The sequence below is a fragment of the Sceloporus undulatus genome, chromosome 3, assembly GCF_019175285.1.
Source record: "Sceloporus undulatus isolate JIND9_A2432 ecotype Alabama chromosome 3, SceUnd_v1.1, whole genome shotgun sequence".
In the NCBI taxonomy this organism is placed as follows: Eukaryota; Metazoa; Chordata; class Lepidosauria; order Squamata; family Phrynosomatidae; genus Sceloporus; species Sceloporus undulatus.
This window is the reverse complement of record NC_056524.1, coordinates 89,730,720-89,802,808: the sequence shown is the minus strand read 5'-3', so window position 1 is coordinate 89,802,808 and position 72,089 is coordinate 89,730,720. Positions and strand designations below refer to the sequence as shown.

General features: G+C 39.7%; 2 protein-coding genes and 1 long non-coding RNA gene across 6 annotated transcripts; all 3 read left to right on the top strand.

The window, feature by feature from the left end:
- The first annotated feature begins 14,018 nt into the window (after positions 1–14,018).
- On the top strand, positions 14,019–52,298 carry PRPS2 (phosphoribosyl pyrophosphate synthetase 2). Of its 3 annotated transcripts, none has more exons than XM_042458595.1 (8): positions 14,019–14,341; positions 32,090–32,273; positions 34,998–35,012; positions 40,281–40,379; positions 42,589–42,713; positions 45,537–45,710; positions 47,077–47,236; positions 49,978–52,298. In XM_042458595.1, the coding sequence occupies exons 1-8, from the start codon at positions 14,220–14,222 to the stop codon at positions 50,068–50,070; spliced, it is 972 nt and encodes a 323-aa protein (XP_042314529.1). In that variant the 5' UTR covers positions 14,019–14,219; the 3' UTR covers positions 50,071–52,298. The 3 variants fall into 3 exon arrangements, with proteins under 3 accessions (XP_042314529.1, XP_042314530.1, XP_042314531.1); XM_042458597.1 differs by lacking the exon at positions 14,019–14,341 and adding an exon at positions 26,404–26,480; XM_042458596.1 differs by lacking the exon at positions 34,998–35,012 and having other exon boundaries at positions 14,020–14,341.
- Positions 22,991–26,269, top strand: LOC121926028. The gene is made up of 2 exons (XR_006102967.1): positions 22,991–23,746; positions 24,389–26,269. It is a non-coding gene; the product is annotated as an uncharacterized LOC121926028 (long non-coding RNA).
- Positions 52,299–54,702: 2,404 nt separating the features above from the next.
- On the top strand, positions 54,703–68,710 carry TLR7 (toll like receptor 7). Of its 2 annotated transcripts, XM_042460958.1 has the most exons (3): positions 54,703–55,274; positions 59,403–59,517; positions 63,329–68,710. In XM_042460958.1, exon 3 carries the CDS (start codon positions 63,371–63,373, stop codon positions 66,494–66,496), a length of 3,126 nt encoding a protein of 1,041 aa, XP_042316892.1. In that variant the 5' UTR covers positions 54,703–55,274; positions 59,403–59,517; positions 63,329–63,370; the 3' UTR covers positions 66,497–68,710. The 2 variants fall into 2 exon arrangements, with proteins under 2 accessions (XP_042316892.1, XP_042316891.1); XM_042460957.1 differs by lacking the exon at positions 59,403–59,517.
- Positions 68,711–72,089: the final 3,379 nt, after the last annotated feature.

Below are 72,089 nucleotides of genomic sequence, written 5' to 3'. Positions count from 1 at the left end.
ATCAATACTTCCTCTATTGCAAATATTTCAGAAAGACAACAGGAGGACCCAAAAGTGAATGAAAAATTCAGCAGTTTTATTTAAAAGACCATTTTTGTCTTCCTCGCCTCAGTTCTCTTGAGAGTAAACAAAAAAGACTCTTTGTTACTGTATGGTTGCTAAGAAATTTGGATATTGCCTGACATTTTCCTTGTTGTTTTACTATTATTTCAAAACAGGAGGAGAATTTAATGTGCTTACAGCAAAGTGTTTGAAAGTAATAGCATGTAGCACAAAGCATGAAATGAAAAACATAAGAATTCAATTACCTGGAGGCTTGCGTTGACTGATCATGCTGAAATCTTCAGGATAGTGCATAGCCATTTTGTGAATGTATTTATATATAGAAAGGTATGTGTGTGTTAATGAAATGCAAGAGTGCCTAGGCTGTGGATTTTTTCACCATGGATTATACACAGTTCTGTATATTAAACATCATTGCATTCATTTTAAAAAGCTGAGGCTCATATATGATTGAACATTTTACATTTTGGAGTAGAGGTTACCGTATTTCATATAAAAAAGGAATGCTGTGATTACTCACTGGTGACGGAAAAGCATAGACAGTAAAGAATTCATTACTGCAATGCTCTTGTTTGGTTATGGTTTGGTTATGATGGGCCTACTTGTTGAAAACGTATTGTGGAGCTGACAAAAAATGCAGAAAAGCACAACAAAAACGATTAGGACTTTTCAGGTGCTTTTGGTGGGAGGTGATATGATCAGGGAGGACAAGATAAAATGAAATGAGGGTATGGACAAAGTTGTTCTCACAGTATTACAGTTTGTTGTCTTCCTTTGTAGAAACTGATCAGCATCAATTTCAGAACAGAATTTCTGCACAAACACAAAACATCGTTTATGAAATTCCACAAGATGGTGGCAATCATGGACATCAACAGATGGTTTTTAAAGGAGAATTAAGCACACTTAATCATAAGGCCGTCAACAACTATTAGCAACAATGTTAGTTAAAAACGGACAATCATGATTCTAGGGTCAATGTATCTTCTTGTTGGAGAATGACAGTAAAATGCTTCTTTGAAGTCCAGAGGCACCAGATTGGCCTTTGTGAGAAGTAGGATGATCAAACTAGAAGGACTTTTGGTGTGACCTTAGGTGAGGTGAATATCACTCATAAGACTCATATTTTTGAGTGTGCAAGATGAACAGAGCTTATAACATTATATTTAAAACCAAATACATTAGCATAACTTTATGCATAACACATTACTTAACATGCTACTTTTTCATTAGTTTTTCTTTACAAAATATTAACCACTATAATGTATATAAATGCCTGGAAATGAACCAACTAAATTTTGTAAGAAATAAATGGACATTAATTGTATAGAATCCTACTGGTAACATATACACATGTGTGTCTCTTTTCTTTGTTTTGGGCAAGGAGGCAATGGCAACTTCCTTGTGCAGTGTCCAAACAGTTCTTGTCAAGCCTGGGATCACTACTACGGCTATTTCCTGGTGAGGAAAGGAAACTGATAATGCAGCACCCACCCCAGCTGCACTTTTGCAGCAAAGGGAAGAAAAGTAGGCCACTCTTCCAGATCAGCAATAATGCTGAGATCTGGTGAAGCAACCTTATTTCTCTTCTCCTGGCTTAAGAAATGCAGCAGGGCTGTCTATTTGCCTTCCTCCCTCTCTATCAAGCTAGTAAATGCCCATGGCTGTGCCCCTGGATAACATTACTTGCAATGTGTTAGTTGAGAGAGCAGCTGAAACACAGCCCAAGGCTCAAATAAATAGTGCAGTGCTTTATGTGGAAACAAGAGTCCTAAGAACGGGAAGAGGTGATTTGCTTCTCCTTTCCCTCTCCCCCTCCCTCGTCATGTCAAAGAATCATAGAATCATAGAATAATAGAGTTGGAAAAGACTGCAAGGACCATCCAGTCCAACCCCCTGCTATGCAGGAAATCCAAATCAAAGCATCCCCAACAGATGGCCTTTGTTTGAAGACCTCCAAGGAGGGAGACTCCACTACACTCCGAGGGAGTATGTTCCACTGTCAAACAGCCCTTACTGTCAGGAAGTTCCTCCTAATGTTGAGGTGGAATCTCTTTTCCTGGAGCTTGCATCCATTGCTCCACGTTCTAGTCTCTTGAGCAGCAGAAAACAAGCTTGCTCCCTCCTCAGTATGACATCCCTTCAAATATTTAAACAGGGCTATCATTTCACCTCTTAACCTTCTCTTCTCCTGGCTAAACATCCCCAGCTCCCTAAGTCGTTCCTCATAGGACATGGTTTCCAGACCTCCCATGTATTTGGGAGGCATTTTTTAAAAATGTGTCCCGCATTACAGAGAGAGCCCCAACCTAGAACCACAGAGTTTCAGAGCAACAGATGCAGCATCTAAGGGATTATGATTCCAGAAAACCAAAGTAAGGCTTTAAAACAATGAGCTGAGTTATTGTTAGAAAAGAAGTAACTTTCAAAGTCAGAATTGCTTTTCTATTGATCAGAGTACCTTTAGTAAAATATGGCTTATAATTAGCAGGTGTATCAGTCAGGTGCATTTATCAGTCAGAGAGCCAGTGTGGTGTAATGGTTTGAGCATGATAGGTTCACCATAATAACCCCATGACAGGTTCACCATAAATTAGAAACAACTTGAAGGCATACAACAAAAACAAAATCTATCATTCCCTTGTGCCCCACATTCTTCTTCCCCTCTGTCATAGGATGCATTTACACTGCAGAGTTAATGCAGTTTGAGACTACTTTAACTGCCATGGCTCAATGCTATGGAATTCTGGGATTTGCAGTTTTGCAAAGTCTTTAGCCTTCTCTGTCAGAGAGTTTTGTTACCACAAGAAACTACAAATCTCAGGATTCTCTGTAAGATGGAGCTGTGACAATTAAAGTGGTATCAAACTGCATGATTTCTACAGTGTAGACACACCCCTAGAAGCATTCTACAGGAAATATATTTTAGTGCTAGACTGTCTGCCTTTCTAATGTCTGTGCCTGAACAAAGCTTTGGCTAGATCCAGGCTCTGTTCTATCAGGTTCAGGAGAAAACTAACCACCTCAGGAGAAGTCCAAAACAATTCATGTCTGATCCACGACCTTAAAATATCCATTAGAATTGAAAACCCAGAGCAGCAGGAGCCATTATGGGGAAGTATCCACGTGCATCAATTATCCCATTAGGAGATCTAAGGCCAAAATGTTGAAACAATATCATTTTCTAGCTGGCCAGTGTGTGAGGAATGAAGTTTGATGTCATGTTTGCTCAGCTGTACATTTCACTGGATTTAGTGAGACAGACTTTTTTAAAGAGGAATTTGCCCAAAATAACTAATCCTAAGCATGCTTGGCATGATGTATGGCAATTTGTTATACTCAGAATTCAGTGAAACTTTTATGTCAGTGTTGAAGTACTCATTAAATGAATGGGTTATGCTGTGGAAACAGCTAATATAAATAGATCCATCTGGATGCATACAATGCATCACTAACACCATCATGCCATCCCTCTGTGCCACTATTTTCCCTGTGCAGTTTATAAGACCAGCTCCAGATCTGAATTATTTGTGCATGGCCATGTGCGGTCCGCCCGAGAGAACCTGACAAGAGAGAACACTGGCATGTGACTGTTCTTTACCCTTGATAAAAGCTCTCCTTTCAAACCCTGCTTCATGATAGTTGGTATGTTATCTGCTCCTATGGAGCAATTTCAACCTGGTGACTCCGAGGGAGGGATGGGAAAGAGCTGATACTACTTTGTCATATGCTGTTGCAAAGCAGGCTCACCTGATTCCCAATGGACACAGCGGGAAGAATTAGGAGAAATTGAGATATTTGGGAACTTTTCGGGGTGAAAGTTGCACAACCCAAAATTTCACAAGAGACTCTAGAACTCTTTTCATCCAATATTGGGACAAAATGGCTTTCAGTAAGTCTTTAACCAGCACTAGTTTCCAAACCAGTTCTTGCAGGAACATTTTTTTAAATAAACAAAAGCTTAAGACATGTAGAAGATGGCAGCAGCATGATGAAGAGATAACTGAAGAACACTGACGTTTTTATCTTTTAATAAAATCTGGTGGTGGGGGGGGCATTACTCAAAGGTTTGCTTCTTATTAAATTCACCGATTCTAAATCTGTTAGAATACAGATAGACCCAAACCCGGTTACTGAAATCTTAAGTGAATTAGTTTATAAGCACGAGGTTCTCTTTTACAATGTACATTTTGAAACTGTAGAACTAAATTCACATGAGAAGCATAAGACTCCACGCTGACATTGAACAAGTAGTAAGAAAGATAAGTCAAGTACATATAGGGCATCAGATTCCTGACATGCATGAATCTAATTGTCCATTTTGTTCCCTTTTATATGAGGCACTAAGCATCAAAGTGCATCTAGTCGCTTGTTCTGCAAAATTGCAGCAAGACAAGCAGTGATACTTCATTAATGAGGGTAACAACCTTTTTCAGAGCACTAAGAATGAGAGAGATGAGAGCCAGCATGGTGGGTTTGAGTGTTGGACTATAACTCTGGAGACAAGGATTCGAATTCCAGCTCAGCCATAGAAAACCACTGGATGACCTTGAGTAAGTCACATTCTCTCAGTCTCAGAACATGGCAAAGGCAAAAACCCTTCTGGAGAAACTTGCCAAGGAAACTCCATGACAGAGTGGCCTTAAAGCCACCAAAAGTCAGAAATTACTTCAAATCACACAACAGCTACGAGAATCAATCGTGGTTTGAGACAGAACAAAAAATGGAGCTTGAAATTAATGTTGTATTCATTAAAGGTTTCAGGATTATGTAAAATATAGAGGAACACATGTCCATGATTTGCATGAAAAAAGATTCAGTCCCCAACACTTTCAATTAAAAAAGATCAATAGCAGGTGATAGTAAAAAAAAAAAAAAAAAAAAAAGCAGCATGCTGTAGTGGTCTGAGTGTTAGACTAGGACCCTGTCTCTGGGAGACAAGGGTTCAAATCCCAACTTGGCCATGGAAATTTACAGGGTGACCTTGGGATATTTCCAGTAATAGGTTCACCTTACGGTAACCATGAATCAGAAATGACTTGAAGACACACAACAGCAAAGTAAAAACCTCTGTTTGAAAATATGAAGACTTCTGCTAGTCAGAGTAGAAAGCTTGAGTCTGTGGACAAATAGTTGATCTGGAACTCTGTGTGTTGCCTAACAATATTGAGCAGTTCCACACTTGTACTGCAAATAACTTGTTTAAAGCTTTCCACGTAAAAGCCAATTCCTGCTTGGTTATGCATTGTTTGGATACAATGGAAGTGGAATGAATAAACAAAATTAACTCTGACCTATCAAACTCAGAGGTATTTTTTTCAACACTGCACTCATTCTCCCTTGTTCATAAAGAATAAAATATTGCATTGAAATGTGACTAAGAAATGAACTTATGTGATGATCAAAATCCATCTGAGAAAATAGTATCCAAGCATACTCAATTTTCAAAAAGTCCTTGAAGTCTCTGTGATGTGTTTCACAAGGCTTTTGGAAATGAATTTGAGCAAATCCTAATGAATCAGTAAACAAACAACAGGAACATTCATAAAGGAGAAGAAATGCTGGACGACTGAGGTCACAAAACCAAAATGAATATACGTATGCAACTGATAAAAGCATTCAATACAAAGAACCCATAGTGATGTCAAGTATAAAGCTACAACTCTAGATGGTCGTAGAAGACTGTACTCTTAAAACGGTCAGACTTATTTCTGCTAGATTCAAGGCCAGGCATAACAGCTGAGAAGTACTGGCTGCTGACATGTTCTATATTATAAATGAACAACATATGGGCATCTTGTGGCCTGCTAGATGTTGAAATGTAACTCCCAATAGCCCAATGACAGAGGATTATGGAATACAGTCCAGTAACATCTGACAAGATACTGGGAGCTGTAGTTAAAATACAAGCCATTCAACCATCCTCAGCTTGAAAATATTTATATATAAACTCCAAAAATCAAATCTTCATTTTGCCATTTTATATAAGGGACATTGTTTTACTATCCCATTGTATTTAATGGGATTTGAGAATCCATGGGCTTTGGTATTCATAGGAGGTCCTGGAACAAAACCCTACCAGGACCCACTGTTGATAGCCTTACGATTCTTACATTTGCTCAATTCCCTTTAAAATTAATTGCTCATGTCCATGATTGCCTCATCAAATCTGGGGTGCCACACATATAATACTGATACCTCCCCAAAAATGGGCTACTACCATTTTCACCAAGAACAACTCAGCCAATCACTTAAAACTACTGCAATCCTGTTTAGACTCCAGTCAAGGGTTTCACTTCTCCCTGGTACCATAGATTAGTTTTGTAAGACTTCACTAGGGCTTCAGTGAAAGATTGTGAAGTCTCCAGTTTCTCTTCCATTTTTGCAACTGCACTTTATCAGTTTTTCAATTGTACACTCTAGGTTAACTCAAACAAAAAACAAAACCCTGACAGTTGCCACAACCAGGTTCTTAAGGAGAGTCTGAAAATGCATTGATTTGTTCCAACAAACTGGCTCTGGCAATTTTCCTCTCTCCCAGAAGTGAATTCATTGAGGATTGATCCACACTCAGGGTGACCATGCATCCTCCTTTTCCAGAACATGTCCTACATCTGAACCTTATGTGCAGGAGGAATTCAAAAATGTACTCTCATTTTGAACACGGCTAAGCAGCACAATACAAATGTTGAAAGTTTTTTCCCCTTCATTTCAGCACCCTGGCCAAAGGGTTGTTGCTTATAAAGAACTATGTTCTAAGATAAGTTTATCAGGAAAAATATGGTTGAGTACATAATAAAATACACTACAGTATATGGAATAGCTGCAAATAAACCATATGAGATGCATTTATATTTTCATTAGTGTTTTTAGCTTTTCTTTTGTAATGTCCCACATTTTTCTTGCATGTCCTATATTTTGAAGTGCCTTGTCCTCTTTTGCAGTTATGATATTTGGTCATGTTACGCACACTCCTTCCCAGGGCCGCTACTAGTCCAATCTGGGCATTCAAGAACTGGTTAAGCTAAATGGCTAAGGAGAGGAGTGCTGTAGCTGTGCTTGCTTCTCCTCCCCTTGTTTCCTCCATGGAGGATTACACACTCTTTAGAGAAGAGTTTTCTGTAGATAAAGCTCCTCCAATCCATTAAAACATGGGAAAAGGCAAAGATAGGATTTGTACCACACCTGCTATGCCACTTGTGCCTGCTGGGTTCTGCCAGCCACTTCTGCCCAGCTAGGACCAGAAAGTGGTCTCACCAGTTGGTATCAGCTGTGTTGAGTTTGTGTTCATTGCCTCCAAAAGTTGCAAACTCTAAGGTGAAATTGGTACAGAGGGCTAATTGTGGCCATGGGGCACTGAAGTGCTGCCAACCACAGATCCTATTCCATCAATTTGAAAGTTTGCCACTGCAAGCCATATTAGCCCTTATGAAAGATTTTCTACTACAGTTGGCCCATGTCTCCTCAGATTCTTTTCCATGGATTCTCTGTGGTTTGAAAATATTTTTAAAAGATATAAATTCCAAAAACCAAATCTTGATTTTGCGATTTTATATAATGTACATCATTTTATTATGCCATTGTATATAATGGGATTTGAGCATTCATAGATTTTGGTATCCATGGAGGTTCCTGGAAGCAAATCCCAGTGGATACCAAGAGCCCATTGTATATATACTTAGCACAATCTTTCAGGAGTTTATCAGACAAGGGAAATTGGAAGTATAATCCAATGGCAATCTGAACGCAATCATGGATGGGGTTTAACGTTATTGCGTGATAGACTGCCACACGCAAATCCAGGCAATGGCATGCTATTTTTGGGCAATGGGAAGCCAGTTCGAATGCAATTCACATTCACATAAATTCGCTGAACTAGCGAATTCACGTGAATGCGTTCTGGCCCCACTTTCTTTTCATTCGAAATTAAGATAAATTTCTCCCGTGTGATAAATTCCTCAGACAGGGATTGGAAAAGCCACTTTTTTTAAAGACTGCATCTCTCAGAATCCCCAATTGGACATGCTTCTCAGCCTTTGGTCCTTCCAGATGTTTTGGACTTCAGCTCCCAGAAGCTCTAAGTGGTGAAACTGGAGCTGAATGCCACTTGGGAGACCAAAAGCTATCATGAGTTGAGAGAAATTTCAAAGAAGCAGCAGGGTTAAAGGTGCTGCTACCTTCCTCCCCCTCACTTTCCCTCCCTTCCTCCTTTTTATGACCCATGAGTGGCAGCTCTAAACAATACCCAGAAAAGCAAAACCTCTGAAATTTGGTGATGTGTATTATTTCTGAGCATATCTAGGACCGGATTGTCTCGCTCTCACTAAGGCTGCATCTGCACTGCAGAATTAACGCAGGTTGACACCACTTTAACTGTCCTGCTCCATTCTATGGAATTCTGGGATGTGTAGCTTGTTGTGGCACTAGAGCTCTCTGACAGAGAAGGCTAAATGTCTCACAAAACTACAAGTCCCAGAATTCCATAGCACTGAGCCATGGCACAAAACAAGGATACTGTACCTTTGTTCGACCAAACAAAATACACAAAATACATGATGCAAGCTTTCAAAATTCAACTGAAAGGTTGCATGATGTATTTTGTGCATTTTGGTTGTCTGAATAAAGGTATCACTGTTTTGTGGATTTTGGATATTATTCAAGGTGACCAGACGTCCTTTTTTACCAGGACAGGTCCTACATTTCAACCTTTTGTCCAAAATGTCCTCCATTTTGAGCATGAAGAAGCCCATTGAGTTGAGTAGCACCATGTTTTCTGTTCCCCTTCTACTGGGCAGCCTGTCCTCACTGCAAAGAGGAAGGCAGGATGGATCCTTCCAAAGTTATTTTTTCCTAGGGGACACAGAAGCAGACAAGACTTGCCCCTAGAGTTCAGTGTGTGTTTGTTTCTATGGATATTACTGCATGAGTGTGCTTTTGCATTGCATTTGCGTGATCACAATGTCAGGGATTCATGTTTAGGTATGTTTGGCTGACACAATTATCATTTGTAACTTACCCTTTAAGGTTGTGCCTGGAGGACCAGTCGTCCTCCGTGTCTTTAATGTTCTTTACTTCATAATAAACCTTTTTCTTCAGTACTCTGCCTCTTTCTTCATTCATTCATTTTTGTGCTCAGCTAATGTTTGTTCTTATTGCCGGTTACCAGTAGAAGGCCCCAGCAATGTCCAAATGCATTGCTGGGGTGTGACAAGTTAAATCATTGGATGTTGGCAGCGAGTTGTTTTTGGGATTAAGGTAGTTTTAAGGGGTCCCATACATCTCAGCGGAGTAGAGTGGGGCCATAGAGAAGCTTCACATTCATGCACTAATGTCCTCTGAGGTGAAAAGGACAGCAAACAGTGGGGTTCCTGAGGCCACAATGCAGACTGTGAAAGCCCCCCCCCCTAAATTCAGCACAACAGTCAAAAGAAAGGGATAATTTACCGTATATACTTGTGTACAAGTCGACCTCATGTATAAGTTGAGGAAAGGTTTCAGGGTCAAAATCCTGGGGTTTGATATGAACTGTGGTCAAGTCGAGGGTAAAACTTAGGAGGCTATAAGGAAGGATGGAAAGGGGAAAATACCATTTCTGTCCCTCCTTTTTCTTTGGACCTCTCCCAACCAATTCCCAGGTGCTGGAGGATAGGCTTTAACATCGGATTGAGAAAGGAAGCAAGTGGATTGAAATGGAGAATTGTTTCCATAGGAAGCAAGGTCTTGCAAAATTAGGGATGCCATATCCCGGTGGCCGCCGGGAAAATCCTGCTTTTGGGGCCCCCTCCCGGTCACGGCCCGGTTTGGCCCCCACCCATGTATTTGTCCCGGTCCCTGGCCTGCTCCTGTGGCCATTGCCGCTGCTGCTAATGCGGCTGGCCACGGCGCCAACCCACCTCCTCCTTCCCTTCCTGGAGTGATGGGCAGCACCAACCCACCTCCTCCTTCGGCTCCGCCTTCCTCCTCCTACTCGGCGGCAGCAGCGCCGCCGCCACCGCCGCCGCGCCTCCTGCACGAAGGCTTTCCCACCCGCGCACACGGGGGGCTCTAAAGCAGGAGCTCGTCTCCTGCTTTGGCCAGCCGGCCATTGGCCAGCCGGCCAAAGGGGACGGGCTCCTCAGCGTGCGCTTCCCTGCGTGCGCTTCCCTGCCCCGCTTCCCTGCGCACATGTGCCTGCCCTGCTTCCCTGTGTGCACGGGGGGGCCGTGAGCCTAAAGAGGAGGAGGAGGGGGGAGCAGAAGGAGGAAAGATGAGTCAGTGACCATTAGGTCTGCCTTGGGTTTTTTGGTTTTTTAAATTAATTTTTAAAAATATAAAATACTTATTTATTTTATTAATTTTATTATTGCTTGTTTTATATTTTATTTCATTAATTTTAATTATTTCTTGTTTTTATTTTATTAATTTTTGTTATTGCTTTTTTCCATTATTTTTATTATTAAATATATACACCCCTGTCTTGTTTTTATTTATTTTTTCATTATTTTTATTATTAAATATATAAATATGGCCAGAAAGGGAAGTCCATTTCTGCCATCTGTCTAGGAATAATGCCAAAATGTCCTCCATTTTGATCATGCCTTAGAAACATGCATTTAGATTAACATTTTTTAAAAATCATCAAATGTTTTCGCATGTCCTTCATTTTTAGAAAAACGTGTCCTACATTTGAAAATGTTGTCCTACATTTGTCCTACATTTGTCCCGGTTTGGAGGTCCTGGCTTAGGGCAACCCTATGCAAAATGGACTGGAGAGATGATTTTAAGTGGAGAGTTTTTTGATAGGAACAAGGTTTTGCAAAAGGGACCAGAGAGAGAAGCAAGTCAATTTAAATGGCGAGGTTTTCCCATGGGAATCCAGGTCTTGCAAAATGGATCAGAGAAAGAAGCAAGTGGATTTAAATGGGGAGGTTTTTCCATGGAAATTCAGGTCTTGCAAAATAGAACAAGAGAGAAGCAAGTGGATTTAAATGGGGATGTTTTTCCATAGGATGCCTGGGCTTGCAAAACAGACCAGAAAACGAAACAAGTGGATTTAAATAGGGAGGTTTTCCCATAGGAATCCAAGGCCCGTTACAGACAGGCACCCTAGGACGGACTCAGTCCGTGCTAGGGTTAGAAAGGGGCGTCTCTTCCAGACGCCCCTAACCCTAGCACGGACTGAGTCCATACAAAATGGTGGCAGCCGTTCCACACAGCCGCCGCCATTACGACATCACGACCATGCCGCCTCCAAACAAGGCGGCGTGGACATGACGTCTTTGTGCCACACGAGGGCGCCTAGAGCGTCCTTTCCGCAGCGTAAGAAGGAGCTCCGAAACGGAGCTCCTTCTGGGGTTTGCGTCACTCAGCACAGCCTTTACATGGCTGCGCCCAGCAACACAGAGGGGAAAGGGGCCAAGCGGCCCCTTTCTCCTCTTCCCTGCCGTCGCCGGGTGTCCTTGGGGCTTGAAGCCCCAAGGACACCCCTTTCCAGGCCGCGGGGAAGTGGCCTTATGCCGCTTCTCCGCAGCCTACAAAGTGATGGATCGGGGCCTTGGAGGCTGCCGGTCTGGCAGCTGAGGCCCCGATACAGTGGGGAAACGGGTGAGTGCAGGCTGCCCCAAACGGGCGGTCTGTAACCTGGCCAAGTCTTGCAAAATGGAGCAAGAGAGAAGCAAGTGGACTTAAATGGAGAGGTTCCATGGGATGCCAGGGTTTGCAAAACGGAGCAAGAGAGAAGTAAGTGGATTTAAATGGGGAGTTTTTCTGATAGGAAGCAAAGGCTTTCAAAATGGAGCTGGGAAAGAAGCAAGTGTTTCTAAATGGCGAGGTTTTCCGCTAGAAAGCAAAGGCTTGCAAAACGGACTGGATGGGGAAGGAATTGGTGTTCAATGGAGATTGGGGCATCAGGTTTGCTTCCTTTAGGACCCTTCTAAGTACTACTGATGTATTGACCCTTATATAAGTCTACCCGAGACTTTAGGGGCAATTTTGGGGCATAAATTTCTCGACTTATAGTTGAATATATACGGTAAATGTAGATTCAGCCAATTGTTTGTTGCTAGTAAAGAACAATTTTATGCATTTGTCTTGCTCAGAGTTCTTTGTAAATACTGTACTAGAAACAGCAACTGAATTAAAAACAATTCTGTTCAGGGGAGTGTTCGCAGACATTACTTGATTGTTATTTGATGTTTATTTTAATCTGTTGTTTGTATATTTTTGTTGAATGATATTGTGTATCATTTTTGTATTATATTCCATTTATCTAGAATGCACACCACTGGCAGATGCACTTTATTTTATTTTATTCTATTTTATGTACAGTGCTGTGTAAACTTACGGTGCTTTTAAATAAAGTTTGGTAATAATACTAAATAATAATACTTAAATAAAGTTTGATAATAGGCTTACAATCTATATGCCAATTGCCACTTACAAGCTGGGTGCTCATTTTGGCAACCTACAAAAGGATGGAGGGCTGAGTAGACCCTGGAGCCCTGCCTAGGATCAAACTCACAACCTTATTTTTTTTAATCCTAAAGGCTATGAGAGTGGGTTACAATTATTATTATTTTTAATTAGATAGTTCCCTGCCCTCAGGCTTACAATCTAAAAACAAAACAAAACAAAAAACCTTGTGGCTGCAGTAATGGCATTTAACCACTATGCCACCAGGGCTCCTTATATTGCAAGCCAACAAGCATTTTGACGAAGGTAATATGATTGACTCCATAATAAAATACAGCATAGGTAATACGTAAATGAACCCAATGAATTTATATCCATAAATCATGTTTTTAGCCTTTATTTGGTGAAATTTAGTGTGTAGCGGTTTGAACCTTGGACTAGGACTCTGGAGATCAGGTTTCGAATCCCTGATTGACCATGGAAACCCATTGGGTGACTTTGGGCAAATCACACACTCTCAGCCTCAGAGGGTGGCAATGGCAAACCCCCTCTGAACGAATTTTGCTGCGAAAACCCTGTCATAGGTTCACCTTAGGGTTGCCATAAGAAAAAGATTTGAAGGCACACAACAACAAACAAAATATGGCCAGTGGGGCTCCCACAGAATACAGTTTCACAGATTGATTAGACTCCCTTCCACAAAAGAAAGCGACCACACTATTATGAGGCAGCCATGGTTTATACAATCATTTGCGGATTTGACTTTTGTGGATTTGATTATTCAAGGATTTTATGCTCTCTCTGGGAATATCTAGGTCCTCCAGCGCAACTCTATGGTCAACTTTTAACCAAAAGTCACACTGAAGGACATGGGTCCCAAACGCACTGTAGAAATAATCCAGTTTTAGACCGCTTTAGCTGCCCTGGCTGAATGCTAGGGAATTCTGGGAACTGTAGTTTTGTGAGACATTTAGCCTTCTCTGTCAAAGAGAGAGCTCTAGTGTCAGAACAAACTACAATTCCCAGGATTTCCTAGCACTGAGTCAGGGCAGTTAAAGTGATCTCAGACTGGATTATTTCCGCAGTGTGTTTGGGATCCTAGAAAAGATTCCTAGGGGAGAACCCTCCATTTGACATTTGTAGCTCCTCCAGTGCAATTCTATGGTCAATGTCTGTAAGATGTTGCCCATAGAGTTGCATTGGAGGACCTAGAAATTCCTAGGGAGGTATTCTCTCAGGTAAAAAACGTGATTATGTTATTTGCGTGTTTTTTCCCCATTCAAGGGGGTCCTGTGCCCCTAACCATAGCAAATATGGAATGTAGTTGTTTTAACTCTTCCTTTGAAAAGGTTTTACAAATGGAAACTCGGGTTGTGTGTCACTCTTCTCTTTTTTTTATGTCTCTAACTCTATGGGTTTTCAACGGCCGCCCCAGCCCCTCCCTCCCTCCTTGGTGTCGTGGCAACGGAGCCCCTCCCTCCCTCTCCTTCCCGCCCTCCGTGACGTCATCACGGCCGTCCCTAAGAAGACGGAGGAAGACGTCCCGCTTTAGGGCGCGCTCAGACGAAGGGGAAAGGGAAAGGGGCGTGGCCGAACCAAAAGTGGGCGGGGCTCGGTCTACATGATCTGCCTGCTGTGTGCGCGCGTTCTCTCGCGCTCCGGCTGTGTTTCTGTCTGCCGTCTGCCTGCTGGGCGCGCTTCCTCTGTCTCTCTTTCTCTGTGGCTGGACTCTGTCTTGAGAGAGCCTCCCTCCCTCCCTGCTCGCCATGCCCAACATCGTCCTCTTCAGCGGCAGCTCCCACCAGGATCTCTCGCAGCGCGTGGCTGACCGGCTCGGGCTGGACCTGGGCAAAGTGGTCACCAAGAAGTTCAGCAACCAGGAGACCAGGTCAGACCCATTGCAGCAGGGAGTGCAGCTACTACTACTACTACAAAGGATGCGTCCACACTGGAGGGATAGCCCGGTTTGGCACCGCTTTAACTTCTTGTCTGGCTCTTTGCTATGGAATTCTGGGAGTTGGAGTTCGTTGTGGGCCCAGAGCGGAGCAGAGCTCCAACTCCCAGAATTCCATAGCAAAGAGCCACAGAAAGAGTTAAAGCGGTGCAAAACCGGGTTATCCCTCCAGTGTGGATGCTATAGGCCCCCCTGGCTCCTGTGAAACCCTGGGATTTGTAGTTCCACGTGGGTTTTGGTCTCCTCTGCCCAGGTAGGGCTGTGTGCCTCACAAAACTACCAATCCCACCACTTTGTGCTCCTTCCTATAGAATCCTGGGATTTGTAGTGTCACAAGCCCAAGAAGGCAGGTGCCCTATGAAACTACCAATCCCAGGATTCTGTAGGATGGAGCTTTGGCCGTTAAAGTAGGCATCAAAGGGCATTATTTCTACATTTCTTGGGCCAGGTTGACTAAGGTTTGAATCTACACTGCAGAAATATTGCAGTTTGATACAGCTTTTAACTGCCAGGGCTCCACACTATGTGATCCTGGGATTTGTAGTTTGTTGTGACACCAGAGGTCTCTGACAGAGAAGGCTAAGTGTCTCATAAGACTACAAATCCCAGGATTCCATAGCCTGAAGCCCTGGAACGTCAAGTGGTGTCAAACTGCATGATTTGTAGAGTGTGGATGCACCCAGAGGCAGCTACGTACTACAGGCTGAGTCTCCCCGACAGGTGCCTTAACCGCAAAGGAGGACAAGGCATTGCAAAATATAGGACATTCGAGAAAAATGTAGAACTTGCAACGTAACAACTGGAAACAGCCATATCAATATAAATTCCTGCTCAAAATGGAGGACATTTTGGGATTCTTCCTGGAAAGAAGGTTGAAATGGAGGATCTGTCCTGGAAAAGGAGAACATCTCATCACCTAGGTCTCCCTTATCCTGAAATGCTCCAAAATCGTCCTCATGGATGGACGCTTGCTTTCGGATGTATACACAAACTTGGTTTCAAGCACAAAGTTACCTAAAACAGTATTGTGTAGAAACATTACCTTCAGGCTATGTGGATATATGCATAAATGAATTCTGAGTTTAGACTTGGGCCCCATCTCCAAAATCCCAAACCCTTCTGGTCCCAAACCTTTTCAATCTGGGAGACTCTACCTGTATTTGGTTGTGCAAAGGACCCTCTCCATTTGTGTGAAAAGGGAGTGTGTGGCTGCTTGTTCCCTGTTTGTTTGTGTGACAAGAGTCTGCAGTGAGATCTTCCAAGCTTGTGTGACAGGGTGACAAAGAGTAACTTACCCATTTTAAGGGAATCTTGCCCAATTAGAGCACTCTTACAGTGGCACAGAAAACATACCCAGGGGTAGCCATATTGGACATGTAGCAAAGTACAACAACTTCCAAAATACACAAAACAGGGATGCCTTTATTGGCCAGCACAAAATACAGGTTGCATGCTTTTAAAGCTCCACTGGCTTACTCATCAGGCAAAGATGTTATCAATCGTACAGAAGGGGGGAAATGTGACAGTCCTGTATGATTTGTAACACTTTTGCATTGGAAGCTTGAACGCTTTCAACCTGTATTTTGTGAATTTCGGTTCCCTGATCCAAAAGGGATCATGAAATCCACTGTGTTTTGTGGATTTTGGATGTTATTATACTTTACAGTAGTACAGGCAACTTTTATAAACCTGCCCAAGAAATAATACTTTATTTGGATTTTCCCTTACTGCCACCTATGAACCCATTATTCTATCCTTTGCTGGATCTTCAGTCTGAAGATAGGTCTGCACCTGAGTGGAGTGGGAACCTAGGTTTCCCATGAATTGTAGACGCAACACTCAATTGTGACCAATCCCATTTCCTGAAAAGGACTCTCTTTGTGTATATATAAGAGATACAGCCACCTCTCATTTCTGCATCTACAGATTCAATCATCCAGGGCTTGAAAATATTAAATAGTTATAATGGTTTTGCTATTTGTTGTCTGTTGCTGTGTGTCTTCAAATTGTTCCCAGCTTATGGCAACAATTAGGTGAACCTGTCATGGGGTTTTCTTGGCAAGATTTTTTCAGAGAAGGTTTGCCATTGCCTTCCCCTGAGGCTGAGAGAGTGTGACTTGCCCAAGGTCTCCCAGTGGGTTTCATGTCCGAGCTGGGAATCAACCCCTGGTCTCCAGAGTCGCAGTCAAACCACTATGCCATGCTGGGACACTATTTTATCACTCGGTTGAATATAATGGGATTCGAGCATCCATGGATTTTGGTCTCTGTGGAGGGTCCTGGAACCAAGCTCCCGTGGATACCAAGGGTTTGGCTCCCAGTTTTCTATTAAGTCTATGCATAAACTATTTTGCACATTTGCACATCTATAAACATACTTCGTCAATTAGTCCCAAATTGCTACACTAATGGTGGAGGCCTTTACTTCAGAATGAGTAGAGTCTTCAAGATTATCCTTAAATATCATTCTGTGTTAACAAATTTTGAGTGACTGCCATGGTTCCACAGGAGAGTACTGACAATCACGAGTCTGATACTGAGTTCCACTGGGGGGGCAACCTATATTGGAAGGGACTAGTTATGGCTTCCCTGAAGCAGCCTATGAGCAGAGTCTGTTCTACTTCAGAGTAGGATTATGTCCTCCTTTTCCAGGACATGTACTCCATTTCAGCCTTCTGCCCAGGAAGAATTCCAAAATATCCTCCATTTTGAGCATGCCCAGGATGCTAGAATTTACATTTATATTAGTGTTTTTAGCATTTATTTTGGAGTGTCCTCCATTTTTCTTGAATACCCTACCTTTTGCAGAGCCTTGCCCTCCTCTGTGGTTATGACATCTGGTCACCCTGAATAGGACAGTGGTCCTCAAATGTGGAGTGGATGTGAGAGTTGCTCATGGCGGGGTGCCAGAAGTGAAAGCCCTTGTCCCCCCTCCCCCAGACTTTTTATGTGTAAAATTTACACATGTGTTGAGTTATGCTTTGCACCTTGGGTCTCCTGACAATTTCTCCAAATGTCAGATTCCTGACTGTATCATTTGTGATAGGCCAGCATGACATAGTGGTTTAATGGTTGGATGATAACTCTGGACATTAGGGTTCAGTTTCCCTGCTTGGCCACGAAACCCATTGGGTGAACTTGGCCAAGTCACATTCTCTCAGCCTGAATAAATCTTGCCAAGAAAACCCCATGATAGGGTTTTAGGGTTGCCAGAAAAAACTTGAAGGCACACAACAACCATACCTCTATGTTTATTCCTGATGGTCTTTCACAGTGGAGCATCCATGTGTTTTTGCCCACAAAGCTCTTCAGCAATAAATTATTTCATTTTTCCTTATTTAGTACCTTCAGAAAATGTAATGCTTCTATCAAATAGATCTACTGTTTCATGTGTGACTTACATGTAATTTTTGTCAAGATGGGTGGGTGGCATCTCCTTCCACCTGACAGGCTGCATTAGCATGGTTTGACTTACCTGAATTGATGCAGAATAGCATTATGGACAACAGGATAAGAAAAAGAATGGGACATTACATTTGACTTGAAGTGTCTTCACAGTCTGATGTTTCTAAAGAACTCTCCACTCTGTCACTGAATCTGCACTGCAGAGTTAACACAGTTTTACACCACTTTAAGTGTCATGGCTCAATGCAATGGGATTCTGGGGTATGTAATTTTGTCAGATATTTAGCCTTCTCTGTCAGAGAGTTCTGGTACCACAACAAACTACAAATCCCAGGGTTCCACTGGATGGAGCCATGACAATAAAAGCGGTGTCAAACTGCATTAACTCTGTTGTGTGGCTGCCGCTTGTGAGGGATTATGGAAGCTGCAGTCCAAGACAATTGGAATGGAAAACCTTCTTCACATCAGAGTCAATTATTTAATGAGGCTTAATATGGGGTTTAATATTAATCTAAGGGAGTACTTCCCCATGTGGTAGGGGTGCAACACCCATTGTCCCTCACTTGATTATTCTGGCTAGGATTGATAGGAGTTGCATTCAGTAATGTCTGTGGACCCAAAGTTGTCCACCTATGCATTAAAACACATGTATTCTCATTCCAAGGTGAGATCCAGCATGATGTGGTTTGTGCGTTGGACTATGGCTCCGGAAACTAAGGTTCAATTCCTAGCTCAGCCACGAAACCCATTGGATGACCTTGATCAAGTCACATGCTCTCAGCCTCGGGGGAAGGCAATGGCAAACCTCCTCTGAACAAATCTTGTCAAGAAAACCCCATGATACTTTGGAGTCACCATAAGTCAGAAACAACTTGAAGGGACACAATAAGAATAACAACAATTCTCACTCACAGAGTTATAAATAGGAGTGAGTGCATGGCTAGAAATCAGTGAAATCAGCGGAGGAGGTGTAGACATAGGTACAGGGCCTGCCAAGATCTTACTTGATTTCTAAGGATGAGAGGACAAATGGTTAATGTACAGGAAAATGAACTAAAATAGTTCTGAATTCGCTGTACAGTATTTATAACTTATATGTAGGAGACGCTTGCATTCCTGAATTTAAGCGTACTTGTGTAGAAGCAAGGCCTGTTGATTTCAAGTACTGTATATGTGCTTAGCATTTCAGCTGTCCTAAAGTGATTTGGAGGGCAAACGGCACTATTATTTCTATCTGCCTCTTTTAATTTTCCAGCATGTGACCTACCCTGGGGCTTAGAACATGCGCTGTGTGCAGACTAATCGCCTCGGCTTCACATGTATAATCAAAAGAAGCTTATTGCTTATGTTTCCTGAATCATGAAAATCACCAGTGAAAGTGACTCCAATTGGTATTGATAGTGGCTGTAAAAACCAACCCAGAACAGGATAATACAGAGTTGCAATAATTGGACTAAAACATACTTTAATGGATTGGTTTTTTTAAATTTAATTTAAATTTGTCAGGATGGTTTCTCTGTCCCCATTAAGTTCTGCTCATTCAACTAACTATGCCTTGCTGTCAAAGCTCAGCTCTGTTTGTCACTGACAGGTTTTTCTTCTCTTTTTCTTTTTTCTGATTGTCTGTATAACAGAAGTATTCACTGTACCTCATTTAAATCAAGTTTATGGGCTGGTTATGGCACATGCCTTGCAAATGAATAGGTGCTAATGCACTTGGTTGGTTAACCTTGATCAGCTAAAGCAGCATTGTTTTTGAATGGGCTAATTCCAAAGTTATGGGAGCAAGCATTAGGTCACAGGAATTTTCCTTCCATCTGCATCTCTCCACTTGCAAATCTTTTGTGATGAGTTCACCAGCCTCAGGGTTTTGGGGAAAACAGTTTAAAAAACCAAAAAGAAAAACCCATTTTTTTGTTTGTTTCACCAGTTTTTTTCCATTAATGTGTAGGATTACACCAATATAGGACCAAACCTGACAATTAAGTAGTAAAGTGCAAATCAGATATTATGGTCACTAGCTTCAATAATAATTGTTCCCTTAAAACTGCTCTTTTAGAGCAGGTTGTTTTGATTGAACTTTTGCTAGGGCCAAAACATGCTGCAGAAATAGTCCAATTTGAGACTGCTTTAACTGCAGTGGTTCAGTGCTAGGGAATTCTGGGAACTGTAGTTTATTGTGGCACAAGAACTCTCTTACAGAGAAAGCTAAATGTCTCACAGTTCCCAGGATTCCCTAGCATTGAGGCAGGGCAGTTAGAGCCGGCTCAAACTGGATAATTTCTGCAGTGTGCTTTGTCCTTTAGGTGAAGGATTAGTTTCTGAATGGCATTTCTTACCCTATAAAATAAAGGGATTACAAAGTAACAACTATCACTGCCTGTAAACTGTTAAAATTAAAATGTTTAAATTTAGACAGTCTTTGTTGGTCCAGTGTGAGGGTTAGAAAATAGTAATAATGGACAGACTATCTATCTATCTATCTATCTATCTATCTATCTATCTATCTATCTATCATCTATCTATCTATCTATCTATCTGAATAATTAGTTTAAAAAACCAGAAGTGGGTTTTTTAAAGTCATTTGGTTTAAACTAAGATTTAAACCATGGTTTAAACCAACCTAGTTTAAACCAGCCAACCCTGCCTTGCTGTATGGAACATACCTGGGAGGGGACTACAAGACTATTCGTTTTGCCAGAAGAGTACTTTAGAGTCAGTCTATGATCTCTGGTCTCTTTTTCCTGCAATCCCCTTTTCCATCTCTGCTTGCCATTCTTAGTTCTTCTCTGTCACCAAAACCTTTTAGCACATTCCAAATGACTAAAATATTTCCATCTCAATGAGAAATATGTGCCTTGAGGAGTCGCTTTAGTCTGAGTCCATACCAGCATTTTATAATTCTTGGTTCATTTTATATGAAATCCTTCATTGTCTTTCTTGTGTTTGTTGTGGATCCATATTGTATATGCTGTTTTAGCACCTTGATCTGTTCGTTGAATCATGTACTAATTAAGACTTACTGCAGCAGTTAAACAGCTGCTTTAAAGAATGGCATAATGTCTCTTTTTTAATCCAGCCTTTCCTTGAGTTTGCTCAGAGTGTTTTTTTTTTTGGGGGAGGGGTCCTAATAAACAATTCTATGAGTTACATTAGTCTGACAGATAATAACTTTATGAGGTTTTTTTGTGTAGTTGATATTGTTTCCATGTCCAAACACATTATCACTCACTGATGTAACTTCGTTTATTTGAATACTTGACCAATGAATAAGTACTGAAATAATACTGGTAGATTATTGTGATGGCTGCTGTTTTCTCTTAGATTTTACAGGTTACAAACATGCTTTATTTATTACCATATGTATACGTGGCAGGATTTACAGCCTTTTGGTTCCTTCTTAGTTAACATGTAAACCTGGATAGTGCATACACTGATACATTTCCAATATTGCCTTTAAATGTCATGCCTGTGCTCATTGTAGTGTGTGTGTGATAGAGACTGAAATTCATATTGTCAAGTATGTTTTGGATTTCATGAGTTATGAGGTGGAAACATGAATATTTGTTTAGTTCAAAGGAAATTAGACCTTTTCCTATGGTAAGCAAAACAGGAATTTTACCACCTGGCTTAATATCACTAGAGAGGCCTTCCTGGGTGCATTTGTTGGGTTCTAATTGCAGCACTGTTCATTGAGTTTGCAGTGTGTGTTCCATATTACGCATTAATAGAAGTGAGCAATTAACTATTTGGCTCAGTATTAAAATGCTGGTAATCTTCTCCCAGGAAAATGCAAGCCCCTTCCACACAAGCCTGGAGGCAAACGCCTGTGTACATTGATAAGCCTTGATCTGAGGGTCAACAAACCCTTGTTCTGTTGGACCAGCTTAGGGGGCGAGTTCCAGAGTCAATAGCCTGCCAGTCTGTCTGGCTCTTTTAAGCGATTCTCTTCCCAAAGTGCACATGATTGCATGCATGCCTTTATATGCAGGCATGCTAATACAGCCTTAACAAATCAATTGGTGTGACTGACATAAACCATTTTAAATGGGCAAGTGTGTTGGGGTGGGGGGAGCCTGGATCATTTCAGTGACAGTAGCACAACATTTTAAAAATGAACACAGTAAAGTTGTTCTACATTGCATTGGAAATGCTAACAAGTTAGGACATATTGGCATTACTTTCTGAAAACTCTAGGCAGGTTTCTTAAGCATAGAGAAGGAGTGGGAATCCTGTGGCCCTCCAAGTGTGGTTGGATTACAACTTCCAAAACTCTTACCTATTCCTTTCTATTGGCTGTGCAGGTTAGGGCTGCTGGGAATAGGCAGTCCTGTAATATTTGGGGACCTTATGATCCCTACTCCTGATCTAAAGACTTTACCAAAAGCTTGGTAAAAAGTTAGCTCGCAAGGTGGAAAGTGCCATAATTCTGAAGCACAAATTGGTTCGCAGAACCACAACATAATTTGGCTGTGAACCAGGCTTTTCTCTGAGCTACCTAGATAAAATGGGAAGGGATGATGGAAATAGGGAAAGATTAGTAACTTGGGTGCGTTCCAGACGCACCAATAGTACATGCTCGGCACGTACTACAGTTATGAAAGGGCATCCTTTCCGGACGCCCTAACCCTAGTACGTGCCGAGCACGTACAAAATGGCATTACCGCACCACAAAAAGAACCCGGTTTTTGTGGGGGTTTTTTGCTGCACCAAGGAATCGCGCGGTTTGTCCGCTGCGGTTCCCTGATGCAGCAAACACCAGCGCCGGCAGACCGCCCTTTGGGGCGGTCTGTAAAGCACCTTTAGCAACTTTTTTGGTCTCTTTCTCTTTTCATTGAGTTTGGTCAAGATTTAGTCAAACTTAAACAGGACAGGTCAGTGCTGATGTTCATCAAATCCCATTATTTTTGATGCATCTATTGTAATTATGATTAAATTTGGATCCAACCCATTGTTCGGTTACGTCTTAAATAGTGGTAACTAACAACTTTACCCTTTTGATTGGCCTTCATAATGGATTTACAATTTTTCAGCTTTGGGGTTTATAATAATTAAATTGTTGTTGTTGTTGTTATGTGCCTTTAAGTCGTTTCCAACTTAGGACAGCCCTAAGGTGACCCTATCATGGGGTTTTCTTAATATGTTTTGTCAGAGGGGGTTTGCCATTGCCATCCTCTGAGGCTGAGAGAGTTTGACTTGCCCAAGATCATCCAGTGGGTTTACATGGCTGAGCCAAGATTCAAACCCTGGTCTCTGGAATCTTAGTCCAACACTCAAACCACTACACTACGCTGGCTCTGAATAATTAAATTAGTGTCTCTTTATTTGTAGGAGAGCTATGAACTGTGCCTCTTGCTAACTGATTCTGGAACTGGCAGGATGGTAAAGAACCAAAGAGCTGGTAGAGGTGGGGAACTTGGAATATGAAAATGGAGAAGATCTCTAAAAAGAAAGAGTTGTCTGGTGTTGTGGTCAATATTCTTTCTGTGCCAATATTCTTTATGTTCCCTTGGGCCTCTTATACTGTAATTCTGTACACATGTGTCTGGGAAAAGATTCCATTGAAGTCAGTAGTTCTGAGTAAGTAAGCTTGCATGGGACTACACTTTCTCATATTTTATGGATTTATATACATGACAGTATTATCTCCTCTGAGAATTCTGTAGAAGGGTGGGGAGTAAAGTACTCACAATAAATCAATAAGCAATCTGCTACACCCTCGTTTTGTGAAATCCACAATACATTTTCATGTTGCCACATACCTCACTAAAATTTTAAGTGCTTTTTCAGATTTTGTCTATTGCATTTGTCAAAATATGACTCTGCAGAGTAGCTGGGACAGTGCTCCTATCTGTGATTGGGACAATCACAACTCCTTAGTGGAAACAGATTCTGTACAGAAGAGATGGGAATCATGCAGTCTATGGAACACAGGTAGCCCTTTTGGAGGTCCACTGCAGTTTTTGATATCCCCATCGACCTCCCCCAAAGGCCTTGATAGATTTTTTTCAGTAAAAACATGCCCCCCAACCCTTTTCTAAATGCTTAAAAAAGGTTTGAAAGGCTGCTTTGCCCCCGCCCCCCAGATGAGCCAGGCTGTTACCAGGTGATCAGGTGGGCCATGGCATCCCTTCTGCTCACCAAAATGACTACCCTGGTGGTGTGGCCTTCGAGGCTCTGGAGTATATCCACCTTGATCTAGACCCATTTCAGTCTGGCTTTAAGACTAGTTTTGGCCCATTTTGGTCATGAAAAAACAGAAAGGGGAGTAGCTTGTTGCTTCTGATGGCTCTCTTAACAGTTTTTGATATATTCAGTTTTGCTGTCTTTCTGGATCACCTGACGGGCATGGGTCTTGGAGCCACCATTTTTATAATAATTTAGGTCATTTCAGGGAGGACAGTTTCAGAAGATAGTGTCAGTGGATTCACCTTGACACTGTGACATTTCACATGTAATTCAAGTTCCACCATGTCTTCCTTTTTTAACATCTACATAAATCTAGGAGAGGTTTTGAGGCTCATGTAGACTACAGAGATCTCTCCCTCTCTCTCTCTGCTGTCCATCTGATTCCAGGGAACGTGTCCATGTCTTCAGCTGAGGTCTGAATGCAGTCCATATACTACATTAAATGAGCTTTAACAAGCTGAAGTGCAGCCAGGAAATCTGCTCCCTTGGTGAGAGGTGTAAATTTGCTTTTAATGGAGTAGTGCTCTTCTTATACTTGCTGTTGGGTGCCCAAATAACAGCTGTGACTAGTGAGGGCATGCCATCTTAGCTTAGCCTAGCATACCAACTGCATCCATTGGGGGGAGAGTCTGAATTTACCCAAAGTTACATTAAGTTGGACTTCATGGCCCTTGAGGTCTCTTCCAATGCTATGATTCTATGAAGATTGAAATGTAGTGCACTCAGAGTTTGTGTGGCCATCTTCAAAAAGTTTTCAGAAAACTCTGTTGGTTCAGAATGCAGAAGTTTAGGGAGTGTATAGGAACACAGTTGTTCAGTTATGTTATATGCTTTGTAGAAAATATGTAGTGCTTATTCTTCTAGGTGTAATCCTGAGTGTTGGTGGTGCTGGTCTGTAATTTATTTATTGTTACCTGTACTGGCTTGGGTTGAGAGTGCCTTGAAAACCACCTCATCTTGTCTCATTGTGTCAAGATCCAAATGTGTGAAGGAGAGGCCCTTTTTGCATCCCCTGTGGATGAATTCTAAGTTCTCTGAGACACAAGAAGGGGCCTTTTGTGTGTTTGCATCCCAGTTGGTGAATTCTGTCCCACAATTGGTTCATCTAAACCTCTTTCTCTGTGAGAGGAGGCACCTTTGTTCAGCTTATTGTGCAATCATGCCCTAAAGTTAAATACTTTAAAATACTTTGTTATTAACCTTGGCATTTTAAGATGACTTTGATCTAGTAATCACATGTCATGCTGTCCTGTCAGTTGGGGTTTTAGTTACCAGTAGTTTAATTATTGTTAAAAAATTCTTTGAATGTTGTTACTCTCTTTGAACATGGCTGCTTTAAATTTAAACATTCTTCTGGATGTGTGTTGTTTTCCCTTCTGAAAGGAATATAAACAAATCTGGTGTTAGTAAACAAAGTATGAATAGTTACATTTTGTAATCATCAAGGGCATAATGTTCTCTCTGCTGAGTTACCTTTGGGCAGGAGAGTTATGAACATGAGAATTATTCTAAGAATTACTTATAATTTCCCCATTTTACAACTTTGGTTATATATGAATAATTTGTACATGTTCCTTACTATTTCCACCTGACCTCCTTCTGTCCCTTTCCCAGTAATTTTCTTTTCTTTGCAGCCTTCTCTTCTCTCAATAACTGTTCAAGTACGGTAATAACAATAGTTTTAAGGTAAAGTGTGTATATGTTTCTGCCCCATTTTCCACATGATTTGGTTGTATGCAGGGACTGGAAGAAACAAACTTACAAGGAAGATAAGCTCAGGTGAGGTGTGCTCTTAAACCATATAGCTGGGCAAGCTCTCTGTTGTGTTGAGTATGTAATTTGAAACCACATGATAGAGTTAAAGGGCAAAGCCAGCAAATTTCTTCCTTAGTAACCTGATCAGTCTAAAAGAGCAAGGCAACCTGTTCAAGGCCACACATAAATCATGGCTGGCTGGATTTGATACTTTCAAAGGCTAAGTGGCAATTACATTCATCTTTAAATTATGATGCTTTGATAAATATGAAAGTTGGATACCCTCATGGCACAGGAGAAAATACTCTATCCCTTTCCTTTGATTTTCCCGTGCTGCAAGTCTGTGATTGGTTTTTCCAGCTCAGGAAGTGTCTGAGCCCATCTGTCTTTCCTCTTACTGAGTCAGAATGAGGACTTACCAGTAGCCTAACTGAACTGCTCCAAAATAGGAGGACTTATCCCTGGGAATGGTACAATTTCAGGGTTTTGAGGAGCTTCTTTTAGCTATTTTTTTTTAAATTAGACTCTCAAGATGCACCTTCCAGAGTCTGGTGCAAAAGACATACAACTAAAGAATTCAAAATGCTGGAATCAATGTGGTAAAGTGGTCTGAATGTTGAATTACAAGTCTGGAAACCAGAATTCAAATCCCTGCTCAAGCCATGGAACCCCACTGGGTGATCTTGGAGAAGTTGCATGCTCTCAGCCTCAGTGGATGTCAAAGGTAAACTCCCTCTGAACTCTTCCTAACAATAAAACCCTCGTGATAAGTTTGTCATGGGGGCAATAAGTCAGACCTATAGCGAACCTAGTTGTTCCACACAATTCCACTTCTGGTTATCTCCCTCAATTTTCTTTATTTTAGTAACAGAATTAAAGAACCAATGTAATGTAGACTAGTTAGGAGTGCTGGATTGGGACTTGAGAGATCAGGTTCTAATCCATGCTACGTCATGAAATTCACTGCGTAATCTTTGGGCAGTCACTATTTCAAGTTGGCTTATTACCTTACAGGGTTGCTGTGATTATGAAGTAGGAAGAAAAGGAGTTATAGATGTCACCTTCTGCATGATGGAGGAAAGGCTGGAGATAAATGCAATTTGTTTATTCTTAAAGTGGTGGAGGTTTGTTGCAGTAATTGGGTATCAAAAGTCTACCTTGGTTAACAGCAAATCACACAAAGATGTGCTAGTAGAACCTGATCTACCATCAGCCATCTTAAGTAGTAAAATATAAAAAGTGCATTTTAAAACAGGAATTTGATTAGTAGGCAAATAATAATAATAATGTTTTATTTATATGCTTCCTTTCCCATAGGATCAAGCATCCACCAATGTGGGCCATCACCATATAGAAATATGAAGCTACCAAAAAAAAAAAAAAAAGTCTGTAGCAAAGAGTGAAAGATTGGAGCCATTGGGGAATGTAGATGAGAACTCAAAATAGTATTTTCTCTTGTGAAATTTATTTATTTTATTTATTTAGAGTATTTATACACTGTTTGTCAGCCAAAAAGCTCTCAGAGTGGTTTACAAATTGTAAATTAGACATTTCCCTGCTCTCAGGCTTACAATCTAAAAAGTCAAGACACAAAAGAAGAAGGGTATGGCAGTGGGGAAGGGGGAAAGTCCAGTAGATCTTCTGTCCCTCTGAGGCATGGAACAAGGCAGATGGACTGGAGGGAGAGCCCTTCTTCTTCTGGTTAGGCCCAATGGAGCTGCCCTTCTCTCCCTCTGGATGATGGTGGATAGAGGGAGGGCTTTCTTCTTTTTCAGGATAGGCCCGATGGAGCTGGCCTGCCCTTCTCTCCCTTTTGAAGAATCGCTTTAGGTATGCATGAAGGCAAAAGCAACCTCCTTCTGAACAAATCTTGCCAAAAAAACCCTGTAATAGGGTCACCTTAGGTTTGCCATAAGTTGGAAACGACTTCAAGGCTCACAACAGCAACATGTGAAGCATGTAACAGTATTTAAATCTTACATACAAAATTTAATACTGGTACATGCTTTGTATTGTCTTTAAAAGCATATTGTTCAGGGTTAGAGAATAAGATTCCTGTGCACACTGTGCTTCAACCCAAAATGCACTTCCACACACAGTGAGTGGTACCAATTCACGTGAACCTCAGTTTTTCTGAAGTGCATGAAAATGAGAATGAAAGCTCAGTTTCAGAAGATCTATCAGGAAATGATTCTGATTAGATGATAGTAATATTAATCTTATTAATCTGATATTAATATTTTATGGATATGCTTATTGGTTAAGTGTGACTAATTTTGGTCACAGTTAATATGCCATATAATGTTACGATCATGGTAATACACTATTGAACAATATGTAGAGAGATCTTGTAGCACCTTTGAAACTAATTGAAAGAAAGAAGTTGTCTCAAAAGTACTACAAGATCTCTCTACATACTGATTCTACAGACTAACACAGCTATATCTTTTAATTCTAATGCTATTGAACAGTTTAGTATTTTCAGTTTTTAGATAAACTTTATATTGTGATATGATAGTCATCACAGCTGTGCCTATATGAGACTTTCTGACCAAATGATAAACTTGATTTTGTTTGTTATAAAGTTTGTGGATGCTGTTTTCATCCCCCCACCACCTATTTTTCAGATAGTAAAAACTACATTGTGTGCTTAGGTAACACAGGGTGCAGCAATTTTCAGGTCTCGCTTTAGTTACGGTATACAACCAATTTTTCTTCTACAAGATTAATTATTTTTATATGTATACATTTTGTAAATATGCCAAACAGTACAGTTTTACATGTCTTCTAAGTTTTATTGAAGCATTTTGTTTTGCTAAAACAGTAAATAGTAAACAGTAAAATAGAGGGAAAGATGGCATGAGCTTGCTCTCTCTTGCTCAGGGAGGTAGGACCCATGCAAATGTTTCAAATTACAAGGAAGGATATTTCAGCTAGATATTAGAAAGAACTTCCTGATGGTAATAGCTATTCTAACCGTGTAATGGACTCTCTTGGAAAGATTATAGACTCTCCTTCATTAGAGGTTTTTAAATAGATTGGATGCCCACCTGATAGGGATGCCTTATCAATGGATCCCTGCATTTGCAAGAAGTTGAACTAGATGGCTGTTTTGGATCCTTTCCAACTCTGTGGTTGTGAACAAACATTGGGAGCTTTGGTTATGGTGGGTTATGTCAAAGAAACATGATGAAAAGAAGAGACATTTACATGGTTGGGCTATGTATGGATCATGCCTAATTAGCCTTCAAATGCTTAAAAATCTCTGCCCATTAAAAAAAATCTGTATTTTGAACATTGATCTACAACAGGGGTAGGCAACCTTTTTGGGCCGGGGGCCGGGTTGCTGTCCCTCAGACAACTGGGGGGCCAAAGCCAAAAAATAAATAATTAAATAATTTGTTTAAAAAATTAAATATATAAATAAACCAGGACAAATGTAGGACAAAATTTTCAAATGGAAGACACTTTTTTTTAAAAAAATGGAGGACACGTGAAAAAATTTGCTGATTTTTTAAAAAATGTTAATATAAATGCATGTTTCTGAGGCTTCTATAGACAATTGCCCCCCAAAGGTCCCGGCGGCAATCGGTGGCAGGACCGGGCTGGGGCCGGTCCCAAGGCCTTGCCGGGCCGCATCCGGCCCGCGGGCCGCAGGTTGCCTACCCCTGATCTACAATATAGTATTATATGTATATATTACAGGGAGAGATGTTTAAGCAGGACAGATGAGTGGATCTTAAAATCAGCTTCTTCTTTTGTATGACAAGATAGATGGACTGGTGCCCTCCAAATGTTTTGGTTTACAGTTCCTATAGAAAGTTGGAAAATTGTATTTCAACACATCTGAAGAGTATAAGATTGCCTGCCCTTGTGAGTTAAGGATATTTTCATAGGTGAAATGTAAAACTGGCTATTGAATTGTTTCTTATTCCTCTGTAAATGTAAATAACATGTTTACATTTGCTAGGAATAAATTAAGTTCAAAAATGTTTTTCTCCTTTGAATTATATTTTTCACCCCAAAGCATTAGCAGAAGAAAGGCCTAGCAATGACTGAAGAGCACAGGAAGCTGCCTTCTATAGAATCAGACCATTGGTCCCTCTAGCCTCATCCTGTAAACTCTAAAATGGTAGAGTTTCTCCAGCATTTCAGACAGGACACTTTCCTCACATCTGAACTAGGGAATCTTCTGCATGCAGTGCATGTGAACGTAATGGGGTGGGGTGTTTAATAGGGCATGCATCAAAAGGCAAATCTGTACACACACACGGCTATTTTTATACACAGATTTTTTTTATACACAGATTCAAGCATCCATAGTTTGAAAATGTTCCAAAAAATTATACATTTCAAATATCAACCCTTGATTTTCCATTTTTTATAAGGGACACCATTTTGCTATATTTAATGGGACTTGAGCATCCATGGATTTTGTTATACACGGGGGATCTAGGAACCAAACCAAGTATAACAAGGGTCCACTGTGTGTGTGTGTGTGTGTGTGTGTGTGTGTGTGTGTGTGTATGGTTCAGATTTAAAGCTAAATAACAGTGGAGGCTGCATTTTGAGAAGTCATTGTGTTTTACATCACTTTGTTTGCTATGAACCGATTTTCTCACTTTTTATCAGAATTTGAGGTGAACTGAAAGTTCTGATAAATTGCATAAAACAAACAGAGATGTCCTACTAGAAGAAGATCTCTCTTGATTGCCCTTGTATCTGTCTCCTCACTGTATGCAGTTGTTTAAACTGGGGGATGGGGGAGAGCTTTAATGGTTAATTAGTAATTTTGTCCTTGATATACAACTGGAATAAAGTGAATTGTTGTAACTGATGCAAACTCTTGGATTAACCAGGCATAGTTAAAACTCTTTTAAAATATCAGCATGTGGTTAAAAGTTTGTGTTTTGGCTCTATCAGCACTGCAGAAATAATCCAGTTTGACACCACTTTATCTGCCATAGTTCAATGATGTGGAATTCTGGGAATTGTAGTTTGTTGTGGCACCAGAACTCTCTGACAGAGATGGCTAAAGATCTCACAAAACTACAATTCCTAGAATTCTGTAGCACTGAGCCAAGGCAGTTAATGTGGTGTCAAACTGGATTATTTCTGCAGTGTGGATGCAGCCCTGGAAACCAGTGGGTATTGTTCACTTAATTGGCTGAATTGTGACCTGTATATATTGTCAGGCAAACTCTATATATTACATTTATACCCCTGAAGAAAATGTAACAACTATGAATGTGACAACTCCCTTCAGTGTACTGGCTCAGGGGTCAGCCTACAGATCACTGTTGAATGTGTACTTCAAGGCAAACATTTCTTTCCTTTGCAGTAATGTGTGAAGGAAGTATCAGATGAACTCTGGTGCAGAGATGATGATACTAAGAACTGGATTAATTAGTTTGCTGTCTAGTGCAGAAAGATAACAAATGTTGAGTCCTCATTTGACCATAACCAGACACAGCTGAAAACTATACAAATGTGTCACCAAGTTCCTGAAGTGCACAATCCAGATAAGCTACCCATTGTGTGGTAATGTCTGATGTTATTCTATAGTCTTGTACTCAAGCCTCAGAATGGCACAATTTATGTGATACTGTATATGAAAGATAGCCAGTTGGCATTATATAACTTGTGTTATATAAAGCATTGGCATTCATTTATCCCTCGTTTTTCCCTAAAGATCTCTATTCATCAACCAGAGGTGCGTGTTGCTTGTAATTCATTACCCTCTCCTTGCCCCACACGTTCGAGATTCAACATTATTTGCACTAGTGGAATAATACTAGTTAGAGGCTGAAGAAGAACTCAAAGGTTCAGAAGTCTTAGGAGTTCTGCAGTAAAAACTGCTATACTATATTTTTCTTTGCTCACCACACAGTGATTCAGCTCTATGATAGAGGAAAAAGAAAGGGTTGGAAAGATTATAGAATGTCCTAGAAGACTTGAGGCAGGGGTGAAGAGTCTTCTTTAAGGTGAAGAACTGTGATCATCTGCTATTTTTAAATGGAATTATTATTATTATTATTATTACTATTATTATTATTATTATTATTATCATTATACCAAATCAAATAATATCAGATTGTATCATTCTGTTTACTAGAAAATGGAAACCACTTCAAAGCAGAGGAAAAAGTTTTTAATATACACACTCTTGACTTGTGGAATGAGTGTTCTTGTGATAACCTTGAAAAGAGTAGTGTGTTATTGAACATTTGAAGTAGTTGGTTGTTATTAAGACAGTAGCTAACTGTTAATCCTTTCCTCTGAAAGCTTAACATGCCTGAGAATGTCACTGTTATGTCTTCTTCTTTCTTTCAGTGTAGAGATTGGTGAAAGCGTAAGAGGGGAAGATGTGTACATTATCCAGAGTGGTTGTGGCGAAATAAATGACAACTTGATGGAGCTTCTCATCATGATCAATGCTTGCAAGATTGCATCATCTTCCCGTGTTACTGCAGTAATCCCATGTTTTCCCTATGCTAGGCAAGATAAGAAAGATAAGGTAGGCAAAGAAGGGTGGTTACTTTATGAAGGTCTTCATCATCACACAGAATCGTTTTGTTCCTGCATTTTGCCAAGTTATGAAATTACTTTAGACTACTATAACAAACTAGAATAAGCTAACTCTTCACTTGTAAATTCTTAGAAGCAACATTTCCCTGAAATAGATAGAATGAGCTTTCAAATAACCCCTTCCCTATAAATGGTCAACCATTTTTGGTGCAACAGTTCATTAGCATCACTACATCTCTGGCTTCCACTTAATCTGGAAGGCCAGAGTTTGGGAATCACTGGATTAAGAAGTGTTAAGACAAATTGGCCCTATGATTCCATTTTGTGGCAACAAATATTTACTATAGAATAAGCTAAAGGATGCTATGCCAAGAAAGCCCAGTTTTTGTGTTACATAGCTACTTCTCATCATCTTCCATGAAGCAAGCAGGTTTGCATGGCTATAACTATGTTTGCAAAACCAGGATTTGTCTCCATAATAACAGCCATGCTGTGCAGATAGCCATAATCTTGAACAGTACTGAAGTGTTAAAATAATTTTTACATCTCCCCACTCCCAAAAACACCTGGCTTGATCATGGGACAGCTGAGCCTTTTCTCCTGCTGTCTTCAGAGAGAACCATGCAGATTCTGGCCCTAAGGACAGTGAGGTTAATTTTTGGCTAAGCCATGAGAGCACAGGTAACAAGTCAACAAGAAGGAGTGGCAGATTCACCCAATGGGGTGAAGCTGAACAGTGTGTTCACTTAGTCTCCAAAGCAACTGCAGGAGGGGAAAGGTAACTGGCTCAGAGGCAATATTCTGTTTTGGTATGCTCTCTGAACCACAGTTCCCCCTCCACTGTTGCTTTGGCTGTGGAGGAAGACTTGGTTCCTTCCAAAGCCACCATGTGTTGGAGGAGGATGTGTCCAAACCTTAAATGTTTACAGATACATGAAATAAAATATTAACTTTAAGCAAAGCTTAAACACAAGGCAAAGGAATTTTCTTGGGAAATATATTCCTGATACACTGACACAGGTTTTTTTTCTGTTAAGTAACTGCTGCCACATAATGCTTGTGACTTAGCCTGAACAGTAGGTGTCTCTGAGAAATACTCAGATATGATCTGAAATGTGAGGAAGATTCTTTTTTTTCCCACCCTGCCATATGCCCCCTGGAGACAGCTTTGCATGGCTTTGTGTTTGGCATGGCAATAAATAGGACAAGGTACAAGCTGAGTGTGTGTGTATATACAGTCGCTCCTCCATTTTGCGCTGATTTAGGATCCACAGTCTCGATTATTCTTGGAGGGGTGAGCTCCATTAGCTAAAATGGTGTGCACGCCCGTGGTGGGAGCATGCAGCCATTCAAGCCAATAGGGCTTGAATATATGCTAGTTTCCGTTTTCATGGGGGGGGTTTGGAACAGATCCCCGCGAAAACAGAGGGGCGACTGTGTGTGTGTATGTGTATATATATATGAGAAAAATGCCAATGTTAAATCCATCATGTCAATGATAGTTTTGTTTCAAAGGAACCATAAAAGCATGCCAATTTCTAGCAAACCTTTCTCTGCTGTATCTTCTATCTCCGTTTGATTATTTGATTCAATTCCCTTAATTGCTTTGAGTGACTTACTGTACCAATTCATTCTTCAGTTATGGACATTCTTGGGCTTCATTACTTGGCTACCACAGTTTTTGCATTTATGGCAAAAGAGTTAAGGCCTAATACACTTTCAGCAGATAGCCAAAGAAGCTAGTCTTCTGACTTAGTGATTTATAATCATTTGTCATTTTCCTTTTCACCAAACACTTTGAAAACGTAACCAATTGACATATCTTGGCAAATTGTATCACCAACAATTGTTATTTCATAACTTTTAGTAGTCTGGAGACCAGTAGTCACAGTATTATAACTTATTTTTCTTTTAAATTGTATCACTATACTTCACTATTCCATGTTGTAATATTTGATTCCCTTCAGATCTTGGCTGTATTTTAACTACACTATAGCAGCTTGATACCAGTGTAACTATTGTGGTACCATATTAAGGAATTATGGTAGTTTGTGGTTTGGTGAGGCACTCTATAAGAATTCTCTATAAGAGGCTATTTCCTTGAGTTAAAAAGTACTAGAGCTCTACAGCAGCAGAGAATTCTATGTATATCTACAAATTAAAAATCCCAGGAACATAGTTACAAATGATATCAGATTGCTTTCATGGTGTAGTGGAGAGGCACTCATAATATTAGAGAGCCAATCTTTTTCCCCAGGAAGAATTTGAAAACATTTCCACTTAAATTGTTCTTTCTGTGATAAATGATAGATGAGGTTTTGACAATATGTCTTTTTCCTCTTAATAGGATTTTTTTTCAAATTGATTAATTATATTCTGTGAAGTAACATGTACATTCATGACACTAATGAAATTATTAAAGTCTCTTTTTTATTTATGTAGCTTCTTAATTGGAGGCTCTGAGGATGTTCTGAATACAATCTTCTCCTTAGTTCTTCAAATCCTGTGCAACATCCATCTTACAATGCATCAATAAATCTTATTACTTAATATCTAACCCATACACACTGTTTGCAGTACTAAATTTCTCAATATAAAGCAATCTGAGGATTTGGGTTAATTGAAAATGATTTTTAAACTTACCCTGTTCTTGCAGATGAGAGAAGGATTTGAACAATTTATTAATTTATTTTTGTTGTGTTTTCCTATATAGGACCAAGGTAGATGGGTAAGTGGTACCTTGCGGCTATCTTGATCTCAAATGTACCATTGCTTACTAGTTTTTGGGCAACCCCACCTTGATCTCAGCTTCAATCTCTCACTGCATGATATTTAATTACAATGGGGCAAACTAAATTTCCTTTACCCTAGTCTTTTGTAAAAGGAGGCTTTGAATTTTTGCCCTCACACATAAATTAGTATTTTTGCCACTATGACAAATATTACATTATAGCAGATCTTTACCAATGTAAATAAAAACTTAGGTTGGAGGGTTGTTTTTGTTTTTTTTAATAACTGCAACTACATGAAACCAGGAAAGCTTTAAATCTAAGCAGTTACTAATATCTCTTGAGTGCATATGTGTTATATTTACCACATATGCAGAGTGTGCACTGCTATTATTACAGCACTATCAGAAGTTGAAGTCACCACAGGTTCTGAGCGTTACAACTGAATAACGGTTCTGCTAGCATAAGAAGCAATAATCGATTCATCGTCATAGCATGGTAGAAAAGTATAAGTCAAAAATGTGGTAAACAAATTCACTTGGCCAAATCCAAATGGAGTGAACCTGTGAGAGTTTTGGGAAATAATTTGAAATTTCTCATGTTCTGGCTTTTCTGAATGTTAATATTTTAAAAAAGATTTATTGTTCATGTTTCATAATAGAGTTGTAATTAATAGCTTAATTGCTTGCTCTTTAGATATTTGCCACTCTATGTATTGGCATTCACTCTAAAATATAATTTAAAAGAAGAGGGAAATGTATCTAATTAAATACTTGCCCATTGCAAACAATTTGTACTGGATCTGACTAAACAACAAGGCGTAATTTATCTTAAGTGCTTTTTGAGTTGGACAATTTATTGCCTTCCAGATATGTTTTATAAAATGTAGGAAGAATAATTTAGGGAGGTTAATCTGTTGCTCAGTATGTCAGAAGGATTCCATTTGATGAATTAGTCTGCCCACCTTTGTTACCTAAAACCTGTTTCTTGCATATCTTTTTGGTATGATGTGTGCCTGTTTTCTGAGATAAATGATTATCTGGGAGATGTGAAATATTTGTACAGCTAATTATTGTCAGGGACCTGTCTGAGGTTGGATAGATGTTTTTCTTACCAGTGCTTTAAAATTAGAGCTAAATGTTTGCAATTATGAACAAGTTATTCTTCAGAGTGAAACTGTACTGGGAAAGGTAGATTTTTAAAAAATATATATCTCTGAATTTAAATGTCAGCATATTAATATCATTGATTAGAGAGCCCTTTGATTTGCAGAAAACTTTATTTATTTATAAAAGGAATAGAAACAACAATTAACAAACTAGATGACCTATGGAGGAAGCCAAATAAAAAGAAAATCTCCAAATTTTACAAATTATTATTAAAAAGGGAATTAGAAAAAGAAGTAATAAAAGAATGTATGGTGTGATGGTCACAAGATATCGGGCACCTGATAATTTACGATGATGGGCAAAAAGCATGGAAAAAGACAAACAATTTTACTGCGTCACAAGATCTAAAGGAAAACCACATGAAAATAACAAATTAATGGTACTTTACCCCCTTAAAGCTCAACGCGGGGGTGCCATACACAGCTTCCAGCATACTCTGGAAGCCGTGCTGGAAAAAGGCCCTTCTCTTATGCAGGGGATCCGTTCTGGACCCCCTCCCCCCACATAAGAGGAAAAAAAATGTGTAAGCTCAAGCCCCATAAGTAATGGGGTATGCGCCTATGGCGTGCACCTCGCAGTGCGCCACTGGCACCAGCCCCACTACTTCTTATGGGGCTTGAGATTACACGTTTTTTCTCTTACGCAGGGGTGTGTGTGTCCAGAACGGATCCCCTGCATAAGAGAAGGGTCCACTGTATATAAAATACCAGATATGAAATGTTGGCATTGCAAGAAAGACCCAGGATCATTATATCATATGTGGTGGTCTCTTAGTAAGATCAAAAAGTTCTGGGGGGAAATACATTTAACTATTCAAAAATATTTAAGATACAATTTGAAATGTTACCAGAATTTTATCTATTCAATGTAACATCTGTTTTCAAAAAATAAATTGGAAATAAATATTGGAGGGTACTATTGTACACAGTGACAGCAGCAAGATTGGTCATAGCTAAAAATTGGAAAAACAGTAATTCGCCAACTCTAGAGGAATGGACACTAAAATTACAGGAATTAAGAGAAATGGACAGACTTATTTTCCTGATCAACAATAAGTGTAAAGACAAACTAAATGAGGAATGGCTTATGGTACTACAATTTTGGGGAAATACATTTAGTATTTAAAAAGATCTCATGATTTAAAGAACACATTTTATTTTATAGAAATATAAATTGTAAAATTTTACAAGATCTGATTAATCAAGGAAACGAAAAACTTTGTCGACTATATGTTATATCTTTATTGGAAATATTTGAGATATATAACACAGATAGATGAATTAATCAATGTGAAATACAGCAAGTAATGACACCTGTAAAAACAAAGCATTCTGTATATATTGTGAATGATATATTTCTAATAAAATTCAAAAACTGCAAAAAAAAAAAAACCCAAAAACCCACCACCACCACCCCCCCAAAAAAACTTTAATGACTCCTTTTTCCTCCTTGCTGACATCCAGCTCAGAAATGTAAATCATGTCCATCTAGGAATCATAGAATTGTATTCTAGGTAGACTTCCCATTATGCGGGCTGTGAGAAGACATAGCATCACATGAGCCAAAAGTAGCCTTTTTAACCCTTCCAGTTCCCAGAAATAGCTTCACTGTAGTTACTGTATGCTGCTGTTGTAGAGCTCCTATGTATGGACAACATTGATGCCTAATAGACCAAGTGGAGTCTTTGCATGGTATAACTGCTGATTTGATTTTCTGTTAATTTTCTGCTGTTGCTGAGATCAGGGACGTAGCCAATTGGGGGGGGGGGGGGTTCTTGGGGTCCAGCCCCCCCCCCTTTCCGTTAGAAAAATGAATGGTGTGTGCTGCTGCGCCGCCGCACCCAAGCCCCAATATAATGGTGGCACTTAGTCTGGACCCCCCCCCCCTTCCCAAAATCCTGGCTACGTCCCTGCTGAGATCAGTAGTGTAAGATGTATGCTGAACTTTGCCTCATGACTGCCGATGTAAAAGCATAGTCTGGTCTTTGATATGCCTGAATGAAATTTGTCATGTTTATTTTTTTACTCAACAGTGTTTTTTGGCAATGAACTATATGGCTCTTCAGATGTGTAAATCTGTGTTTGAAAGATTATGCAATTGTCCAAAGTATGCAGTCATGGTCTTAGTGCTTTACCTGCACTTTTGGATCCCTGTCCGAAGTGAAAAACCTTACATATAATAAAATGAATGAAAGTTGTATGAGAGCAATGAATGATGCAGTGCATACAATTTGTAATCATAGTTCAGGTGAGGCAGGTTGCCTTTCGCTTCCAAATGTGGATATGAACAATAATTCTTAATTTATATCTTAAAAACAATACATAACTCATTAATTAACAATTCTAATGAATAGACAACCAGAACAACAGAAGTCCCTTAAATGAACTGAACCCCGAATCATCATTGGTAATATGGCAATGGTATCAGTTAATTCTTGGGAGCCAAATATTGATTTCATTCACAGTTCTTTTTTTCAGTCTTGTTCAGCGGCCACTTTCCTGTTTCTGTCTGTTTTGTCTGCCTGCCTCCTTTTCTATTACTTTATTCCCTCTCACAGTTCCTGTTCTACCTCGTTTCTGCAGCTACCCTTCCCCTTCCAACTATCTGAATATTATGCGTCTGATCTTTCAGAACATTTTATTATGTCATAGGAGTAGGCTTTACAAGTATTTGGAGGTTTTATATCTGATCTCACACGTTTTTGGTTTTCCCAGCTGCTATTACTGTACTTAGCTAAACTAATTGTTAATCTGTTTTTGTTGACTTTAATTGCATGTTGTGTGGTGCCTTAAGAATATGTTTTTGAAAGATGAGATTAAAAAAATTAAATGAACTTCAAACTTTAAAAAACACTACAGGGCATTTTTGCTAGGTAAATAATCTGTGCTCATACCATTTCTGCCATACTTTGCATGTTATATCTGTCTTCACCCTTAAATGTTTTGCCTCATTAAAGTGCTGCAGCATGCTTACCTTTCACCTTTCCATAGAAATAGGAGTTCTAACTGCAGCTTTGAGAAAATGTGTTCCAGTGTGGTGCCATACTTTTTTGTACCAAAAAAACATCTTTCAGAGTTTGGGAGGGAGGGGGAATGCTTTCATGCTACATTCTTCCCATTTTAGTATCTATGGCACACAGCTCCATAAACCCCAACCTGCCCTAAAAGCAGTTGGTATTATGTGCCCATGGAACATAGTCAGATGTCATTGGCCTCTGTCACTATTACAGGGATATAATTTCTAAAAGAATCTGCTTGTTGTTTTTCCTGAATATCTTTTGCATGTCTGGAAACCTCAGGATTCCTCTGCTCCTTCTACACCTTCTTGTGGTTTGGAGATGGCTATTTTGGACCCACACTGAGACAATTATGTTACTATTGGCATAAAAGATCTTAGAAGTCTGTCCCTTCTCTACTCATTACTCAGACTCAGTACTCCATGGCAACAGAAATGGTGCTATTGGATACTGGGAATCATACCATGCTGCTATGCAAACGCAAAAAATGGAAAATTGAAGACTAGCCCAAGGAAAGTAATTCATAGTTTATAAACCTGAAATGGAGAACAGTTGATAAGGGATGAGGATTTATTTATTATTTATATTTATTTTGTTTAGGTATTTATATCCCGCCCTTCAGCCCTAATGGCTCTCAGGGCGGCTTACAATATTATTTTTAATCAGACAGTTCCCTGCCCTCAGGCTTACAATCTAAAAGACACGAAACAAAAGGAGAAGGGAATGGTGGAGGGAAAGGGGATGAGGTCCAGTGGTTCTTCTCTCCCTCTGAGGCCTGGACCAAGGCAGATGGATTGGAGGGAGGGCTCTTCCTTCTTCCAGGCTAGTCCTGATGGAGCTGGACCTGCCTGGTGAACTCCCTCTCAGGACGGTGGATGGCAGTTATGGAGGGCGGAGTCTCCTTCCTCTCAGGCCGGTGGATGATTTAGGGATTTAGGAAAACATTCTGTTGGCAAGTGCTATATAAAACATATGAGCATTTGTAATCTGTAGATACTGTAAAAAAGAAGTTTGCTCTCTTGCATAGAGGTATCTAAAGACTACTTTTCCAAGTTCATAAAACTGGTGTTTTGTTTCCTCAGAGCCGCGCCCCCATTTCTGCAAAGCTAGTTGCCAATATGTTATCCGTGGCTGGAGCAGACCACATCATCACTATGGATTTGCATGCATCCCAGATACAGGTAATTAGAAGTACTTTCTGCTCCCCATATGTTTTGTGCACACGTGTGTGTGTGTGTGTGTGTGTGTGTGTGTGTGTGTGTGTGTAATATATACTAAATGTATATACACACATACACAGGCGCATGCATGTATATGTGTGCCTGCCAGTATAAAATTCTCATCAGAACTTACATAAAAACAGAATGTGGGTGAGAATGTGAGTCAAACACACCATGAAAGGGATTGTTTTTAGAAGTGGGAAAGGATACTTTGGTCTACAATGCCCAGCCCACCTCCTACCCAGAGTGGAGTGGCTGGAATCTCCCTCCCTACTCTTCCAGGAAGTTGTAGTCTAAAAGAATTTTCCAGCCTCTGCTCTGTGAGCTGGACTCTACAACAGAAATAAGCCTTTACCTTCTTATCAATCAACCAATCAAACATTTTGTCAGCAGGTGGATGCTTAAGACAGGAAACCAGAACTGAATGTGATTCTTGAGCTGGTTGGTAATATTAGTCCCGTATTGTTTTAAGGCAATGGTTCTTAACCTGTGGTCCACAGAACCCCTGGGGGTACCATGATATCCCTTCGGGGAGTAGGGAACAAAGGTTTGAACACTGCTCAGCCCACCTTCTACCTGCAATGCAGTGACCACTTGACAGGAGCCAAGGCAATGGCTGGATGGCTGGATATGTACATTCCCTATCACATGACCACTCCACTGCGAGTAGAAGGTGGGCTGAGTAGCATTCAAATCTTCATGGCTACCCTGTGGGGACATCATCATAGAGTAGCTGTGTGACAGCTTTTGCCCTCCCCCCCCCTGCTGAAAGCAGCCCAGCTTCCAATCAGAAACACTTCAACCCTAAATGAATAATTCTGAAGTTCCTTGATGAGCAATTTTAAATAAATATTTGATCCCTTTTAGGGTTTTAAATCTTGAGTTAAATTTTGAAAGTCCATGGCACCAAAAGACATTCAAAGGTTGTTGCTGGTAAAGAAAAGGTTAAGAATCACTGTTTTAAAATCTTAAAAGCTTAATCCAGTTATCAGAATTGAACCCAGAAGCAAAGCAGCAAACAGGGAAAATAATACAATTAACATGATATGAAATACTTTTGCCAGCCTTTGCCAGCAGTCTGACAGCAACGTGGTTGGCTGTCTGAAGTTTCAAAATCCTCTTCAGTGGCATGCCAGAATAAGACTGCATTGCAAATCTTGTCTAGCTACACTAAAATTGGAGACAGGTACAATGAATTTATTATTGCAGTAGTTACTGCGTTTCTCTTTAAATTCCAGATTAAGACATTTTAAATATGTAACAAACAATTTTTCCCTCTCCCAAGCTCTTAGAACATTTATTGGCTTTGAATCAGAAACAGTATGGAGTTTGGGGGATTTTTTCCCCCAAGGCCAATAAGACAATTGGTTTTTATGCTTCCACGAGCTCCATGTTCTTGGGAATGTGTAGTGTATATGAATGGGACCAAATCCAAGAAGACCTAAGATAGCTGTATCATTTCCAGCTGTTCTCATTGTGAAGAATGGGCAGCACCAATGCATAGCAAAAAGAAGGAAGCAGAAGACCATTGAAATTGTTTATTAAAATGAACTAATGAGTGCCCTCATAATCTGGGTAACCTTGTGTGACATTGTACAGTATTTTATAACCGAGACAAGAGTTTCACAGATGGTGATCTGGTGCTTTGCTAGACCTGCCATACTTCTGTTTTCTACATGCTATCTGATCTGGGGTCAGGCACATATAAGATTGGGATCACTAGGCAGGTCTCCATGTGATTTGCACATTTTCAGCAAGCACTTCCAATTTGCATGTGGCAATAATAATAGAAACAATTTCTTCCTAAATTAGACTGTGGGAATCAAGAAAGCTGAAGGGCAAGGCAGGGGGCACAATAGATCTGTGTTTGCAAATATTTTTGTTTGAGTTCTGGAGCTGGTACTATATATGAAGTCCTGGGCTGAACACATTTGCAGAAGTATCTTGTTCCTTCATTGTATATCTGCCTTCATGAGGTACTCCTCAACGTCTTTGTCTGATTGATGGACTAGAGAAAAAACAAAAATAGTGCACCCCGGATTTAAGCAAAAACCATGACAGAATTATTCTCTTCTGCCTAACCCTTGTGGCAGTTAGTTGCCTGTCCTGAAACAACTCAATTATATGACAAATCATGTGATGCCTTTGAATGTATTCTTCCCATCTCCAGGGTTTCTTTGATATCCCAGTGGACAACCTGTATGCAGAACCAGCTGTGTTGCAGTGGATCAAAGAAAATATTCCTGACTGGAGGAATTGTGTCATTGTCTCCCCTGATGCAGGTGGAGCTAAAAGGTAGAAACATGATCTTCAGCTAGCATAGCAGCATTTGAGTACTTGATGGTTGCCTAGGTGACAGGAAGCTTAACTTGCACATGGACAATACTATTGATCCCTTGTATTAATCTCCAGAATTACATTGGCCATCTTGGAAAGTTCTGTGCTCTTAAATGAAATTATTCTCTCTCTCTCTCTCTCTCTCTCTCTCTCCTTATTAAATTAATTGAGCCTTTATACAGAAGGAGGAAAAGATCTTCCCCCTACCCGTGTTTGCTTCTTACAGCCCGCTTGGTAGTGTTCTTCATGATTCATTGTCTCTGTCTCTGTCTTTCTCTCCCAGTCTCTCTCTGGAGCTAAGTTTTCCTTCCCTATTAAAATATGAAAGTTACCTCAATGTGCGTGCTGAAGTTTAGGTAAGAGCTAAATTGTCTGATTTTTAAGCACTCTTTCACTTTTACTTTTACTTTTCTATTAAAAAAAGAATCAGGATACTACAGGAAGAATAGGGGTCATGGATTCAGATGTATAATGTCTCATGAAAAATTATATAGGCAAAAGATGACCACTTATGAAGATACAGATTAATGCTGTCTGCTGTATATTTCAGCAGTACTGTACACTTAAATAGGTAGAAAAGATGAGTTACTCTCTTTTTATCTATATAGGAGGAAATTGGGCTTTTAACGAGGAGCAGAAATAATCTGTTTTACTTGGCCAATGTACTGAATGGTTTAGTCTGTATTTCATTAAGCCACAAGAGGTCACTCTTTCTATTTTAAATAAATACAGAAAATAATTTCACTGTTGTGTTCCTTCAAGTTGTTTCCGATTTATGGCGACCCTAAGTGAACTTATCATGGGGTTTTCTTGGCAAGATTTGTTCAGAGGAGTTTGCCATTGCCTTCCCCTGAGGCTGAGAGTATTTGACTTGCCCAGGGTCACCCAGAGGATTTTAGTATATGGTTCATAAAGCCAGCATGGTATAGTGGTTGAGTGTTGGACTATGACTCTGGAGACTGGGGTTCAAATCCTCACTTGAGCATAAAAATCCACTGGGTGACCTTGGGCAAGTAACACTCTCTCAGCCTCAGAGGATGGCAATGACAAACCCTTTCTGAAAAAACTTACCAGGAAAACTCTATAATAGGGTTGCCATAAGTAAAAAAAATGATATGGATGCACACAACAGCAAAAACAGTCATAAAATTAAAAGGGAAAACGCTTATAAAAATGGCCACTCATGTTAACAGAAGATCTTGTAGTTATTGAATAAATGAAATTATTAACTTTCTTCACAGAGAACAGTCAAACGTAAGGCATATATTCAACATTTTTCAGGTTAGAGAAGACTGATGTGAGCTTTCTATGTACATGTTAGATAGTGAAGATATCACATAAAAAAATGTGATTTGCTTCTTGGGTTCCACTCCAGTATTGTTTAAATTTTTATTTAAACCTTTTTGAATGCCTTCAAGTCATCTCTGACTTACGGTAACCCTGTAGCATCTCTACAGTTTGGAACTTCACAGCATGTTTTAGCATTGAGACAGCTCCCAATTATCTGGTTTATCTTGTGTCCAATTTATATATTACCTGAATATGTATATATTTATTATTTCTTGTAAGCATCTTTTGTATAGTCAGTGGGCCCTTTCTCATTGCACAGTTACAGCACTATGATTCCACTTTAACTGCTGTGTTGCCAGTATCTACATCACAGCAGTAGTGTAAACATGGACCCAGGATCCACAACACAGCAGTAATACAAACCTGTGCTAATTCAAAGGCATGGTTAGATCATATGATCGGCTTCCATGGAAGCAGTTTCAGAAAAATGGTGGTGGAAATCATGTCCAGGTTGCATGATTGGGACTTGCCTGTTGTAATACTGTGACACTGAACCTGCCTGATCTGCTACATCACCAAGACAATATGTAGGTTGGACATTTATTTTTAGGTCTGACCTGAATGTTAAGAGCTGTGACAGAAAACTTGTGGCAATGTTTCCACATAGCAGTAGTTTCATAGAGTTTTGACAGGTGAAAACTATGCACCGCATGGTGCATGTTCCTGGAATGCTGAGAGACATATGTTTCACTAAAGGCTGCAATTTAATAAGTACAAATGGCTTTTAAACCAAGCCATGTACAAGATGATAGTCATAATACAGTGGGCCCTCCACAATCGCTAGGATAGGGGTGTAAGATCCCCATGAAAGCGAGAAAGCTGCAAATAAAAAACACTATTTTTTTTAACTGAGAGAACACCTCTCTATGAATCTCTAGGTCCACCAGTGCCCAATATTTGTGTTCAATATCCACCAGAAGTTGATCATAGAATCTTTCTGGAAGTCCTACAAATACCTAGAGACGTGTTTTGTCTAGGAATCTCTAGGTCCTCCTGCACAGCTCTGTGCTCAATCTGGCTGAGTCACGCTGAGAACCTAGAGATTCTTCAACAGAACATACCAATCAAATCCACAAATAATGAAATCTTCAAAAGCCAAAGGTGCAAATGTGGAGAGCCACCTGTATAATCAACATTTAAGCTTGGGTTGGGCAACTGCAGTGGGTCCAGGGATATGCAGACCTCTATAAATGTCAGAAAACCAGTAGAAGATATTATAACAGTACAGTATGGTCCTGGAAACTATGTAAAAGACAAATTGATGCTTGAAAACCACAAAACAACCAGAGGGGCAGTTTTTTGCTCACCTCTAATTTAAGTGTCTTTCAAAAAATCCAAGCTAAAAAGATTCAATTTTATGTCATAAAAAAACCTGATGGGTGTCACTTGTTCTTATTTTTTTTAACTACCATTTGCTTCCACATATTACAGGGTTACTTCAATTGCTGACAGACTTAATGTTGAATTTGCCCTGATTCACAAAGAAAGGAAGAAAGCCAATGAAGTAGATCGAATGGTTTTGGTTGGGGATGTGACAGATCGTGTGGCAATTCTTGTGGATGATATGGCAGACACTTGTGGCACAATATGCCATGCAGCAGATAAGTAAGTAATTACAGGAGAAGTTAGAATTTATGTGGGGGATGATAAAGAAAACAAAGCAAAAGGGTGACAGAGTGATTTGTTAATTAAGGGTAATACTATGGTTCAAGCCAGGGATGGGGAACTGTAGCAGGGCCGCAGGGCCATATTCAGGCATCTGATAATATTTAGGGTCTGTACCTTTTTAATTTTTTATATATTTTTAAAAAATTGGCCATTTATAGTGTAATAAATTTTTAGCAGGGAGTGGAGTGAGGGAAAATGAAGAAGGAAGTGGAAGTGTTTGCAGGTGAGGGATGAAATTTTAAGCTGGAGCATGGAGGGTAGGAGCATTTGCACAATATTGATTTGCCACAACAAGCTAAGGATTGTCTGTTCCAAGGCTTGTGGGCGGTGGCTCCAGTGATTGGAGGGTGCATACTTAATTTGCCAAATTATTATTTTAGTTGTGTCAGTTGACAACTGTGATCCATACACTAGAGTCTTGAAATACTATGCCACAGTTTTGATCAAATCCGGAGGACCTGAGAGTCCTTCAATTTGTTAAACTGCTATTCCGAGTGTTTCTTAATGGGACCTTCTCTAGCCATGCTATTTCTTGGATCAGTAATGCCTCAGGTGCTGCCATGCTCTGACATGTAGATGGGAAATATAATTTAAGAGTTCTGAAAGGGTATATCTTCATTTCCCAGTTGCTGTGTTGATGCTACACATATGGCATGAAAGAGAAACGTGGACAGTTCTATTCAAAGCTTTGCATAATGTTTTTGACTACATCTCCCAAAATGCCCAAGACAGCATGACCACTGGCTGTGCTGACTAGGGGTTTCTGGGGATTATAGTCCAAAAATAACTTCTGTATACTGTGGCTTTATGTAAGCTGCCTTTATTTTTATGTGCCTTGATGTCAATTTCGGCATACAGCAGTCCTAGTAGAAAAATCTCCAAAAGCTTATGCTATCCCACAATTAGTCTTAAAGGTGCTATAAGATCCCTTTGCTTGCTAGCAATTCTGGTGTTTTCCTGGCAAGATTTATTCAGAGGAAGAGGTTTGCATCTTCCTTCCTCTTAAAGAGAATGTGACTTCCTCAAGATCATCATCCAATGAATTTCCATGGCTGAGTGGGAATACAAACCCTTGTCTTCTGGACACAACATAGAAACCATTACACCATGCTGGTCCAATATAAGCTGCCTTGCGACACAAGATTCATTTAAAAATGAAGTTCCATTAGACTGGTTTGTTCATTATGCGTGAATGCTACTGTATGCACTTTTTATTACCTTCACAAAGAAGCCCCCCTCCCTTCTGATAGAAACCTCAGGGTCATTGTTGACAGAAATGTTTTTCTGGTCTTTTGCTTTATAGGCTGGTTTCTGCAGGAGCAACTAAAGTATATGCTATTCTCACTCATGGGATCTTCTCTGGCCCTGCAATTTCTCGGATTAATAATGCCGCATTTGAAGCAGTAGTTGTAACTAACACAATCCCACAGGAAGAAAAAATGAAACATTGTCCCAAGATTCAGGTACTGTGCTGTTTGGTTGTGGTTGCTCCTCTTCATGTGTTGTATGTAGGATAATTATGTTCATTTGAGCTTCACAGGCTGCGTGAACAAGCTACTGTTGGTGGGGTGGAGGATTATTTTTATTTTATTTTTGTAAAAATTAGAGAGCATAAGGAAGTATGCATTATTATCATATTTTAAACATTTAAAAATGTTTTAATAAATTCTTTTCCAGTAAGGTTGTGGACTTGTTCTAAAAATTGCTTTAGACCTCTGTTAAGCAAACTTGTAAAAATCCTTAATTGAAAAAAAAAATCTGAGGTATTAATGCAGATAAGGCATTCTCTCCCTTATCCAAAATTCTTACGACCAGAAGCATTTTGGAATATTTGCATGCAATGTGTGTGTGTGTGTGTGTGTGTGTGTGTCTTTGAGATAAGACCCATGTCTAAATATGAAATTTATTTACGTTTTGTGTATACCTTATAAACATAGCCTGAAGATATATTTTAATTACTTTGTGCATGAAACAAAGTTTGTATGCACTGAACCATCAGAATGCAAAGGTGTCACTATCTGAGCCACCCATGTGGACAATTTTAGATCGTAGAAACATAGAGTTGGAAGAGACCGCAAGGGCCATCCAGTCCAACCCCCTGCCATGCAGGAAATCTCAATCAAAGTATCCCCAACAGATGGCCATCCAGCCTCTGCTTAAAGACCTCCAAGGAAGGAGACTCCACTATACTCTGAGGGAGTGTGTTCCACTGTCGAACAGCCCTTACTCTCAGGAAGTTCCTCCTAATGTTGAGGTGGAATCTCTTTTCCTGTAGCTTGCATCCACTGCTCTGGGTCTTAGTCTCTGGAGCAGCAGAAAACAAGCTTACTCCCTCCTCAATATGACATCTCTTCAAATATTTAAACAGGGCTATCATATCACCTCTTCACCTTCTCTTCTCTAGACTAAACATCCCCAGCTCCCTGAGTCTTTCCTCATAGGGCATGGTTTCCAGACCCTTCACCATTTTAGTTGCCCTCCTTTGGACACGCTCCAGTTTCTCAATGTCCTTTTTGAATTGTGGTGCCCTGAACTGGACACAATATTCCAGAATAGAGTGGCACTATTACTTCCCTTGATATAGACTCTGTACTAAAAGAGTACTCTGTACTCTGTACTATTTCATTGGCCTTTTTAGCTGCTGCATCACACTGTTGACTCATGTTCACTTTGTGATCTACTTGGACTCCTAGATTCCTTTCACATTTTGGAATGATTTGGATTTCAGAGTTCCAGATAAGGGATACTCAACCTGTTTAACATTAACATGACTTTTTCAAAGTTTGTTTCCTAATCATAAACTCATAATTGATCAAAGGCATTCAGAACATTTTCTCAAAATGTTTCTGCACAATTTCCATTTCATATTTTCAGAATCTGGAAATGATTTATGGCTGACTCAACCTCAGTTCCACACTGTTTTTTAAATTTAAAAAATCAAAATTTAATAAAGTAAGGAGTAAATAAGCCAGGTATCTAAATAAAGGGCAACCTGCTAACTAGATGGTTGGCCATTTATATGTAGAAGGGTCTACAGAGCCATTTCAGTGAAATAAAACATCAGTTGTTATTCAGAGTATAGGGAATATGAATTCTGAGTGCCCCCTAGTGGTTAAAAGCAGGTCACTACATTGACGAGCATTGATGTTCTTCACTAATACCATAAAAGATAATTGTCTGACCTGGAAGCTATGCAGGTCTGCCCTGTTTAGTACTTGGATGGGAGGCTGCCAGTGAATACTAGATTGTTGTTGTTAATTGCCCTCAAGTTGACTTCAACTCATGGTGACCCTGTGGATGAGACCTCTCCAAGACCCCCTGTCCTTTACTGCTCTGCTCAGGTCCTGCAGGCTCAGGCCTGTGTTCTCTCTGATTGAGTGCATCCATCTGGCATATGGTCTTATTATTTTCCCCCTTTACCTTTCCTAGCATTATTGTCTTTTCTAATGATTCATGCCTTCTCATAATGAGGCCAAATTATAACAGCCTCAGTTTAGTCATCCTGGCTTCCAGGGAGAGTAGGGACTTGATCTGTTTGAGAATCCTTATGTTTGTCTTCTTGGTATCCTCAGCACTCTTTTCCATCACATCTCAAATGAGTTTATTTTCTTTCTGGTCAGTTTCTTTACTGTTAAGTTCTCATACATGGTGATGGGAAATACGATGGATTGTACAATCATCACTTCGTCTTTCAAAATTCCTTCATAGCTCCCCATTCCAATCCTAGTCTCTTTCTAATTTCTTGACTGCAGTCTCCCCTCTGTTCAATGTTTGGTACTGTTTCATAATGTCTGATACATTGCTACTACTCAAAGTTCCATACAGATACTGTAGGCTGTATTTCAGAGGAAGGAACTGGCCAAGCCTCCTCTGAGTGCTCTTTAAGAAAAAACTGTGAAATTCATGGACAGATACCTTGAAGGCACATATACAAGCATACACTCACAAATTGAAGGCACATAACTCCGTGCTAGAACCTTGTTAAAGACATGAGACCTTTAAGGAAGAGATTTTTGCATATTGCAAGTACTTAAAGTAGGTATTTTGCTTCTGCCAGACATTTTATCCCTTTTGGTGTGAGACTTAATTTTAGTTTTATTTATTTGATATGTTATTGAGGTTTTTTTAAAATAACAAACTCATATTGGGGTGTGTGAGTAAGTGATACATATAAGTAAGCATTTGCCTTTTTCTTTCTTTCTAGGTTATTGATATTTCTATGATTCTTGCTGAGGCAATCCGAAGAACACACAATGGTGAATCTGTGTCCTACCTGTTCAGTCACGTCCCGCTATAACTTCAAAACAGCTGTGGCATGCCACATCCAGCACCTCTATACCAAATAGTGCATCTCGTTTTAAAGATAATAAAGGTCTATGACAGTTTCAGGTTGACTATGTGTACATTCCTTTTTCTATTATGGACAGTAACTACAATGAGAAAGAGAATACTGTTTTTGGAAGGCCAAAGTTAGCTCAGGAGTTTGATCCTAATAGGACTTTGCTTGCTCAAAGTTATTGAAACTCTCACAGATCTTAACCTTATGCTGATATGCAGACTTTAAAAGATTTAAATGACTTGAGTATGTTCCCTTTTGAAGAAATCAATCTCTGTCATAAGCTATCAGATGTTCTATGGTAATTGTTTTAAACCTTCTTAAAAGTGGCCCAGAACAATGATTAACTGCCTTGTCTTCTCTCTGAAGAATCTGCTTTAAATGTTTCTTTTAAATAACTAGCACCTTGATCTATAGAAAAGTGTTTCATGGATTCTGAGTTATGGCTATGATTGCATATCTTGCTATTGTAACTAGGTTAAACCATACAGAGTTCTTTCAAAAATGCAAATAAATAAACTGTAATAAGCATGTGAACTATTAACACCAACAGTATTTGGTGCACTATGTTATATGTTATAGCAAAGGTGGGGAAAGTGCAGAATACCATTTTCATTTTTGCAATACCTCAAAGATCCCAGCCTCCAAAATTTAAAGCTGGTGTGTGTAAGTAAAAAGTTGCCTGAAAAGTGCCTAGACTGCCCATCTCTTGTATAGTCCTTAAATGAATTCCTCATAGTGATTGGAGTACCCCACTCCCAAATAACTAAATTTTGCCATCAATCCAGAAACAATAACTAGAAACTGCTTCCAGTAACTTATGAGTACAGTTTGGACTAATTTTCATCTGAAAATGCAGTGGTGCATCCCACTTAGATGAGGTGGGGCAAAATTGGCTTCCATCACCATTGCTACTGGTCTCTGTTTTAAAGAGTTTTTAAGTAAATTTCTCATAGTAATTCATTCTTGTAAGATATTTCTAAAAGACTCTTTGCAAGTCCCTGTTCTTTCCTTATCAGACTGGGATACTGTTCCTCTCCATACTGTTGGTTCTGAGGGTTTCTTTTCTCATTATTTTTATGCCAGAGGAGCCCTTTCATCACACCAAGGTTTACTCTTACATGCCTGAGCTATATTGTTGGAGAAGAGCACATGTTCCTCTTGGATGCTGGAGGAAAGGCTTCAGTGGGGACATCCTAAGTAGTTTTGAGCTTTTACCATTACCTAAGTAATCTAACGTGCAAAAATTGAAAGAAGAGGATGTTGAGACTCTGATTTATTTTTTAATCTAATACTTCATTCTTGGGTTTTAGACAATAAAAGGGACCAATCATAAGCCCTCATAATCATCCACACATAATGTTGCCTATGTGTTAGGGAAGTCTGGTTATTAAATGGTACTATCGTAGACTTTCTTCTCTTCTAGTGAGTCTGGACTTTTTTGTTTTTAAAGTTATCTTCTGTACCATGTTTTCATCGTGTAAAATGTAAGCATGATTTTGGTGTTGTTGTTTTTCCAAAAACCCAAATTCCCACAAGATCACATGTATTCTCAAAATCTTCCATCTGTAGGGGAACTGAAACAATCCTATAAATAATGTTTGTTGTATAAATTTTTAACAGTTAACTGATTTTGAAACCAGTTGCTTAACATTTGCTAATCTAGCTGTCTAACTGATACATTTTGCAAGTAAGAATGAAATCTATTTAAATCAAGTTGTTTGCAGTTCGCTAAAAGTTGCTTTTAACAAATGTGAGTTGTATCCATGGACAGTAAAACAGTATCTTTATTAAAGATAATTGGTATGCTTTTTCATAGCCATTGTTACTTACAGTCTGACTTCCACTTAAGCATTCAGATCTATTTCTTTATTAGTACTGCTTTTAGTAATAAAAGGGCAGGAAAGTTGAAAAGTACATAGTGTTTAAACTGAAAGCCTTTCAATCTAGATGCCTGCTTAATGAAACTGTTGTCCTTTAACTCAGACTCTTATGTATCTCAACCCCCTTGAAGAAAAGGAAAAAAAATATTTGATGTAGTAGTCTCCAATGTTGTTTCTGTCATCTTTTTAATCACTATCAAAACCAAGTTGGCCTAGCTAAAAACATTTTGTGTTCCAAAAGACACCAGAAAAGATTTGCTCATTATTGTGTTTTAAATTTCTCAATAAACTCAGCATTATTCTACAGGTTGGATGTGGTGTGTAGCTTTTGTACTTGCAACAGTGCTTTAGTTGTGTAACCTTGCATGGTTATCTGTGTGCATTGTTTCAGTCACAGAAGCCATTTGGTACCAGAAAATGTTGAAGTCTGAAGAATTTGACACTGGGAACCTATGATATCTTTGTCTTGTCCAGATGCCATCATAAATTGCCACTCCAGTGGTAAATTATGCAGAGAACACAATTTTCCCCATTTTTGTATGGGCTAAAGCTGGATTTGGTCATACCTAGACATGGTGGATCCACTAGCCTATTAGCATGTACATGTCAGCATGCATAAAATTTTGCATGTGATTCTGGGTTTTATATCTGATGTGCACGAACACCTCTGTTGCATACTACACTGTAAAAATATATGCCCAATCGTGCCAGCCCCAAAATTCATATAGCATTTCTCAGTTTTAGATAATATGCTGTCATCTGTGCATTGTAAGAACTTGGTATTGCATGTCTTCAGACAACAATCAACATGCATTTCTTAACTAGCTCTTCCGTATCATTGTGTATGTGAGCCTATACTTTGACTTCTCAATAAACAAAGGTCTTCAGGTTGTATATATAACACCTCTATTACAAGGCTTTTCTTTCTCCATGGAATAAGTTCCTTTCACGTCTAAAAAAAGAATAAGCATGGCACTTTTTTTCGGGGGAGGGGGTGGAACCAAAAAACACTTGGGCTCAAATTGCTTTGCTTAGTTTGCATTACGAAACATCCTCCAGCTGTGAAAATGTATATTAAATCAGATATGTGTTTGTCTTTTAAAATCAGCTTATTTTTTATATCTCTTGGTATTTGTCAGATTCATTTCCAATGACCATTGAATGCTTGTGAATTGTCCTGCCCATCCCCAACATGTTAAAACATGTGTAAACATGTCAGCCCTGATCAAGTGTTTGGAGCAGTATCAGTGTAGGTTTATTGCCCAGCCTTGAGATCATGATAGTTTCTGTTTACTCAGTAACAGTAATTTCCATTTTCCTACACTATCTGCTCACATGTGGGGGTCAAATAATATGTAAGGCTACTATAAGATACAGCTTACCCCTCACATTTACATTTTAAATGCGTGTTTCTCTGTCATTTGAAATTGAATGGTCCATAGGGGCATCCCCTAAGGGGCAGAAGGCATTAAAAGGAAATGTATGAACTGGAAATGTGACAGCAACACCTCATGAGGGAACGTATCCTCCTGCTGTATAGGCTGGACTTGATAAGGAAACAGCAGTAAGGAACAGTATGAGGAACACGTATGCTTAGTCCAGTGGTTCCCAACCTGTGGGTCGGGACTCCTTTGGGGGTCAAAGGAACCTTTCATGGGGGTCGCCTAAGACCATTGGAAAACACCTTTTTAATTACAGTTATGAAGTAGCAACGAAAATAATTTCATGGTTGGGGGTCACCACAACATAAGGAACTGTATTAAAGGGTCGCGGCATTAGGAAGATTGGGAACCACTGGCTTAGTCTATCCTGAAACAGAAGCGGTTTACCTTTTGCAAACATTCAATTTTTTCAATAGTGCTGCTGGGCCATTTTCCTTCCCCACTATTTCTTACTTCATTTGTCTTTGCCCTTTAATCCAATTAACTGTGCCAATCCATGTAATTTTTGCCTTCAGCAAGGAATTCATTTTCACAATCATAATATTGTCATCTTATGTGACATTCATTGAGTTCCCCTAGTCTACTGTAATATCTTTGAAACCAAGCCATTGTTCTTGCTGTTTAGAGACTGACGTACAAGACGGCACACCTGCATGGGAAGGATGTTGGCCTCACTTGTGAGCTTCTCTACAACTAAGTTTCGTTTCACTGGGAATTGAAACTCAAGTGCTGTTGAATAGTTGACAATCCTCACTGTCAGATGTGGGTGCGGGTAACAGAGGAAGGGAATAAAATATTTAACAATATTATAGTTACTTCAATAACTATGAAGTAGAGATAGGAATCGCATGACTCCAGATCATTTGTAGACTGCAAGTTCCAGCAACCCTATCATAGGCACTGGAGGAAGTGTAGGACCTGCATTCCAACATCTAGAGAGCTGCATGTTTCCCACTTCTGCTGTAAAGCTTCCTTTACTGCCTTGAACAAGTCACTTTGTCTCAAGCTAATCAGCCCTTGCTGGCTGATGCTAATAAGAGTTTCACAGGTATTTTAGGAGAAGCAGTTGCATCTGAAATGTGTTGCAGTGTGTGGATTTCACAAAGCTGCAGGTTGTTGTGTGCCTTCAAGTCATTCCTGACTTATGGTGACCATACGGTGAGCCCACAATGGGTTTTCTTGGCAAGATTTGTTCAAAGGGAGTTTGCAACTGCCGTCCCCCAAGGCTGAGAGCATGTCATTTGCCGAAGGCCACACAGTGGGTTTCATGACTGAGCGGAGAATCAGTTCTTGTCTCCAGAGTCATAGTCCAACACTCCAACCACTATGCCACACCACAAAATAATTAAATAATAATAGGCTTTTCATGATCCATTGCACTGCACTGCAAACATGTGGTGGGAGTAAAGGAAGGAGTCTTCATCCTGCCTTAGTGGTACAGTTCTGGCAGAAGCTTTCTAACATGAAAACTAGCTTTCATAACTGCACTAGGTTGGCTTGCTGTGGCTTTGAGGACACAAGAGAATTCTTACCTTTTTTTTTAAATTAAAAAAAACCCTACTGGCTCATGCTATTTTTATCTTGAGAAGAATAAGATAAACCTTTGAGGAAGTGAGTACTGATGACGGCTGTGGTGCTATTTATTTTGTAAGTTATATTTTTGGTAGATAACAAAGCATGTACAACATTTGACTGGATCACATTGGAGAACTTTCCTGTTTTGTACGTTCTCTCACGTACGTGACTGAAGTTGCAAGGTGTCTCTTCATTGCCATTTGCATTTACGACAGCACTTCCCAAGGACAAGACGCTTTTCTGTTTCAAAGGAATGTCTAAAATGGTAGGTTCAACTTTTAATTTTACAGTTTTATTGAAAGTCTTTTGGAACTGACCTGACATGCAAGATGGATTTGCCAGAATTCATTCTCTTGTTCTAGTCCATTCCCATATGCTCCATTCCGTGAAGATATATTCCCTAAATCACTAATCGGTGTGCTATCTGAAAAATAAAGAGATTGATAATACATGTTTCCTAGCCTGGAAAATTGGTTTTCAGTAGTATAGCCATATAGGCCGACAAAAACTCAGTTCCATCCCTGGAGAGAAGTCTCATTAAATTTTGCAGTGTATTTAGGACTGGACACCAAGGGGGAATAGCAAGAGGTGTAAGCACTGCAAGGGACTGTGTCTAAAGAGAAGGTCTCTGAACCCAAGAATTTGCTGCTTTGATGGTATATGAATATGAGTTGGTGGGAGAAGTTATATCCTTCTGAAATGGCTTCTTGCACACTAAAAAAAAGAGGGGGGATTAAAGCAAGGTGACCGTGCAACAACACAGATATTGACATAGATGTTTTATGTATGTGCTTTTATGGCTTTTCACAACTATGCTAGCAAAGTAAACAAGAATTTTAGCTGATTTTATGAAGTTTCACAACTTCATTGGTAAAATAAATAGCTACTTTTATTTATAGCTACTTAGCTGCTTTTACAGTATTTGTGGAAGCTCACATCCTCTATAAAAGCTAGAACTTGCTCTGATGTAGTCAACCATACAGATTAGAGAAATGAAGCCTAAACAGTAGCTTCTTTTGTTTGGTGGGTGACAGTCCTTTTCCCTTGTTGCTTTGTCCTGTCCCAGGGCCCCATGAAATTTTCTGCAGCTCTTTCTACTTCTTAGGTCCTTGTTCCTGCAACTCAGCATTGTCCCGCTCCTGAAGCTTCTGCTTTTCTTCACACTTCTTTCCAAATCTCTACTCAGAGGAGCTTATTGCACAGGCCCTGGGGAACAGGCACGGCGTGGAACGGAATGGGGCGGGAAGGGAACGGAACGGAAAGGGGATATTACCTATTTTACCACACTGGAAAATGCAGCTGATGACGCCGGAAGTCCCCGTTCCGTTCCCCATCCATCCCACAGGAGGCGATTTTCAAGAACTGTTCTGAACAATTCTTGAAAATCAGCCTCTGTGGGATGGATGGGGAATGGAATGGGGACTTCCGGCAGTATCGGCGGCGTTCTCCTGTATGGTAAAATGGGTGATATCCCCATTCCGTTCCCTTCCCGCCCCCTTCCATTCCATGCCAGGCCTGTTCCCCAGAGCCTGTGCAATAAGCTCCTCTGACTGGCTTGTGAGGATAGAACAGAAATATGCTCTTATGCTCTTAACCACGGAGCTTACAAAAAATTGGAAAGAACACTTTTTTGTGCAATAGACTTCAGATTAGACTGTAAATCTGAAGTCATAGAATCATAGAATTGTAGAGTTGGAAGAGACCACAAAGGCCATCCAGTCCAACTCCCTGCCATGCAGGAACTCTCAATCAAAGCATCCCCATGCAGGAACTCTCAAACAAGTCCTATGTTTTAATTGGGAAGAGGTTATTTATGGCTTCTTTAAGTAATAATGGGGGAGGGGTATACATAATACCAGTCTTCTTTATTTTTTATTTTATTTTTTAATCTTTATGCAAATTTACAAAGATAGTTTTGTCATAAGATATTTTGAGGTTTCATTACATCCGTATACATTCATTTCCATTATATTTATATATACTCAGTATATTTTATCTTCCCATTCTTGTACCACATATATAACATAGATATTTTGAATCATAACATAAATTTGGGTTTCAATCATCTTATAACTAAATACATAAATAATTGTCATATAAACATTTAAATGACTTTCGATCTTTAGTCTTCTGGAGAGGTCCCTTTTTTGTATCTTTCATTTCATACTCCAATTATTTACTGTATATCTACCATTTTTTCCTTTCTTCATATTACTCTGTTAAATGATGAATTACTATCTATAGATAGAAGATAGCTTTTAGGTCCCCAATTTGGTGTTGTCATTTGTCTTCATTTCTATTTCATCCTTCTTTAATCTACTTTACATTCCCTAAGAAATATTACATGTATATGTCTTTAACAGTGTCACAACTGTTTAATTATTGTCAGATTCTGTATAGAGTATAGATTTAAATTTGCAGTTACTTTACATATTGTAGCCTTATCATTACATATAACTGATCTACATCTGGAGCAACAAAACAGATTTCTGTTGTAGTCACCATCATACATTCTCCTATTCTCCCCTTACCAGTCTTTTTTTTTTTAGTGTCTAAAATATTCCATAAAAATCGTCAATATTATCTGCTAACAGCTGTGTACTAAGCTACCATTAAAGGTAATTGTTTAGGTTAACCCTTTCTCAACTACAACATAGCGCATTGCCTTAGTCTCTTCCTCTTCTATGGACTGCACCATCTGTGGACCTTCTGTCTACTTAGAATCCTAGCACTCAATGTTCATGGATCCCCAAACATCTTGGGTACTTCTGGATGAAGTTTTTATTGTACAATTACCTTACTTCAATTTGGAGTAGGTAGGCACCAAGACAGCACAGTGGTAGTGGATTGGGTGTTCAACTAAGACTCCAGGATTCAAATCTGCTCAGCCATGGAACCCACTGGGTGACCTTGGGCAAGTCCCATTCTCTCAGACTCAGAGGAAGGAAATGATTGGCAAACCACCTCTGAAAAAATCTTGTCTATTATTATTATTATTATTATTATTATTATTATATTTTCTTATATCCCACCTTTCTCCCAATATAGGGGCTCACCCTCTGTTAGGCTGTCATATGGTAGAGTAACACAGCAACAACAAAAAAGGGTCTAGAAATCATTGGCTTCCATTTGTAACTTTCTCATGTCTTTCATTACTTCCATCTTTGTTACTTGAAAAGCAGTGAAGGTGGGAAAGACAGAATACCTGGCAAAACCTTTTGATGGGTGCAACGAAGAGCCATCTGTCTTCTGGCACCCAATCGCTTCATTACAGTTTGTCTCTCCTTTGAAAACTGTTTAAGGTTTTGACCAGCCACCCTTTTTTCTTAGTTCTTTTTCTTTATTCTTAATTCCTTGCTTTTTTTTTCGGAAGAAAAAAAAGATTGCAGAAGAGGCAGATGCTTGAGAGAAGAAAGGGCAAGAGAGACTATGAATCCTAACCCCAGTTAGAGGGATTGTCATGGTTATATAAGATGTTCTTGTGGACTTGAGGAGTACAGTTCTGGGGAAACACAGGAAAGCAAGACTGATTGCAGAGCAGGGAGAATGGAAAGATGGGAAGTTGTTTTTATAGACTTTTAAATTTTATTTACGTATTTTCTCTTTAAACGATTTTTTGGTAATCAATCCTGTACGTAAATTTAGGAATCCTGGAAGCAGAAACATCAATATCCCATAAAATATCCCTTTGAAGTCTGTGGATGTTACACCAGATGATAAAAATCTTTATTTATGTGACCCAATAGCTGTGTTTACATGTTGCTGTGTAAAGAAAGGGCCCTTTCACACCACATAGTGATAGTGCTAGGATTGCCAGTGAACTGCCCTGGCTGCATCCTGTGAAATTCTGGGGTTTGTAGTTTAGGAAGGCCCAAGAGCTCTCTGGCTGAAGTCTAAATTCTCTTCCAGGCCAATCCTTGGCATCCATAGGATGTTGTCATGGCATTTAAACTGGAATCACTGCACTACAGCTTTATCATGGGGAAAGAGCTCCAAGATTCCGGTGTGATTAAGCCCCCATTGTAAATAATCTTCATGTTGAAGAAGCAGCACCTTAATGTTTGCTCTCTTACTCAAGTTAACAAGGAGTGTGACCAACTTGTGGTCCTCCAGATGTAGCTCCCAGTATCTCTCACCATTGACTATGATGGCTAGGGCTAAAGTAGAACAACATCTGCAAGGTCACTTATAGTTGTTTGTTTGCTTAATAAACATCCTTCCTTTCTCTCCCAAAATGGGGTAGAGGTAGCTTACAATAAATTGAAAAAAGATCCCATTAAAACCTTAATTTACAAAGGTTAAAAAGAATTCAACATCATTATTATCATTATAAGCTAAAAACACTTAAAACATATTTAAAATATAGTTATAATAAAATGTTTTAAATCTACAGCACACCACGTACACACACGCTACAGGGGCCAACCAGACCTCCCAGGGAAGTGAGTCCCACAGCCTGGGAACAACCACAGAGAAGGCCCTCTCACAAGTTCTTACCAACTACAAAGGTAGGACTGTGAGAAAGCCCTCTCCTGCACACTCGGGCTTACTTCAAACCCCTTTCAAAGAACTTTGAGATTATTTGGTCTTTCAACCCCTTGTAATCTGCTTCCAAGGCATCTATTTGGTATAAATATCAGGACTTTTTACCAGTCTTAGGCTTAGTCCAGTAAGAAGGCAGAATCTCTATCTAACACCTCTATTGCTCACCACCCCCCATTTGTCCTGGGAGCAATTGAGTCATCTTTCTGTTTCTAGACCATTTGCTTTGGAGTCAAGATCCGTTCAGGTCCCGTATCACTGTTAGTGAAGCCTTACTCTATTCCAATTTAACACCTTGATTTCTCTAGTCCTTGTGTGCATACATGGTTCTGTTCTTATGTGCATGTGTTAATTTACTTTTTAAATAAAACTCATTACTATTGGAAACCTGCCTCTAGGGTTCTATATACCTTTAGACCTGGTATATATAGGGATCAGCCCCCTGGGCTAAGTTACCCGGCCACTAAATTTTACTACATTGAGCTAATATAATTCCCCTAAATAAGCATATTGTTTTGGACTATTGTTTCCATGACAGGTCCGCATCCAGGATAACAAATGCAGCTGTTTCAGCAGGGGAGTCACATGATCTCTGTAGCCAGGCTCAGTCATCAACATGGCAGCATTTTGGACCCAATGGCAGCTCCACATAGAGTGTGCCACACGAATCTAAATGGGATGTAATCAAGGCATCGCCAGATCTGACTTAAGGAATGGGTGCAGCTGGCACACTAGTTTTAGTTGTTCAAATGCACTCCTGCCCACAGTCAAAACCTGAGCGTCCAGGCTCAAATTAAAGTCCAGGAGCAAACCCAAGCTGCAAACCTGAGATTTCCCATTCGGCACAAGATGAATCCCTATTCTCTGGTCTGCCTTCCAAATGACCAGGATAATCTCTGTCTTACCTAGATTAAGTTTCAGTTTGTTTACCCTGATATAGTCTATTACAGACACCAGATGCTGGTTTAGTACAGAAACATCTTTATTGGAACCAGGAGAGATAGAATTGGGTGTCATCAGCATACTGGTCACACTGAACCCCAAAACTCCAGATGACCTCTCTCAGTGGTTTCATGTAAATATTAAACTGCATGGGGGACAGAACCAAGCCCTGAGGGACACAGCAAGATAGTGGCCATGGTATCAAAGAGGCATTCCATAGCACCAACGTCTCTGTCTTCCTCTCCAAGAAAGACTGGAGCCATTGTTAAACAGTGTCCCTGGGCCTCATCTCAGAGCAGTGGCCCAGAAGGTTACTGGTTTAGTACAATGGTATCAAAAGCTGCTAAGAGCTCCAGCAGATCCAGCGGGACACACTCCTCCAGTCTAGTTCCCTCAGTAGGTCATCCATCAAGGCAACCAAAGCTGTGTCTGATCCATACACAGGTCTGAAGCCAGATTGAAATGGATCTAGATAATCCATTTCACCCAGGAATGCTTAGAACTGGGAGGCCACCACATGCTCCAATAGCTTGCCCCAAAAAGGCATACTGGCTTATAGATAGTATAGTGGAATCCAGGGAGAATTTTTTTCAATAATGGAATGAACAAACTCACTCAGTGTCTGAACTTAAAAAGTCTATGAATACGGGCACTATCCCACCTCTACCTTAGCATCAGCTGCAAATACTTTATTTCATTTCTTCCCTGTTCAAAAGAGAGGTGGAGGACCAAAGTCAGCAGCCACTCGCAGCCTATGTTTATAAATGACAGTTATGAACGCAGAACTCTTTGTCACTTGTATAGTAGCAGTAGAAGGGAAAATCCAACCATCTTCTCTGCTGAAGCAGTGGGCGGAAGAGCCTTCTCCCTGTTCTTTGAGCAGGGGTCATGGCCATTACTCCTGACATTAGGCCCATGGGGGACTATGCAGTATGGAATTCATAGACCATGCACTTGGTTCTCCACTCCTGCCTTAACATCCACCTAGTACTAAAAATAGCTTCTTAGCTGAGTTCGATAGATCTGGGTACTATCATACTTGGTGGCTGGAGGGAAAGGTGGCCTTTATCTCCCAATTAGTCCTCTATTCTAGGATGGGAAAGGACAGGCTGAAGGATAAAACAGTGCTATGGGCATACCCAACAGCTTCTTCCTCTGTCATTTCACTATTTCAGATGCTTTTTAAGTATATCAGTTTCTCTTTCTTCCTCCCACTTTCCCCCTTTATCACTGGGTTACATCCACTGGTGCACACTAAGCTCAAAGTGCAAAGGTAGTTTGCATTCAGTTAACTCAGCAGGGGGAGAAGAGAGGAGGGGGCAGAATCTTGCCCTTCCCAGTAGACTCAGGCAAAAGCAAACTGTTGCAGCAGCTCCTAGCATATATGTTCTTCCTTATTAATAATGTTTGACATCTTGACCATGCTGTGATGTTGCCTGGCCGTAAGAGTCCCAGTTTTCATCTGTGAAATGTTGGAATATATGCATGGGCATGTGTATCACCCATCGACACTTTTTAAAAAATTAGATGCTTCATATTTTTTAGCTGGGCATGTCAATGATGGTCCTGTTTCTGTTCCCAATTGTTGTCTCTTGTCAGGATTAACAGTTACTAACTTCCTTGTGCCTGCACTAGTCTTCTTCTCAGCTCTGCTCAGCAAGGAAGAAGTCAGGCTTTTAGTTCAACCTTATGCTAGAACAAATTCTGAACCTGGGACCTGCAGCCCTTTCATATTGCAAGGTTTTAGCGATATAACTCCACTTTAGCTGCCATTGTAACATCCTATAGAATGCTGGGATTAATAGTTTAGGAAGGGACCCTTAGAATCCTCAGCCAGAGAGCTCTAGTAACTCACCAAACTACAAATCCCTGGATTGCATAGGATGTTGCCATGGAAGTGGAATCATAGCACTAAATTTGTGTAATATGAAAGAAATCTGGAACTATTTTCTAGCCAGAGAACAGTAACAAGTTTCTAGACGGAAAGTCCAAGAGTTCTTTCACATTACACAATTTTAGTGCTATGATTCCACTCAGAATGAAAACGAGGGGCAGGCTTCCTCTTTGGATCATCATATTTTCAGCACTTCCTCTACCACTTTGAAAAAAGAATTATGCAATACCCCAAACTCCCTTACAATTGGTCTTCCTTTAAAAAGAAAACAACCCTCACTACCACTCTGGCATGGCAACTATGATGGTAAAAGTTCTTGAAACCAAGTCAAGGGAGGAACACTTAGGGAGCTGGAATAACAGTCAGATACTCTACATTAGGAGTTGGTAACTGAGGTGGATCTGGGGTGTGTGTCAATTTTTTGCCTCTGGAAAATGGGACAGATGGGTTTCCGAGCAAGAAGAGAAAGTAGCTATAATCTGCTTCTGGGTTGTTTTTAATGGCAGTCTTTTAAATGATAAACAGGGTTACGGTGCCCTGTAATCTATTTAAAAGGGGAATTGCAGCTTCTGGAGATTTCCAGGAGAGGCAATTAATCCTGGATTGGACAGCAAAAAGCAGGCCAATGAGTCTGGAGGGAGTCAGGAGTGCAAAAGCATGCTTGGCACCATATGGCATTCAGGGCACCACTTTTCTCACCTGACCTAACCCATGTGATGACTTCTGTTATGAGTCTTGAGTTCCTGGTTGGTTCCAGAACGTGCACATCATTGTCCTGCCTATCTATTTTTGGACCTTCATTACAGGTATGATACTAGGTTACAACTATGGTAGGAAGTTCTTCAGAAACACAGCCAGCCTCACAACCTACAACTAACTATCTGTAATACTGAAAACTTTTAAATTTAGTTTGTTTACTCTACATTTTTCCTTCCCTTTAGGCAATTTATCCTTGGCACACCACAAGCAGATTGGTTCTCTTCATGATCAGACTGGCTTTCTTCATGATCTCACTGTTGTCAAAGGGGATTCCAGCCCTGTGGTATCCTAAAACCCTGCCCTGCACTGTGACTAATGCCACCCCAAGTTATGTGATAGTGGATTGTAGTGAGCAGCACCTCACAGAATTCCCAGAAGGCATTCCTAATGAAGTCACCAACCTGTCACTTACCATTAATCACATCAAAAACATTGTCCCAAGTAACTTTGAGAAACTTAAGCACCTTATGGAGATAGATTTCAGGTGTAATTGCTTACCTCCAATGTTGGGGCCTAAGGATCTTGTGTGTACCAGGAAGCTACAAATTGAAACTCAGAGCTTTGCTAACCTCTTCAGCTTGACATCACTCTACTTGGATGGAAATCAGCTCTCTGCAATACCCCGGGGTCTACCTCATAATTTACGTCTTCTGAGTCTTGAAGTAAACATCATTTTTTCCATCCACAAAGAAGACTTGATCGAACTTGGGAACCTGGAAAGTCTCTTCCTAGGGAAAAACTGTTACTACCGCAATCCTTGCAATACTTCTTTTTTTATTAACGAAACAGCCTTTCAAGCCCTTACGTCATTAAAAGTACTATCTTTGAAAGCTAATAATATATCGAGTGTCCCAAAGAATTTGCCGTCCACTTTAACAGAATTGCACCTTTACAATAATGTCATTCGCAATATCAGCGAGTATGATCTAAGTGGCCTTCACAACTTGGAAAAGCTTGACTTAAGTGGCAATTGCCCTCGATGTCACAATGCTCCATATCATTGCACAGAATGCCCCAACAAGATGAGTATTGCAATCCATCCCAAAGCTTTTGATTCACTGGGGCAGTTAAAAGTCCTACGGCTGCACAGCACCTCCCTTAGAACAGTGAACAGTAGGTGGTTCAATCAAACTAAGAAACTGGAGGTGCTTGATCTTTCTCAGAATTACTTGGCCGATGAAATTGAGAAATCCCACTTTCTGAACTATCTTCCCAACCTTGTTGACCTGGATCTGTCTTTTAATTTCAAACTGGGATCGTACCGTCCACATTTGAAACTCTCAAAGATATTTTCTAAACTTCATAATCTTCAGACTTTAAGACTCAGGGGGTTTGTTTTCAAAGAACTAGATCAAAACACAATACAGAATTTGGTGTCACTTAAAAATCTGAGTGTGTTGGATTTTGGAACTAATTTTATTAGGAATGTTGACCTTACTATGTTTAAAAAGTTCCCAGCTCTTAAAGTTGTAAGCCTTTCCTTCAATAAAATATCTCTCTTTGCAAATAATTCCAATGGTAGATTTTGTTCTGTCCCTGAACCTTCAGCAGATCAATACGATGGCTCTTTGCTTCAAGATATGCAGTATTTCATGTATGATGAATATGGTCGAAGTTGCAAATCTAAAGACAAAGAGGTTACTTATACTTTCCCTTTTGTCACTGAAGCTTCTTGCAGAAACTATGGCGAAACACTGGATTTAAGCAGAAACAACATATTTTATATCACTCGCTCTGATTTCCAGCAACTCACTTACCTTAAGTGCCTCAACTTGTCCAGTAACGCTATGAGCCAAGCTTTGAATGGAAGTGAATTCAAATATCTATCAGGTTTGAAATACCTGGATTTTTCTAACAACCGGATTGATTTGGTATATCCAAATGCTTTTCAGTGGCTGAAAGAACTGGAGATTCTAAACCTTAGTGATAACAGTCATTATTTTAAGGCAGAAGGCATCACTCATTTGTTCAGTTTTACCAAACATTTGGTGAAATTGACAACACTGATCATGAATGGGAATGAGATTTCTACATCAACTGATAAAGGAATGGCAAGCCATTCACTAAAAATACTGGAATTTAGAAGGAATCGTTTAGATATTTTATGGAGAGATGGAACTCCTGATCACTATTCATTCTTTAAGAACTTGACCAAGCTGGAGAAGCTTGACATTTCTGAGAACTCTCTGGATTCTATACCTCCTGATGTATTTGATGGACTGCCTCCAAAGCTCAAAGAGCTGAGATTGGCCAATAACAACATGAAAACTTTTAAATGGGACAAACTTCTGGTTTTGGAAAAGCTGGAAGTCTTGGATCTTAGCAACAACCTACTGACTACTGTCCCTCGTGAACTGTCCAACTGCTCAAAGACTCTTCAAAAATTCCTACTGCAAAACAACAGGATCAAAAAACTGACTGATAACTTTCTTCAAGATGCCTTTCCTCTGAAATATTTAGATCTCAGTTTTAACAAGATCAAAACCCTCAGAAAGTCTAGCTTCCCAAAGAATGTTATTAACAATTTGGACACACTAGTTCTAAATGGCAACCCATTCAAATGTAATTGTGATCTTGTGTGGTTTGCCTGGTGGATCAACCAGACAAGTGTGACTATTCCTCTCCTGGCAACAGATGTGACTTGTGCAGGCCCCGGTGCATGGAAAGGTAAAAGTGTAGTTTACTTAGATTTGGAGACCTGTGAAATAGACTTGTCCCAGATCTTGTACTTAGCATCTGTCACAGCCATCATGTTTCTGATGATCATCACTATGATAGGCCATCTATATTTCTGGGATATGTGGTATTTCTACCATTTCTTTATTGCTAGTTTAAAAGGATATAAACGTCTGTTTTCATCTGATGTTGTATATGATGCTTTTGTTGCTTACGATAAGAAAGATGTAGCTGTGTCTGAATGGGTCCTAAAAGAACTAGTTGAAAAACTGGAAGATAAGAGAGAGAAACAATTCAATTTATGCTTGGAAGAAAGGGACTGGCTACCAGGAGAGCCAGTTCTGACAAACCTGTCTGAGAGTATACAAATGAGCAGAAAAACCATATTTGTACTAACAAACAGGTACATTGCAAGTGGAAACTTCCGGATAGCCTTTTACATGGCACACCAACGACTCATGGATGAAAAGGTTGATGTCATCATCTTGATATTCCTTGAGAAGGTTTTGCAAATGTCAAAGTGTCTGCGCCTACGGAAGATACTGTGCAGTCGTTCTGTCCTTGAATGGCCAACCAATCCTCAATCTCAGTGTTATTTCTGGCATTGCCTGAGAAATTCATTAACAGCAAACCATGATATGAGCTATAGCAAGCTTTTTAAAGAAATGGTATAGCTTGGTCACATTCTAGGCAAAGGTTTGGTAAGCTAAGCCATACTGAAGGAACAGAATCTCACTTTCTGTGCTGAAGAGGTTTTAAAGCATGGGCGGAGCTGCAGAAATGACTTATAGCAATTCATAAGCCATTGAACAATTCTCCTATGGAGCCACGCATTCTACTTTCTAGAAAGCTGCCCTCTGCTTGAAGGATTGCTTGGTCAAGCTTGAAGATAAAACACACTAAGAAGGGAGCGTAGAATACCCATCAACAATTGGCTTCTTAACAGCGGGCACAAAGGCTACTTGGTCACTCACAATCTTACCTGCGTGAGAGGTATTATATTTCTTCTTAAATCAGATTTATGCTTCACAGGGCTATGGGAGGGGAATTGGACTACAGCTCTCCTGCTGGCTGGTGGATCTTGGGAGTCCCCTCCCACTTCTAACATTTTATGCACACATACAAATTAGAGGTATATGTAAACCTGTGTCCTCCAATGTCCTTTTTGTGTGTATGATGCATTTCATTTGCATGGTGTTGGGTTTGGCCTTTTTGTGTTGTGTTAGAGTACTGACAGATTAAGTTTATTTGAAAAGTTTTGCAAAGGAGATCCAACTAATCAGCTCCTCTATTGCTCTGCTTAAAAATGTAGTTGTGGGCCTCTGCTTGTATTATCACCAAGAAATAAGATGATGCTCTGTAGAGGCTGAATATAATCTGTAGAGTAATGCCAAAATCAAGCGAAATCAACTCCCCGCCACCCTCCAAAACTAACACCTTTGGCTATTTCCTTGAAATAGAGTAATTGACTTATTAGAGAGCAGAAATTGTGTAGTCACTGGCCTAATCTAATGGCATGTTAGTGAGATGTCATCTTCTCCATCTTGCAAGGCTCCACAGCACTTGAAATTTAGGAGGGAAGGGATCAATCCACTACATGCCGGTTTGGGGATTTAAACAAAGACTACAGAGAGAGGTGGTCTATTCATCTTTCACTTCTGGTGCTGGGAAAGAAGATCTACTGGTAAAGCAACTCCACTGCACCTTGGCATCCATCGGTTCAGATTTCCTCTATACATGCAGTTGGTAACATTAGGCATTGTCAAATCAATACATCTTGGTTCTAGCCCCTTGGTTCCAAAGCACTTTCTGATTTGTAGCACTGTTCTATCTTACAAAGTTGTTCAGATCATTTAAATGAAGTACTTCTATGTATGTAGCATGAAAGTATAGGTTGGAATAATCATAATGGGATGTTTAAAAATATCTAAAACAACTTGAAGAGCTATAAGGAGTTCATAGAAACAAAATAGACATAAAATATTAGATAAAGAGTTGAATACATAGAGAAAAGAAAGATAAACCTTTTTCTTAGTAATAAGATAAAATTAAGGGTAAGGTGGAGAGAATAGATGAAACTCAATTAGTAATATGATTAAGATTTTATATATATATATATATATATATATGCTGTATATATGTATGAGAAGGTGTACGTATTTGTGGAAATCAAAATATAACCAATCTAGCCTTTAGCAGCTTCATTTACGGATGAGAAGGATTATAGGTTTGGAATAATGTATATATTATAGAAATGACTTAAAACAATATGTAAAATCATAATGATGTTGATCAGTGAAGATGTTATAATTGGACATAATGTAAATGAGAAAGTTTTGTTTTAAGGTAATTTTATAATAAAAAAATATTTAAGAAAAAATATCTAAAACCAGAATCAACTCACTTTGCTATTGTTTTATAGCAGTGAAGTCCAAAGTGTGGTGCATGTGGCCCCCAGGGGTCAAAATGCACCCAGAATGCTCCCCAAATGCCATCCAGAGGGGGAGCATTGCCAGCATTTTAGGACCAGGAGAGGCATTTGGGAGGGAACAGCTAGTGACTTCAAGTCACTTACTCTTGTTTTAAAAATGTCTCTCCTGAGCCTAAAACAACCCTTAGATCACTTCCTGTTGCAAACAAGGAACAGGACCTTAACTCCCTTGGACCAAAAATGGCCTGTGGCTTACCTACTGTTGCCCCCCAAAAATTTTTCTTCTGGCCTAAGTGAACTGGAGCCCCCAAACAAGGCAAAAATGTGCCCACCCTTTAGAGCAGTGGTTCCCAACCTTCCTAATGCCACAACCCTTTAATACAGTTCCTCATGTTGTTGTGACCCATACCCATGAAATTATTTTCATTGCTACTTCATATCTGTAATTAAATAGATGTTTTCCAATGGTCTTAGGTGACCCCCATGAAAGGGTCATTCAACCCCCAAAGGGGTCCCGACCCACAGGTTGGGAACCACTGCTTTAGAGAGTGTTTGGGCAGTGACAAAAATTATTTTCTTGCTGGATCAATGATTTTCTACAGAACCTTACTAAAAATGTATACAATTTTTCTCTGTTTCATGTGGGAGGTCAGTGCTATTCCTTTTTTTGCCATTGGATTAAATTTGATGAAATTCTGCCCCCAGAATGGCTTCTTTTGAGGAATGGGAATATGTGCATGTTAGAGTAGAAAAATTATTTAACACTATTAACAATGGCTTACTCAATTTTTGCTATGAATACTGGGTATTATTTTTAAAATAAACTTTTATCAATTCTGAACCTTTATCGTCCTGTTGGGTGATATTTTTTTCTTTTATTGTTACCAACCATTCATGGAGATATGGCTTCCTCTTGATTTCTCTCAGTCTGTTTCTTTCTGCTCTTTACTAAAGCAAAATGGCTCTCTTGTCCTGTGTTTTCCATCTCAACCCAGATAGGCCCAAGCTCTCATCATTTCCTCTCTTAGATTGCCATTTCACTCTAATTCATGATGGTAAGCAAAAATAAAGTTATATTCTGAGGCAGTGATTTTCGAGTCAGTTTTACAAGTGAGGCCCTTGGTGTCAACTGGAGTTATGCCTAGGATTTCTCTGCATCTTTGAAAATCTTGGATTTTAATTAGTGTTTTTTTTTTACTCTAGCCCATCTATAAAGGGAAATTATAACAATAGCAAGTACATTTCTATACCACTTCTTAGCACTCCCTAAGAAGTTTGCAATGTGTAAACTAATTGCCCCCAACAATCTGGGAACTCATTTTTGCGACCTACAAAAGGCTGGAAAGCTGAGTGGACTTTGAAGCCCCTGGCTGGTATTGAATTCACAACCTTGTGGCTGCATTACTGGCATTTAACCATTGCACCACTAGGGCCCCCTATTTTTATTTGAATGTTTACATACCTCTTAAAAACACAGAATGTCTCAGGTTGACCTTTAGATAGGCCTTGGCACAGCTCATCATATATCACACCCTATTTATATGCCTGTTAAGACTTATTCCATTTATGCACTTTTTATGGGGGTCTGGAAACAAACTTCTCGTGAATGTTATTCAAGAAGAAGGTAGGGAGAATGTGCATAAGGCTCATGAGTGTCACTCAAGGGGTGTGTGATGCAGACCACAGCAGGTGGCACCCGATGGGAGGGTGACACCACTGCTCCCCAAACATCTGTTTTGGCAGAAATGGGCTGTGGCATTCTCCTGCGTCCCTTTAAAATACGGAAGAGATGGTGTGAGTGGGGCAAGACTCAGTTGGAAGAGAAAGACGGCCCAGGTTTTGAAAAAAATAATTTTTAAGATAAATTTTTAAAATTCTTTAAAAATATTTTTGTTAAAAATCACATCTTACCAAGTGTTCACTTTAACCACATGAAACAATGTACATGTAAATTTTAATATATTTTAGTTTTGCTAGTTATTTATGTCACAACTATTCTATGATATATGGGAATTACGATCTATGAGTAAACATTAGTACAAAAACTATTTCTAAGGATTCTGTATGGTGTGGTATGGGAGGAGGTCAATAGGAAGGTGATACCATGGGTTACTGCACCGGGTGAAGCCAACCCTTGTGATGCCACTGATGAGGTTGCAGGAATTTCAATGTGAAACTGTGGAATGAAATACAGGTCTGTTAAATAATGAGTCTCTCACAAGTCAGCTCTATAAATGTGTAAAATTTGATATTAGGAAAATAACGCAGAGTAGTGACATGAAACACACCTTTTCAGATGAGTGGAGGATAGTATTGGGCCGTGCTGATGTAGTTAAGAACAAGTGGAAGATGTGAAGAAATTTAGAAAACTGTTTTTCACCAATGCTATGCAATACTATCAAATATTCAAAGCCCATCTAGTGCAGCTACAGGACTGTTCTGTGCAAGTGCAACACATAAAGGGCAGGACAGTCTTTGGCAAAAAAAAAAAGGTCACTAAAAAGCTCTGAAACTTCTGAAGGAGCAAAAGCCATTACTACTTGGTAAAGAGATTCTGGCCATTGCCTGCGGTATGCTAATTTTTAGTCCAGTATCCAGGGCTACAACTGCACTGCAGAAATAATCCAGTTTGAGACCACTTTAACTGTCGTGGCTCAATGCTATGGAATTCGAGGAACTGTAGTTTTGTGGAACATTTAGCCTTCTCTGTCAGAGAGCTCTGATGCCACAACAAACTACAGAGCCCAGAATTCCATAGCAGTGAACTATGGCAGTTAAAGTGCGAATGCAGCCCATGTCAAATTTTCGTGTTCTCCTGGAGGTTCACACCCCCCCCCCAAACCCCCCCCCCCCCTTTAAAAACCTTTGGACTTTTTATATTTTATGTAAGTTTTTATATAAGGTTTTTTATTGTTTTGTCAGACATTTATTCCTCCTTGGTTTTACCTGATGCAGCTTTCATACCTGACTATTAGGTATTTCAGAGGAAAATCGAATTTGAATCAGTTACAAATGGTCATGTACAAAGCAATTATGGCCCACAGTTTGCACTGCCCCATGCACATTCCAGATATTTATTTCTACTGTATTTGGTCAGTAGTGCAACAAGTCAGCTCTGTGGCTTGGCAGATGTTTCTGAGCATGGGGTTCTCCCATGTAGCATTATTCCTGTTTCAAAAGGAGAAGAAAAAAAACACACATTTTCATGCTTCCACTTAATTAGCACTGTACATTGTTCCAAGTAGTACTATAGCTACTCATTAATGTTTGATGAACTGTTACATTGTTATAAATTGAATTGTTTCATTTTGTGATTTTTTTAAAAAAGAAATAATCGAAAATGTGGAATAAGGTTTCTGAAGTAAAGAAACTGAGGTTTTGTGCATGATCGATGTTGAATGAATAATGAAAAATAAGAGAAACAAACCATCATGCAAGCATGGCCTAAATGAATTAACTTACACGGCATTATAATTGTATGGGTCTGTCTCAACAAAACCATCCTCTTATAGCTATCTAGCTATTCCTATCAATTTGACCCTTAAGCATTTTAAGAATAAAGAAATAAAGAAACACACACACACACTTTCAGAATCAAATCTGCTTTCAATTTCAATCAAATCCTTCACCTCTTCTAATTATGGTTTCAATATCAATTTCAGCCTCTTCAGGTCTAGTTCTAACTTTAACCCAAAACTTTAACATAGGACTGCTACATCCTTTGTCTTGTTTATCACTCCCCTTCTCACAAGCTGAATGTCATCCTTTTTGTATCTCTGTTTTATTTTTCTTTCTATCTATATCTCTTTCTCTGTAATTCTGATCTTTTGATATAT

Excerpts from the sequence above, each read along its gene's own strand:
- PRPS2 (XM_042458595.1), top strand. The coding sequence starts at position 14,220 with ATGCCCAACATCGTCCTCTTCAGCGGCAGCTCCCACCAGGATCTCTCG. Across the intron at positions 14,342-32,089 it reads TTCAGCAACCAGGAGACCAG|TGTAGAGATTGGTGAAAGCG; the intron begins GTCAGACCCATT and ends TCTTTCTTTCAG. Across the intron at positions 47,237-49,977 it reads AACATTGTCCCAAGATTCAG|GTTATTGATATTTCTATGAT; the intron begins GTACTGTGCTGT and ends CTTTCTTTCTAG.